We start from the raw sequence: 72,089 nt of genomic DNA, 5'->3' as shown, positions 1-72,089 counted from the left end.
GTAGCCAGTCAACTCTCCGCGCTGGAGGAATTCTGAAAGCAAGTCAAGTCTTATTTCCCTGGAACTTTCCCACCTTCTCCATTATCTCCTCTCTTCAATAATGTCCTTGATGTCTTCCATTTCGCCTCACAGTCAGTGCCTCTGGCTCTGTACACCAGGATATCAAGGCTTCTCTGTGTTTCCATTTTCTTGTTTCCATCTTCATTTCCATCCAGTCTTTAGACCCTCTGTATGTGACTCAACCTTCAATCAGACCAACTTTGCTCTGCTTCTTTGATGCTGTGAGTCCAGAGAAAATCAAGTGGCTACAGACAAATGTTCTGTTGCCTGTCATTTTAGTTAACCAGCAAAGAATTTAGGTTTGTGACAAGTTGATTCCTTGGGACAAATGACATCATACCATGTTCCAGAACACTCACTCTGATGGACTCCATGACCCTGGTTCCAAGGAAGCTTGTCCACAATTTAGTCATGGATCTGGGAGATTCCATCAAGGAAAGACTGAAGGCACTATTAGTGATAACTGAAAAGGGGCAACTCTTTTTCCTAGGCTAGCTCTCAGTCTTGAAGCAACTTAGCAGCAGCAGCTCTCAGTTATCTCTACACCCACACCAAATGAAAGTATCAGATACTATAACTCTGATGCCTATTGTTTGGTGGGAAAAAATCTGCTCTAAGAGTTTCTTTGCCCAGTTAATATTTGCATCATAAAAAAAAGAAGAAGAAGAAATGGAAAGAAGAGGAAAGGAGTGTTTTTCTTTTTTTCCACACAACTGTTGTTGACAATCCTCTGCTATCATAATCCAAGCCATGAATCTCCTCCCATACCATGGGGAGATTTTGCAGGGGTTTTTACCTTGATCACCTGCACAGATGTTTTCTATTTGAGTTCAAGTTGACAGAGAAGTCATCATATCCTTTTTCTGACAATTCTCCACTGGAGTTGCCTAGTGAAAAACACAAGAAGCACTTTGGAGGCTGAGAGAGTTCCTGTCTCTGAAATTTACTGGCTCTCTATTCTGCAGAGTGAAATGAGCCTGGAGCTAATCAGAGCTGGTGGTGGATAGATCTGTTAGAAACCAAAATGAAGGCAAAGAGGAAAGACATTGATTAGTGTTGATGGAAAGTTCAAGATAGCTCTGGACTGGCAAGGCTGGGTTCAGGTGCTCCAACCCTATGGAGCACCTGCCAGAAAGATGCCTCGAACCCTATCTCCCCACTGCATGGCAAGAAGGCTGCCAGCAGCTCCATGGCCATTTCTATTATCTCATAAGACCTACTGGAAAGAGAGTCTCTTCCCAAAAGTTTCAAAGAAATCTTAAGTTTCAAAGAAGATCTTAATGTAATACTATCTTAATGGTATTTCATTGCCATTACCTGAGAGGATAACATGGCTTGACCACGTGCCCACCCAGGAGCTGACACTGAGGTTATAGACTAAAAACCACGTAAACTGTGGATCATAGAAAAATGCTCCCAAATGAAATCAAGTTGTTGTTACCAGAAAAAGAGTGAGGAGGTACTGGACATCCAAAGACAATAATCTACTGCGGGGAGATGAATGAAGGTAGACAATCAGCCCACAAACAAGCGTTTGCTGACTTCCAGTTGACCCTAGAACTTGTCAAGCGCTCCATACCCAGTGTTTTGGATGATGCGCAGAACTGGGTGGTAAGTGGAGGAAGGAAACAGTATTATAGGGGAATGGGCATTCCTTGCTGAGGAGCACAATCTGACACCCAGCCCCGAAGCCTACCACCTTTCCCAGAAAGTCAAGTGAAATGGCTATTCATCTTCCAGCCACCCTTGCCCATCCTGAGGCTGCAGAGTAGGGTTTTTTACTGCTAGTTTCTTATCCCTTATAAGTTGTCCTTAATGATTATCTAAGTCTAACATTCCTTTAACATAAATCCCCTCTTTATTGATGGTGGGTCAATCAACAAGACCACAGGCACGTTTGGCTATTCCATAACTAGCAGAATTTTAAATTCAAAGCTACAGAATGAACACCTGAAACCAGTCATGTCAAAAGAAAGTCAGCAGCACCAGAGCGAAGATCACCAGCACCAGTCAAAAATCAACAGGTAATCCAGATTACTCACTGTATAAAATTGAGGGAGGCAGAAATGAACACTGCAATTTGCCCCAGATGTTACATCTCCTTAAAGATGAAAGATTTTAGGTCTCACACTCAGTGGGGGATGGCCCCCCTCATGTCAACCACTGTATTGAATAAAAAGAACCAAAAGATATGGTTCCAATGGTATATTTGTTAAATGGTTATTAAGAGAGCTAAAACCCAAGTTGATAGAAAACAGAGTTGACAATTACAGTGGAAATTCTAGGAATCTTAGGCAGTCAGTGAAGGAAGATTATTTTAGGGATTCTCAAAGTGATCTGGGAAGGTCTGTCACACAATATGGGGTGAATGTCAGTGTTATTAGTTATACCTGATAGGATTCTTCTGCTACAAACTATTGAAATTCACTCTGATTTGCTTAACCAAAAAGGGGATTTATCAAAAATCAGCTCACAGAATTGAGCTAAAAAAGAAAAAAGAATGCAAAAGGTGTAAGAATAAAGGCTGCTACAGGGATCAAGGTGGCAGCAGCAAACTGATATCCCTACAGGGCACAGCTTGGGTAGATCGTCTCTAGCTCCTTTTCCATCCAAGTGCTATTCTGCTCAAGTTTAATGTCTCAAGAGAAAAACTGATTGGCCCTGGTTGGGTCCATGCCATTGTCTGGCTGGGCGGTGGCGGCGGTGGCGGGTGGGGGCGGGGATGCAGGAGGGAGGGGGGGGCGCCGGTAGGTATAGGAAGGGGAGGTGGAAGTATTGGAGGAGAGGTGGAAGGTCCCTATAATTAGTTGAGAATTAGTTTTCCACAAAGACTGTACCCAGCGTGGAAAAGGTAATTCCCAAATGCCATCAGAGGACAATCAACTGAAGAAAAGGGCAATGGTGCTCAGCAGAGAGAGATAAAGAGAAAAGGAAGGAGGGAAGGAAGAGGGGTGGGGGGCTGAACCCTGAACTATATGTAGTCCTCTATTCCTATTCCATAACCTCTCTGTTTATTTTTCCACCTCTGTAACACAGAGATAATCATAGTTGTTGTCGGTTAGTCACTAACTCGTGTCTGACTCTCTGCGACCCCATGGGCTATAGCCTGCCAGGCTCCTCTGTCCATAGCATTTCTCAGCAAAAATACTGGAGTGGGTTGCCATTTCCTTCTCCAGGAGATCTTCCCAACCCAGGGATTGAACCAGAGTCTCCTGCTTGGCAGGCAAATTCTTTATCACTGAGCCTTTTGGGAAGCCCCCAGTAATCATAGTACCAATCTCCCAAAGTACTACAGAATTAACTGAGATAATATCTTGTATGTATTAAGAATTCTATCAATTTTAGCTTCTTTTTATTATTATCTCAATTCAATAACCACATGAAGTTCAAATCACAAGTGAGCAATGCCTCAGGGGAGGAAGGGGACTGTGGAGAGGCAAGTGGAAGTGGGGGGCATTCTGGAGAGTGTGGAAAATCAGGAGGATGGTGATTTGGCTGCAGTGAAGGGGTGGTCAGGGGGCCAGAATCCTTGCCCTTCAGAGTTCTCTGATGGATGCTGTTGACTACTGTTGCCTCCTCATGAACCCTCCAGGTGACCTTAGGGAACTCCAGAGCTATCCAGCTGCGCATGATGCAAACACTAATTTAATCACCTTTTGTCCAGAATGGCTACCAGAGGGTCACACTCAACAGCATGGGCTTGGGAGGCAAACCTCAGCTTGAATCTCAGTCACACCTCTAAACAGCTGTGCATCTTTGGGGAAATTAGCAAATCTCTTCAAACTGTAGTTTCCTCAATAATCAAAAGGAAAAATAAAATTACCTTTCCCATTGGGTTATTGCGAGAATTAAGTGAGATAACACAGATGTTGTATTAACCATATGATTAGTATTAATATATTATATTATCTGTTGTTACGAAGAAGGTAGGAACCCCCCAACCAACCCCTAGAATGGAGAATGGATGGAAGAATAACAAACAAATCTAACGCCCAAGACTAGGAACTCCACACTCTACTATGGTATGCTATGCTTAGAATTCCCTAAGCTTCTGTTTGCCCTGGGATATTCTTCTTCTTTAATTTGCTTTCAGGTAAGTTTAACATACATTGATTACCTTCTGTAAGGCACATGCAGGTCTGGGCACTGGAGATTCAAGGATGAGCACCACATACTCCTTGCTCTCACGTAACTCGTATTCTTTCAGTATGGCATACAAATGAAAAATTATGAAAGCAAGCTAAGTATTCAGATGGGCACCAAGGGAAATTCAGAATAGGGGCAAAAATTGGGCCCGACCAGGAGATTTGAGAAGTTCCACCATAGAAAATGACCCCTGGGCTGAGTTTCAAAGGAGGACCAAAAGCTGGCAGGTACCAACAGTGGGAAAGGATATTCCAGGCCAGAAAAGCAAAGGCCCAGGCACAGAGGAATGATGCTGAGGGTTTAGGGGACCACAAACAGTTAGCACTGTGTCCAGTGCAAAGCACCATTGCACACGGAGGCAGAAGAGGTGGTACACTTTCGTGTCCTTCTCGGAGATACTTTTAGTCCACAAAGCCCTGTGTGATCTGCTCCCACTCATCCCCCAGCTCTCGGCTCTCATCGCTTCCCCTCCGCTCCACACATAGTGACCTACTTTGTGATCTTTGAACACAACTCACATATCTGCACTCAAGGCCTCTGCCCTTGCAGTTAGCTCTTCCCACAAAATTTCCGTGGTTGGCCCCTTCAAAGGTCCCAGTTCAAATACCATCTCCTGAGAGAGAATTTCTGTAACTACCTAACCTACTCTTTCTGTTTCCCAACAGTCACTAATACCTAAATCAGTTAGAGTTATAGCTTCTGAATAAGCCTGTGCCGGATAAATGCCAAGCCAAGGAATATTGAGCTGAGGTTAAGAACTCAGACTCCAGGTGACCTAAGTGGGAAGGAAATTCAAAAAAGAGGGGATATACGTATATGTACAGTTGATTCACTCTGCTGTACAGCAGAAACTAACACAAAACTGTAAAGCAACTATACTCCAATAAAAATTAATTTAAAAAGTAAAGAACTCCAATTCCATGATCAAATTGCTTAGATTTAAATCCCTCTCCACCATTAGCTGTGTGACCTAGACAGGTCACTTAGCCTCTCTATACCTTGGTTTCCCTTCTAGAAATGGAGATAACTATTGCATCTACCTTGCAAAAGTGTTAGGAGGACCACCTAAAGTGCTTAGCACAGTCCCTGAAATGTAGCAAATGCTCACTACATTTTAGGTATTTACCCTGTGTGGAAAGTCGTTTAAGAAACTATTATCAAGAAGAAATAGAAAACCATCTGCTTTTCTGAGATAACTGCTAAATTCTTTGTTTTTAAGGACCTAACTTACTTAAAATAATCAAACAATCATCCAAGATAAACAGTGGATCAATGGGAAGAAACATATAATGCAAAGTGTCCCCAGAATGGAAACCCTCAGGAATGCCAAGTTATATATAAGGAACATAAGTTGACAGGATGCTGTCAAACAATGAAGGTGCAGTAGTTTTTCATGAGGTCTGAATCTGGGTTTTCAGCAAACATTTTAACACACTGGCGAATGCTTAGTCCAGGTGAAGGTCCCAGATGACTGACACCATATCCCGGATACACTCAGTGAACAGGTGCACATTTCATCACCACGTCCCATTAACATGCCTTCTCTCAGCTACAGGAGCACAAGCTTCCCAGGTCTGTTACACTTGACTTCTGCCTAAGTCTGCTTGGAATGATGACAATCAAGGTTCCACACTGCCTCGCAATCCCTTCCGCATAGCTGGGCTAAAGGAAACCTCCAGTAGAGTAGAGATGCTATCAGAGTCAAGCCAGCCCTCGATTTGCTCTGTTCTTAGTTGTCAATTACTCACAACCCAGAGTCAATTTTGACCAGGGGTAAGAACAGATATTTCAGGTAAGAAAGCTGAAATGAATATACTCTCCAAGGAAGCAAGCTGTCATTCTAGGAATTATGTTCCTATGCTGGTACGTAAGCAACACGGGCTTCCCCAAGGGCTCAGCAGTAAAGAATCTGCCTGCAATGCAGGAGATGAGACAGGAGCCTCGGCTTTGATCCCTGGGTTGAGAAGATCCCCTGGAAAAGGAAATGGCAACCTGATCCAGTATTCTTGCCCAGAAAATTCCATGGACAGAGAAGCCGGGTTGAGGGTGCAGCGCGGTGCGGATTACAGTCCATGGTTTCGCAGAGTCGGACACAACTGAGCAAAAACATACACACGGCACAAGCAACACAGACTGTCTACTAGCCGGTTTGTTCTACACACCAGCATACACCTGCACATTAACAGCAGTGAGTTTCTGATGGGCATTTTTCAGCAAGTAAGCGTATTACTGAAAAAATAGAGACTTGGGTTGAGGTGAAATGGGGGAGGCATTCACATCAGCCTGCTGTGTTTTCATCACTAGCATCAGCTGCACTGTTCCATCCTCAGGGGAACTACTCTCTTCCCCATCATCATGTCATTTTTATTATGCCAACAAATGATAAGGCAAAAACCCATCATCACAAACCAGCCCGTGAAAAGCCAACTAACAATATGAAGTTGAAAATGAAGAAGAAAGTCTTGCATTTCCTTTTACCTGTAGGGGAAAAAAAAAATGATGAAGCCCAAGGTAAGCCCCCATCACCATTCAGCAGTCCATCTTACTTTAAAATATACAGCACACAGACTGAACAGGAAGATTTCTGCTATGTACGGCAATTGTTCCATTTTCTGTATTTCATAACCTGCAATTTTGAAGCCATGCTTGGTACACACGCTTGTAAAATAGTCATATCAGATAAAAGCAGAGGGATGCTAAACTATTGGAAAATAAATCAAATTCTCAGCAAGCAGTTATATCCATCATGTTGCAGCAAGCACACGTATAGTTTAAGCGCTGCGCGCACAGTCTATCCATTGTAATGATTTGGGGTCAGGATCCTGCCACATGCATTTAGCATTCTCTAAGAAGTAAGCCCAAGAGTGTAGCGGGGAAGAGTGCTGAGCTGGAATCTAGTCCTGGAAGCTGCCCTCAATACATTTCTTTGAGTACAGCCATTGTATCTGAGTACAAGGCAGAGAAGAATTAACACATGCATAGAACCTGACCGTTTACAAGGTGCTTACAAGAGCTTTATCTCACTTGATCCTTAAAGGAACCTCAGGAGACCAACAGAGAAACGCATTCCAGTGTTACAGTAGCAAAAAGACATTTGGAAACATCTGTAAAATGTTAGAAAAAGTCTGAAAACCCATCCACATCCACTCTCTTTCAAAATCGGAGTGCAGATGTGGGAGAGATGTGCTTCAGCAACATCTTGCCCTCAATTCAACATATTTGCATTTTACTGCAATATATAGTCCCTCTTTTTGAACGTTTTTTTTCTTTTAATACAAATAAGCAAGTTTGTTAAATTAATTAAGGCTAGTTTATTAGGCAACTGCACAAGACTCTGTGATGCCTTATTTAAGCACCAAATATGAAAATTATTCAGAAAAAGAAACCAAAGCTTGGACATACTTATTAAACCAAAGAATAGTATCCTATTATGAGGTCTTAAAAAATATTTCATAATATTCTAACATAAAAAGTAATGAAAATGAAAATCCTTGAGTGTTACCTAAGGGGGGGGGGGAAAGCATAAAGCTTCAAATTCCAAATCTGAATATCACACTAAAGTCACATTTGTTCACAATGCTATACGATTTAACAGACTTAACCTCCTCAAAACCAAGCTGCCCTAGACATGAACATCCAATAACCAGCCTCCAGTTCTCCCAAGACTCTACTCCCTGCCAAGATTTGCTCTTCTTGACTCTTTTCCTCCCCCTTAACTTGGACTCCAAATTTGGTATCTAAATCATTTTCTCTCTCCTACCTTCAACTTCATAGTACACTTGTCCTTACCTTTGACCATATTATAGAAACTAAACCCTGGAGCCATGCTATAATCCACATTTTTCACCTCTGGAAAAGATCACATAAATCCATAAACTGGCCAGTGTATTGCATTAGACCTTTCATGCCACTATAACAAAACAGCACAGGCTAAGTGGCATACACAACAGCCATTTATTTCTCACAGATATGGAAGCTGGGGAGTCCAAGGTCAAGGTGCTGGACAATTCAGTTTCAGGTAAGGGCCCTCTTCCCAGTTTTCAGATAGTTCCTTTCTCACTTTGTCGTCACATAGAGGACACAAAGCTCTGGAGTCTGTTCATCTTCTTATAAAGGCCCTAATCCCATCATGAAGACCCCATCCTCATCACTTCATCTAAACCTAACTACCTCCAAAAGACTCCATCTCTAAATACCATCATATTGGAGGTTGGGGCTTCAACATACCAACTTGGGAGGAGGGGGATATAAAATTGAGTCCCTAGCAGCCCCATTCCTAATACTTGATATGTATCCTTAGCAGTGCTCAACAGCAATTATTTTGCTCATTCTTGCCATACTCCCTCTCTTAAATTTATATATAAATCCAAAACATTGCCCTGGTACTAGCTGAGATTTTATATATACACATATATGAATAATGTTACCATATATTTGTGTAAAAGAATAGAAAAACAAAAGTTGATGTATTAAAGAGTCCACAAAACAGACCCTTTTAATGATCCTGAAAACCCTTTCAAATGTTCCCCCAAAGTTTTAAAAAGTATCTAATAATGAAAATTCTTCTTTTTAACATCTAGCAATTAGCATAAAATTGGTTTCTTTTTCAGTCTTCACATATTTAGTCTTATTTGCTAAAATTTCAGCATTGTTTTTATCTTTACTTTTATATATATACAATATTTCAGGCACATTATGGATGAAAAGAGTTGTGTGGAAAACTAATAATTTCACAATATTTCTTTTGGAAAAGTGCTTTATGAGTTCCAAATATATATGTTTTAATAAATAAACTTATAGGGAAGAAATAAACTGTAAGTTGGGGACTATCCTGGAAAAACATCCTGCTTACCAACATAATATTTAAGATTTGAGTCAATATAATTAAATTCAAAAGTTTTTACAAAGGGAGAGAGACATACAAGAGTCAGATGACAGCAAGTACCCATGTATAATTATTGATTCCACATAAAAGTGGAAAACATAATTATAAAGCCAGGGTTTCTAAATTTGGGGCTGCAGAATATGAACTGCAGAAAAAATCTGAGCCTCCCTAGTAGCTTAGAAGGTAAAGAATCTACCTGCAATGCAGGAGACCCGAGTTAGATCCCTGCATTAGGAAGATCTCCTGGAGGAAGGCATGGAACCCCACTCCAGCATTTTGCCCAGAAAAGTCCATGGACAGAGAAGCCTGGCAGGGAGTATACAGTCCGTGAACTGGCAGAGTTAGACAGGACTGAGCAACTGACACTTTCACTTTTTCAGAAAAGTTGACCATTATTCAAAACAACTTTTTAAAATACATATTCTAGGAACTATTTCAGTAGCATTTAGAATCAACAAGGACAACCAACCAAAAGGAAAGGTAAAAGAAAGCAACCCCTAAAGAGTAGATATGGTCTGCTCAGAAAACTTCAGTTCTCAATTTGAAATGATAAGGTAGTTCCAAGGATTCTCAGACTCTTGTAGTTCTAGAGCAGACCTCTCCCCACCCAGAGCTTGCCAGGATATGTCAGGGACCCACCTGTCACACTAGAAATAAAGGGTATATCAGGTCCTGCTGAAGAGGATGTTGAAATAAATCTATTACTGTTTCCCACACTCTGTTCCTTCCAACCTCACTTTCAAGTTCTTAAAAACTACTAGCACATCCAAAGGCATCTTTGTGTCCAGCACTGATCAACAAATGACACGTGATCACTACTAACCATACTTCCTATTTCTGCAAATTTCAACTCCAACATCTAGAGAGAAGCAAAACCAAGGAATGGGCACTAGAAACTGAATCTTCCCAGGATTCAGAATATTTATCACCCATTTTGAAATCATCTTTCCCAAAAACCTCATGCTTAAATCAAACAAGGTCACTAAAGAGCAAGGAAAACAAATCAAAAGAAAAATCTACAATACAGGACAAGCAGGAGATGCCCAAACCCTTTCATCACTTATCACTGCCCTTAAAAAAAAAAAAAAAAAGACGTTAGGGGATGGTCAAGGTAATCACACTAAGAGATTAACTTATATAGCAACTTTAGCCCAGCGAGTTCCAGGATCATATATGTCACAGGATTTTAGAGTTTGGAGATTATTCATTTTATCTCCAGGGGAGGTGAGGGGGTGGGGGCAGGAGAGGATTCCTTTGTTTTGTTTTACAAAAACTGCGGGGCATTTTTAATGTTATAGGTTTCCCTTGTGGCTCAGCTGGTAAAGAATCGCCTGCAATGTGAGAGACTTGAGTTCTATTCCTGGGATAGGAAGATCCCCTGGAGAAGGGAACCGCTACCCACTCCAGAATTCTGGCCTGGAGAATTCCATCAACTGTATAGACCACAGGGTCGCAAAGCTTCGGACACGACTGAGCGATACTTTCACTTTTCACTGTAATGTTATATTGGGCAAAGTAGAGCATTAACTCCCACCCTCCTAGCCCCAGTACTCCATAATCAACTGTCGAGTGTTCTCAGACCGCTACTTCAAGCGGCACACGGAGTGGTGGGGCAGAAAGGAAGAGGCGGGAGTCCAACAGGTGCGTCTCGGAAGGCCCAGGGTCTGGTGCCCGCTGATGAAGCCTGCAGCCCAAAGCCCAGGCCCCTGGGCCTGTCCCTCCCCAAGCCCCCAGCCCTCAACCCCCAACCTCGCCCTCTCCGCCGACCCCGCAGGCCTCCCTCCACCCACCCACTCTAGGAGCCTCCCGCCAGCCTCACTCTAGGAGCCTAGGACTGCCTGAGCACAATGGAACGCTGTCTTCTAGAGCCAGACCAGAATGAGCCTTCCAGACCCGTTTTCACGCCTGCGAGTCTGGAAGCGCAATCCAGCGGTGACTCCTGCAGGGAGTCAGCCAGAGGGTGCGCGTCTGCACCCTCCTGCACCAACCCTCTTGCACCACCCGTTTTGTGGTTTTTTGTTTTGTTTTAATTCAAATGTAAAGTATTATTATGCCTACACACTTAAAAGTATGCCATATAAATTATGTTAAAAGTTTAAGTAAGTATCTGTTCAGTTCAGTCGCTCAGTCATCTCCGACTCTTGCGATCCCATGAACCGCAGCACGCCAGGCCTCCCTGTCCATCACCAACTTCTGGAGTTTACCCAAACTCATGTCCGTCGAGTCGGTGACGCCATCCAACCATCTCATCCTCTGTTGTCCCCATCTCCTCCCACCTTCAGTCTTTCCCAGCATCAGGGTCTTTTCACATGAGTCAGCTCTTGGCATCAGGTGGCCAAAGTACTGGAGTTTCAGCTTCAACATCAGTCCTTCCAATGAACATTCAGGAATGGTCTCCTCCAGGATGAACAGGTTGGATCTCCCTGAAGTCCAAGGGACTCTCAAGAGTCTTCTCCAACACCACAGTTAAAAAGCATCAATTCTTTGGTGATTAGCTTTCTTTACAGTACAACTCTCACATTCATACATGACCATATCTGTACTGGAAGGGGAAATCTGTTCTCAAAGAAATGAATGCCTTATCCTTAGGAGGGACTGAATAAATACATTTCAAATGAATGAACCAAGTGTTATTTAGAGAGCATTAATTAGCACCAAGGAACCCTGGGGGCTCAGCAGTGAAGAATTTGCCTGCAATGCCGGAGACCTGGGTTCTATCGCTGGGTCAGGGTGATCCTCTAGAGAAGGAAATGGCAACCCACTCCAGTATTCTTGCAAGCGAAATCCCATGAATAGAGGAGCCTGGTGGGCTCCATGGAGTCGCAAGTGTCAGACATGATTTAGTGACTTAACCACTACCACTTAGTGCCATACCGAATGCTGTGTCCATGCACACTATCTATCAAGTTGATGTTCTTCTTATTTCATGAATGAGGGAAGAGTTACTTGACCAAGGACACAAAGCTGATAAATGGTAACACTAGAATTCAGGAAAACATTGAATGGTTGGGAAATCAACATAGGACTGGTGTCTAGGAAGCCAGGTTCTAGCGCTGGCCATGCCTCTAATGTTCTGGATCTTGACTAGGATTATTAATTCTTTTGGGCCTCTGTTTCCTTGTATAAGGAGTTTCACTGGCAGCTCAGATAGCAAAGAATCTGCCTACATTGGTTCGGATCCCTGGGTTGGGAAGCTCCCCTGGAGAAAGGCATGGCAACCCACTCTAGTATTCTTGCCTGGAGACTTCCACGGACAGCTGAGCCTGGTGGCTACAGTCCATAGGGTAGCAGAGTCGGACACAACTGAAGTGACTAACACTTTCACTCCCTTATATAAGGTTTCCTTCTCTAAAATCCTACAATTCTATAATGCATGCCATCCTACACCTGCATTTCAGTTAGAGATTCTTTCAGACAAGTGGCTGGATGAAATTCTCCCAGATGTGATGTAAAACCACACAGTTCTATCGTGCAAACACTCTCATATTAGTCATGCTTTGAGTGCACTACCTCGATTTTCTAATCCGTGCAAGTGCTTAATTTGTTGTATGTAATTTGTTCCTTTTCAAGTTAATATCCCTGTATTATAAAAATCAATAAACACACATTGAAAATAATTACAAAGATATAAACCTCTTACTTTGCAAAAATACGTGGTAATGCAGGCATTTTTCTACCCAGCAACATTTACTATGTGTTAAAATGATGCTCTATGCAATCTTAGGCAGAAGAAAATGTTTCCTAGGGAAATTTCAAACATCTACACGAAAAAAAAAGAATACACATAATCAACATAACGATCTCAAGAATGGAATCAACAGAAATAAAATTGCCTCCTTTGGTTCTTCTGGGAGAATAGCTAGTTAAAGATAAAAATCAATGCTAGCAGAGGGGTGGCTTCATTAGCCAGGATCAACTTACTGCTGTTCAGTGGGTACATTTGTTTATGGCTTTGCTACTGAAGCACTACAGGATCAATGAAGTTGCCCTAGGTTTCTTAGCCTCTACAACTACTAGTACCAACCCCATGTGGGCTGGTAAGGCAGTCAACATGGAAACACAGGCTCTCACGACAGGAGTTTGTTTCCTGGGCTCTGACCACTGCTTCTGAAGAAAGTTTAAAACCAAAGTCCAGTGGATTCAGGTATTAGTATTCAGCCTTTTCCAAAGTGTGCTTTATGAGATACTCATTCAGGTCAATTAAATTTTGGAAATATTGCATTTTGATCCCCTCGTTGAAGAGTCACAAGGCATATTAGCATATTAAAATCTCCAAGAAACCTTTCATAAAAATACATGCTTAAATTGGTTTAAGTCATAATATCCAGATTTGTTTGCCCAGAGTTCACCCCCACCCTGGACTGACACATCACAAAACATTCCAGGGAACACATTCTCTTTAGCTACTTTGAGAGCTACTGACTCTCTGACATGAAGGTTAAATGACAGAGAGGGAAAGAAGGACTCCATCCATGGATCACCTACTGTGGCCAAACTATGCTCTCTGGGCTTTGCATACAATTTCATTTAATCTTCACAACAATCACAACAATCCTGTGAAATAATGTCTGGTTATCCCCATCTAACAGATAAGGGAACTGAAAAATATATGTAAAATTGACTAAGAAAGATGCTCACAAATAAATGAAAAATTTGTTGCTGTTCACTCACTAAGTCATGTCTGACTCTTTGCAGCTCCATGGACTACCGCATGCCAGGCTTCTTTGTCCTCCATTGTCTCCCAGATTCTGCTCAAATTTGTGTCCATTGAATCAGTGATGCTATCTAGCCACCTTGGCCTCTGTCACCCCTTCTCCTTTTGCCTTCAATCTTTCCCAGCATCAGAATCTACCAATGAGTCAACTCTTCACATCAGTTGGGCAAAGAATTGGAGCTTCAGCATCAGTCTTTCCAGTGAATATTCAGGATTGATTTCCTTTAGGATTGACTGGTTTGATCTTCCTGCAGCCCAAAGGACTCTCAAAGGCCTTCTCTAGCACTACAATTTGAAAACATCAGTTCGTCCATGCTTGGCCTTCTTTATGGTCCAGCTGTCACATACATGACTCTCCATTACATGACTACTGGAAAAACCACAGGACTATACAGACCTCTGTCGTCAAAGTGATGTCTCTTTGGGCACAAGCCATTTCACCACAACAGAGCTGTGACCCATGAAGGGGAAATGAGAAATACCAGATTATAAATATATATGTACATATATATGTATTCTAAATATATGTATACATTTATGTTAACTAGATACCTATAGGTTTTTCTAATTTTAAAAAAAATTGGTTGTTACTATTTAAAACTCAGGAGACTTCAAATTTAAGAAAATATCAGAAGCTTTAACAATGAGAGGCCACTTCCTTTGGGTAATGTCCTACTAATGCTAAGTAGTAGCTTTCCCTTTCGATAAGGCCTGCAATCTCCAGTTCCCCAAACCCCATCTGGCTCACTTGACTCACTTATGTAAGATGCCTTGTCTATAGAAACATTCAGGTATGTGATGTCTGGTCTAAAAAGATAGATACTGAAATGCTCTTTAGTACTGTGATTGGCCCTAGGTTACTATCAGTCAGAACAGTTCCTGCCCTCTCAGGCCTCATACTCTAGCAAGAGAGACAGACAATTAAATAAGAAATTTTGTAACTGCTTAAAAAGTAGTAAGTTGGAAATATTAAAATGAGAAAATTAAGGGATACCTTGGGCATTTGGGACAGGAGCACATACAAGAAGTGACTTTTAAGCAAGGAAATGAAAGATTAATAGGAGATGTCCAGGAAAACAAAAAGGGTAAAGTGTATTATAGGCAGTCCCCATCACGAATGGCTTTTCCCAATGACTCAGGGATAAAGGATCTGCCTGCAGTGCAGGAAACGCAGGGGATACAGGTTCAATCTATGGGTCAGGAAGATCCCCTGGAGGAGGAAATGGCAACCCACTCCAGTATTCTCACCTGGAAAATCCCATGGACAGAGGAGCCTGACAGGCTACAGTCCAAAGTATCACAAAGAGTCAGACAGGACTGAGCATGCACACACAACCCATCAGTAAATATTTATTGGGCAACCTCTATAAGCTTATAATCATAATGGGAGACAAGACAGCAGGCCATCAGTAAGAGCATATACAGTGTTGACTGGCATCAGGTTAACCACGTGAACTGGGTTCTGAGGCAAGGGAGCTCTCTGCCATAACAAAGTCACTCGGACCGGCAAGAAGAAGGCTGAATAACAATATACTATGATAATGAGAGCACACTGTTCCCAGATGCACTACAAATTCTGCCCCATCACACCAGGATCCCTGTGTCCAAGCCTCATACACGTAGGAAACTGGTGTTAGAAGAATGTGCCAGGTGAGCCTGTGAGGGGGAAGTCACAAAGCCATGGGGACAGGTAGGGCAGGGAGCTTTGATACACCAGCCAGTGATGTATCTACCCCATGGCAGCTCCTGAAAAGTCAGATCCTCTCATCTTTCAGTCATGCCACATGCCAGGTCTTATCTTCCCAATCACAAAAATTAAAATAAATATAAATATATATAGAGAGAGAAAGAACCTGTATAAGTATAAATTAATTTTAGATTAATATTCAATCCAATTATTTTTAATCTCATGAATTAGAAAATAGGTAATTAGGTTGGAATTAGTATCCATTTAATAGAAGAGTAAAGCTTCCCTGGTGGCTCGGATGGTAAAGCATCTGCCTGCAATGTGGGAAATGCAGGTTCAATCCCTGAGTTGGGACAATCTCCAGGAGAAAGAAATGGCAACCCACTCCAGTATTCTTGCCTGGAAAATCCCATGGACAGAGAAGCCTGGTAGGCTACAGTCCATGGGGTCCCAAAGAGTCGGACACAACTGAGCGACTTGACTTACAGAAGAGGTAACTGAGACTCGGTGATTGCACATCTTACTGAATATTACATACAGGTAGTAAGTGGAGGATCCAGAAATAAAAGTAGGCATTCCAATCCCAAAGTTTACACCCTAGGTTATGGTTTTGCAAAGTGTAGCCCAGTGGGCTACAGTCTAAATGGTCACAAATAGTTGGACACAAATGAGTGACTGAACTGAACTGATTACCTATTTTGTAATTATTGAGATTAAAAATAACTTGATTGAATATTAATCTAAAATTAACTTATACAGGTTCTATATATATATGTGTTTATTTTAATTTTTGTGATTAAGAAGATAAGACCTGGTGTCTGGTTAATCATGTGAACTGGGTTGAATCATAACATCCAATCAGTGGCTTATGATGAGTACTTTTAAGTGAAATAAGATAAAATGGAATAAAAGGTCATCCTTCACTTATAGTAACACTAAATACACTATTTCATGAAATTTTTCTGATTTATGTGTTTATTGGGTTCAAAGTAAAATTGTTTCTTACTTTATATCAAGATTAAATAGTTTTAAAGTCATTGTTCTGAGATCTTATAAAGGTATATAAAAAAGCAAGTCACATTTAGTTTTACATCTAGTTACTAACCCTTTTTTAAATAATAAAATTACCCAAAATCACTTCTGTCCTGAAAATTCAGTGTTTTCATGATCGCTACATAGAGGAGAGAACCAGAGATAAAGATTTAGGAATTATATCAGTTAGAATAGTAGGCTACAATGTAGTAACAAACACCTAGCCTAAAATCACCAAGGTCTATTTCTCAAAACCGTTCAAGTTCTCAAAACCATACCCACTCAGGTCCCTTGTTCTTCCTGCAAAAGTGCTTTCACAATCACTGTGGCACTGCGGAGCGAAGGTGGAGCACATTGTCTCTCAATGTAGAACATGCTGTCTCTTAAGCTGCCAAGACGAAGTTATACATATCACTTCTCATGCTTCATTAGCAAAGCAAACCACATGGTCACATCTAACTTCAAAAAGGCAGCAAGGACAATCCTGCCATGGGTCTGGGAAGCAGAATCTGAAGCATTGGTTGAATAGCACTTATGATGGCCATAGGAATCATGGTTACAGATGATAGTTGAAGCCAAGAAGATGAAAGAGGTCTTATCCTACTCTCAATGGGAAGAAAATTAAAAAAAAAAAAAAATGCCAAGACTCATTTTAATAATGTGGTCCCTATATTCACATTTCCAAACAACCTCCTAGTGGCTTAAATTCAAAATGTCCCAAATCAAACTCATTATGCTCCCTACAACATCAGTTCCCTTTATTATGTCCTTCATTTTGATTAATATCATCACCATTCACTTAGTCAACCAAGTGAGTCACCTTGGAGTTATCTTCAACTCCTCCCTGGCATTCATTGGCATAGCCAATCAACCACAGCCCACCTCCAATAAACATCTCACAAATCCATCCATATGCCACTATTCCCATTCTAACTGCCTTAGTGCTAATTCACAGCATCTCAACCAGGGCTAGCTATCCTACATAAGGATATATTTCTTTCATATAATTGTCAAATTTGAAAATCTGTCTCTTTAACACTGACTGTTCTTGTGCCATGCAAAGTTTCTGGGTTTTTTCTGTTATTGGAACTTTGCAAGCACTTTTTCTTGAAAATGCCCCCTATGATGGACAAACTCAGTTACAGGTATGAGTAAAGAAGAAGAAAACATTTAGAGACTCCTTAAGAGAAAGAAAACAGGAAAAGAAGAGCCAGAAGAGTAAGGCATATTTGTATGGCTACTGTATCTTTTAAAGTTCTTTCTGCCTCTAACTTGAAGGGTTTATAGTTTTATATTAAAAGAGAGAGGCTGATCCCTCATAGAGAATCTCTGGTATTCCAGGAGTTGAGACTGTAAGGCAAAAAAAATCTCCAAAGAAGAAAATGACAAAAAAGAACAGATAAGGAATATTTAAGTAGACATTTTTGAAAAGAAAAAGACCGTCCTCATTGTAAGCAAAACTTCTACATGATATTTTTAATAAGGTTCCAGCCCTCCACCCCTCAAAAGAAAACCCCCTCTTTTATTGAGATATATTTTGAAATAATAATAATATATTACTAACATTTATACCATTCTCATCATGGGTCAAAACTCTCATTCTTAATACCAACTTAGTGAGGTAGGTGTTACTGTGTTCACGGATGAAAAAAAAAAAAATAAGATTGGAGCAGTTAAGTAAATTGCTGGGGTCACATTTACTCCACTAAATGTTCTTATCCACTATAGTGTAATGACTAAGTTAACAATTTATTACCATATGTAAAAGCTACTAATAACTTTGGAACTTTGCTGGACTTCAAAAATACTAAAAACTCAAGAAGGTACAGAGTTTTTTTCCTCTTTTGTTAGCCATGGAGATGAGAATCAAGTAGAAGTTACAGAATTTGTGCGCTTTAGCTACTACCTCTCAAACAGCTTTAGATAATATCAGAGATAATGTACATCTATACCTTTCTCTTGCCTTTAAAAGGAATGCCTATACTGTTTGCCATTAAACCTAATTAAGCTTTTCTGCTGAGCTTGATATATCTTATGTTCAGGAAACATTCATCTATTCCAATTGAGTATATAGACATTAATAACTGCTTTTTTAGATGAGAATTTGAATTCTTTAACACTGTGGCAGCTTTGAAGCATGGGCATAAATTCTCCACTCCTTCCCTAGAGAAGTGAGGTCTCTGTCTCCTCTCTAGAATTGGGGCAGACAACAGAAATGATGCTTTGTGATTCCAGGGCTAGTTCATAATAGACCAGGGAGCTGTCACACTTGCTCTTGGATTGCACTTGTAAGAAGTCTGATGATGCTAAACCATGCTGTGAGGAAGCCCAGGCAGCATGGAAAATCACATGTAAGGGCTCTGGTTAACAGTCCAGGTGAACCAAGCTTCAGTCATTCCAGTCCATGCACCAGCCATGTGAATGAAGAATCTCCCAAATGGGTCTCATTCTCAGCCATTTAGATGAGGTCCTAAATTTGAAGCAGAGACAAGTCACTTCTGCTATGCTCTGTCAAATTTCCCACAAATCTGAGAACTTGATAAAATGGTTATTTAATACCACTGTTTAATACAGTTAGTTATGAAACAATAGATAACTGGAATAAGTGTAAATACCTTTCTTTGTCTTATTTTATACTTTTTTGGCCTGAATTTGGCTTTGTTTGTTACTTAGATCTCAACCCTGAATTTTTGTTTGCATTTGCCTCTTTAGCTCATCCTGCTATTTTCAACTTTTCTGCATTATTTTGTTGCAAATCTCTTTTAAATACAAGCATGCTCAGTCGCTTCAGTCATGCCTGACTCTTTGCAATCCTATGCACTCTAGCTCGCCAGGTTCCTCTGTCCAAGGGGTTCTCCAGGCAAGAATAGTGGAGTGGGTTGCCATGCCCTCCTCAAAAACAGCTGAGAGTTAGGTTTTTCTTTTCACTCCAATCTAAAAATCTCACTCACTTGATAGTTGAGCCAAATTCATTTATAATTTTAATGTGACAGATAGCTTTGATTTCAGTTCACTTGTATTATTTTGTATTTTCTCTTTTTAAGACAAACTAGACAGCATATTAGAAAGCAGACATTAATTTGCCCACAAAGATCTGTCTAGTCAAAGCTACGGTTCTCCAGTAGTCATGTATGGGTGTGAGAGTTGGACTATAAAGAAAGCTGAGCATCAAATAATTGATGCTTTTGAAATGTGGTGCTGGAGAAGACTTTTGAGAGACCCTCTCACTGCGAGGAGATCCAACCAGTCCATCCTAAAGGAATCAGTCCTGAATATTCATTGGAAGGACTTTTGCTGAAGCTGAAACTCCAGTACTTTGGCCACCTGATGCGAGGAACTGACTCATTTGAAAAGACCCAGATGCTGGGAAAGATTGAAGGTGGGAGGAGAAAGGGATGACAGAGGATGAGATGGTTAGAATGCACCACTGATTCGATGGACATGAGTTTGAGTAAGCTCCAGGAGTTGGTGATAGACAGGGAGGCCTGGCGTGCTGCAGTCCATGTGGTTGCAAAGAGTCAGACATGACTGAGCAGCTGAACTGAACTGAACTTTTTAAGTTTAATGAAGCTTTTCACTATGTGGTCAACTTGAGAGGGAGAGAAATAAAGATGATATGTGTATATGTATGCATAGTTATTCTGCTCTTTAGAAAAGTTTAAGTTTTTATTCTACAGGTTCAGTCAGTTCAATTCCGTTCATTTCAGTCACTCAGTCATGTCTGACTCTTTGCAACTGCATGACTGCAGCACGCCAGGCTTCCCTGTCCATTACCAACTCCCAGAGCCTACTCAAACTCGTGTCCATCAAGTCGGTGATGCATTCTGACCATCTCATCCTCTGTCATCCCTTTCTCCTCCCACCTTCAATCTTTCCCAGCATCAGGATCTTTCAAATGAGTCAGGTCTTCACATCAGGTGGCCTAAGTATTGGAGTTTCAGCTTCAGGATCAGTCCTTCCAATGAATATTCAGGACTGTTTTCTTTTAGGATGGACTGGTTTGATCTCCTTGCCATCCAAGGGACTCTCAAGAGTCTTCTCCAACACCACAGTTCAAAAGCATCAATTCTTCGGTGCTCAGCTTTCTTTATAGTCCAAATCTCACACCCATACATGACTACTGGAAAAACCATAGCTTTGACTAGATGGACATTTGTTGGCAAAGTAATCTCTCTGCTTTTTAACATGCTGTCTTGATTGGTCATAGTTTTTCTTTCAAGGAGCAAGCATCTTTTAATTTTATGGCTGCAGTCACCATCTGCAGTGATTTTGGAGCCCAAGAAGATAAAATCTGTCACTGTTTCCACTATTTCCCCATCCACTAGACATGAAGTGATAGGACTGGATGCCATGATCTTAGTTTCCTGAATGTTGAGTTTTAAGCCAACTTTTTCCTCTTTCACTTTCAAGAGGCTCTCTAGTTCTTCTTCACTTTCTTTCATAAGGGTGGTGTCATCTGAAAATCTGAGGTTATTGATATTTCTCCCAGCAACCTTGATTCCAGCTTGTGCTTCATCCAGCCCAGCATTTCACATGATATTCTCTGCAGGTTACATCTGTATTCTATAGGTTACATCTATAATTACAACTTTATTTAAAATGCTCTCTGTCTTCTGTTTTTAAACAGTATCTATTAGTTTTTTCCTCTTTCTCTCTCTCCCCTTTCTCCTCCTCTTCTCTCTTTCTCCTCCATTCATCCAATGGTATATTATTATCTAATTCTTATATTTGTACTGATAAATAAGCATTTCATTTCATTGCTTCATTGGCAGCTTTATATTAAATTGTTTGCCAGTCAGTATTAATGAGGATTCAGCAGACCTATTCTCCCTCCTACTCTTTTTGCCTCCCTTCCTCCTTCACTAGAGGTAGTTGTATCACTCCTGCACTGTCATGCACATAAATATCACATTCTGTTCTCTCATTTTATTTTCCACAATTGTGGCTCCATTTTTCAATAAATTTAAACTCACTACCAGAAAAGAATGAAGTAGGACCCTGACATTATACACATATAAAAATTAACGGGAAATGAATTTCTGTGCTGTGGTTAGTCATGTCGGACTCTTTGCAACCCCATGGACTCTAGCCCACCTGGCTCCTCTGTCCATGGGGATTCTCCAGGCAAAAATACTGGAGGGGGTTACCATGCCCTCCTCCTGGGAATCCTCCCAACCCAGTGATCAAACCCAGGTCTTCCACATTGCAGGTGGATTCTTAACCATCTGAGCCACCAGGAAAGCCCAAGAATATTGGAGTGGGTAGCCTATCCCTTCTTTAGGGGATCTTCCTAACCCAGGAATTGAACCGGGGTCTCCTGCATTGCAGGCAGATTCTTTACCAGCTGAGTTACAGGGAAGGTAAATGTAAAAGCTAACATTATAAAACTCTTCAAAGAAAACATAGATGAAAAGCCTCACAACATTGGATTTGGCAATAAATTATTGTATTAAAAAAAGCATAAGAAACAAAGAAAAAATAAATGAATTGGATTGTATCACAATTTAAAACTATGCATCAAGGACAATAATAATGTAAAAATCAATAATGTACAATCAATAATGTAAAAAGACAATTAACAAAATAAAAGAAAATATTTTCACATCACATATATGACAAGAATTGATATCCAGACATACGAGGAACTCCTACAATCATGGATCTCCAACCCCCAGGCCGCAGACAGGTGCCAGTCCATGTCCTGTTAGGAACTGTGCCACACAGCAGAAGATGAGTGACAGGGACGTGAGGGAAGCTTCATCTGCCACTCCCCACCACTCTCACTATTGCTTGAGCCATCCCTCTCCCAACCCCCTGCCATGGAAAAATTGTCTTCCATTAAACTAATCCCTGGTGCCAAAAAGGTTGGGGACCGCCACCTATAGCAACAACAAAAACCCAATTTTAAAATGAGCAAAGGATCTGGATAGACATTCTTCAAAAAGACAAATAAATGGTCAGTATTCAAGATACACATGAAAAGATGCTCAACATTACTAATCACTAAGGAAATGCAAATCAAAACCACAAGAAGATACCACCTCACACACATTAGGATGGTTGCTATTAAAAAAAAAAACAAAAACAAAAAAAGAAAACGACAAGTGTTGGTGAAGATAAAAAGAATCTGGAACTTCTATGCACTGTTGGTGGGAAGGCAAAATGCTGAAACCACTGTGAAAAACAGTACAGCAGGTCCTCACAACGAGAACTACCATATGATCCAATAATTCCTCTTCTGGGTATATTCCCAAAGAGTTGAAAGCCACTTGGCTTCGACATATTTGTATACCCACATTCATAGCAGCTTTATTCACAGTCGGGAAAAGGAAGATGTAATCCAAGTCCTCATCGGAGGATGAATGGATACGCAAAATGTGGCATAGACATACAATGAAAGACAGACATGCCTTGGAGACATGGTAGGTTTGGTTTCAGACCCCCGTAGTGAAGTGAATACCACAATAAGTGAGACAGAAGAAATTTTTGGTTCCCCAGTGTATACAAACTTAAGTTCAAACCATACTATAATCTATTAAGTATGCAACACCATAATATAGAGAATAATATACATGCTTTCATTTAAAAATACTTCATTGTTAAAAAATGTCAAAGTGATTACGATAGTAATATCAAATATTACCGATCACAGAGACTTCCCTGGTGGTCCAGTGGCTAAGACTCTACACTCCCAGTGCAGGGGACCCACATTCGATACTTGGTCAGGGAGCTAGATCCCATGTGCCGCAACTAAGCATTTGCGTGCTGCAACTAAAGATCCTATGTGCCACAACGAACCTCCAGCACAGCCAAATAAGTAAATAAATAAAATTTTAAAGGAAAATAAATCACTGACTACAGATCACCATAACAGATACAATAATAATGAAAAAGTCACGTGGGAACATAACGCAAGTGGATGCTTGCTTGCTTGCTTGGAAAAAATGGTTTCCATAGATTCAATCAGTGCATGGTCGCCACAAATCTTCAACCTGTAAAAAAATGCAGTTATCTGTGAAGCACAATACAACAAGATATGCCTTTATTATTCAGCCTTACAAAAGGAAAGAAATTCTGACACCTACCACGACATGAATGAACCTTTACAAAGGCGAAGTCTGTAGTCCAGGCCTGTACTAGCTAGACAACCTGAGTTTTTCCAGTCGGGGCCCCTGTTGCTGCACTGGGTTTGCCCCTGGACCTGAAAGCCCTGGGCAAGGAGTATGTGAAGGGTGAATTTAGGAGACATAAGACCTTTGGAACTGACAAGGCCCAGTGTTTCTTGCAGAAATGAGAGACATATGCAGCAGTGCTATGGCAACAAGCTAAAGGAAACAGACAAAATTCAACTGAAAAAGCATGTTTTGGAACCATCCTCCCAGAAGAAAATCTTAATGACTTTCATGCTGAACAAATTGGACAATAGCAGGAACTGATGCAAGAAGCCACTAAACCCAATAGCCAATTTGATATCACTGACTCTATGAAACCAAAAATTTAGTCTATTACAATAAAGCTTAACAAAGCATTTAAAGCTCAAAAAAATTACTATGCTCAGTGAAATAAGCCAGTCACAACAAGACAAATACTATATGATTCCACTTAAACAGGGTACCTGTTCCAATTTATACTGACAGAAAGTAGTTGCCAGGGGATGAGGGGAAAAAGAAAATGGGGAGTTGTTTAATGGGTATGGAGTTTTAGTTTTACAAGATGAAGAGTTCGAGATTGGTTGCACAACAATATGAACACACTTACCACCACTTTAAGAAATGGTTAAGATCATACCTGTTATGTTATGTGTATTTTACAATCAAAAATAAAATTTTTGAAAAGAGAGCGGAAAATGTATATTAAAAGGAACTCAAAGACCTATCAGTAGCAATGTATAGTCCATATTTGGAGCTCAATTTGAACAAATCAGCTATTTAGAAAATTTATGAGACAATCACAAAATATGAACACAGCATTTGATGGCATTAAAGAACTACTGTCATTTATTTTTAGGTGTGATAATGGTACTAGGCATTGTATTTTTTAAATATTCCTTAAATCTCTTCTGTTTTAGAGATACTACAAAAAATTTAATGGATGAAATGACATAATGGATTATTTCCAAGTTGGAGGACAGGGAGAAAATGATTGGGGGTATAGATTAGCCATGATCACTGTTGAAAATGGTTAGTGGTTACACGGGAGTTCATTATGCCATTCTCTCTATTTTTGTATACTTTGAAATTTTTCCTAACAAAAAAATTCAGTTTCAGAAAGAAAAAAAGATCATTGCTAGTTCTTTTTCCCCTGACAAGTAAGCCATCACTTCATGGGCAGAATTTGTCCCATGAGTAGTTTACTCACTAAAGGCTCATGGCAATGCTCATCCCTGAGATTTTCCACATGTAGTTGGAGTGAGTAAAACATCCTCAGCTCACACTTTCTCTCCCTGAGAATCTGAGCAGCACCATTCCTCCAACTCCTGATGCTGCATGTGGCTGTGAATATGAATGAATATGAAGTCAGCCTGATGTTTTTCCCTCTCTAAGTTACTTCAGACTTTCACTGTGCAAAATATTCTTCCTTCATTTTTAGAGTCCAATCTCAATCTCTTGTTATGATGGTCTGGGTCAATATTCCTTGGTACACACTGTTTTCTCAGTTTTTGTAGACTCACATTTCCTTACCAGAAGGTTTCCTTGAATTGTATCTTTAAATGTTTGGGTTTTCCTGCATCGTTTATGTTTTTCTCCTATTACTCAATGAATGTATCCAGGACGACCTTTTCTTGTCTTTAATGTCCATTACTTCTATCACTGTTTTTATGCTGCCTCTTTTCTTCATATTTCTTCCCATTGTGTCTTCATTCCATATTTATTTATTTATTGCATTTCAGTTCATCTTTTATATTTTCCGCTTACCCGCCCCCCCCCTCCACACCTCTCCTCTGTATTCTTTAATTTTTTCTTTATGGTCTTCGTTCATCAAGCTAATTGCTTCGCTGAGTGTATTTTTATTTTAATTCATGACAAATTGTCAGGACCAGAATGTCATCTGATTGGGAGTATTTTCCATCTGCAGGACAGTTTTGCTACTCTTTTCTACATTTCTTCCTATAGGATCTATCAATGTCTTCTTTTTTCAACTTGTCATCATTGAATGAGTTGCGCTTTCCCAAACCAGCCGTTTACATGAAGTTCTCTGACTGGAGAGAGGCCAGGGTGGCCATCCAGACTATATTCTCCTCTGCTGCCCTAGAGTTGGGGCTTCCCAAGTGGCTCTAGTGATAGAAAACTCATCTGCTAATGCAGGAGACATAAGACACACGGGTTCGATCCCTGGGTCAAAAGATCCTCTGGAGGAGGGCACAGCAACCCACTCCAGTATTCTTGCCTGGAGAATTCCATGGACAGAGGAGCCTGTCGGCCCATAGACTCGCAGACTCAGACACGACTGAAGCGACTTAGCACACACACCCCAGAATTAGATTGTTCCCTGCAAATACAGCTCACCTTCGGATTCTTGGTGCTGCTGGTTACTGTATTCCTTGGAGACAAACCAGGAAAGGCACACTCTTGCACTAGTCCTGCTAACCTGAGTTCCTGGACAGCTATGTTCATTTTAGCACTTCAGTGAACCCTTCCCCTTCAGGATGGTATTTTCGCGGGGACCTCCCGTGATCCGCCATCCCTAACTCTCTCCCACTCTCTGTGTTACTTTTCGTTTCCTCCTCGGCAGCTGCTACACAATTTCAGCTTCTCTTAGCAGTTCTTACAGGTGCTGCAGACTCTGTGGTTTATATCTGTCTCCTGGTTTTTCTGAAAATGACAGATTCTTCCTTTTCTTTTTCTTTTCCTTTTGTATGATCCCTAGGACATGAGGAGGGGAAATGCTGTCATGCATAGCGTCATGCATACCAGAAGTCTGACAACATTATTAAGGAGACACTCTTGAGAAGCTTTATGCCTCCCATTTTATCGTGGCTGACTTTGGTTTTGTTACTCTGATTTTAATGAATTTACCCTCTATAAAAACAGTTCACTTTCTTCTCACTCAGTGTGTGTTTAGTCCATCGGAGGCTTTCTGAGCAAGAGTAAACCATCTCATCTGGGAAAGCATAAAAATAATGTAAAGGGAATGATAAGCCCAGATGCAATAGAATTCTTCCACTCAGTCAATCCTGAAATGGAAGCAGGATTATTGCAAACCAACTTATGATGCCTTACCAGCTGCTGAATTGGATCCTGCTTTAACTCTGCAAGATGACAGAATGAACTTATTTTCTTTCATGTAATGAAAGCAGGATCTTTCATGGTCAGTAAGAGTACGGAAGCATCTGGATTCATTGACTGCAACAGACCTTAATAGTGTGTAACTCGCTGGGGGAAAATTGTGTGTCTCATATTGTCATTTTGCATCTGTTACCCTGATTAGGATCATTGTAATACATTCAGATTCATTAATGGTGGCTACTTTGGATCCCTAAATAATTAATGGAATCATAGGTGTCTCCCTCAGCAACAACCTGATGGCACTGTGTATTAGGCAGGGCCATGAGCTCTGAATAAACAGCTCTGACACAGCTCCATCTGTTTTGCCAGGCACCTCCTCTTACACCAGCTTTCTTAGCCTCGCCTAGAAAAACAGGCTGAACTAAGAGTAGAAACCAAAGCAGACTCCCTGAATCACAATGATTTTTTATATATATATTTATTTTTTATTTATTTTTTTTTTAATTTTAAAATCTTTAATTCTTACATGCGTTCCCAAACATGAACCCCCCTCCCACCTCCCTCCGCACAACATCTCTCTGGGTCATCCCCATGCACCAGCCCCAAGCATGCTGCACCCTGCGTCAGACATAGACTGGCGATTCAATTCTTACATGGTAGTATACATGTTAGAATGCCATTCTCCCAAATCATCCCACCCTCTCCCTCTCCCTCTCCCTCTGAGTCCAAAAAGTCCGTTATACACATCTGTGTCTTTTTTCCTGTCTTGCATACAGGGTCGTCATTGCCATCTTCCTAAATTCCATATATATGTGTTAGTATACTGTATTGGTGTTTTTCTTTCTGGCTTACTTCACTCTGTATAATTGGCTCCAGTTTCATCCATCTCATCAGAACTGATTCAAATGAATTCTTTTTAACGGCTGAGTAATACTCCATTGTGTATATGTACCACAGCTTTCTTATCCATTCATCTGCTGATGGACATCTAGGTTGTTTCCATGTCCTGGCTATTATAAACAGTGCTGTGATGAACATTGGGGTACATGTGTCTCTTTCAATTCTGGTTTCCTCGGTGTGTATGCCCAGCAGTGGGATTGCTGGGTCATAAGGTAGTTCTATTTGCATCACAATGATTTTAAATGAAAGATTTGTTTTCGTTGTTCAGTTGCTCAATCGTGTCCAACTCTTTGCAACCCCATGGACTGCAGCATGCCAGGCTCCCCTGTCTTTCACTGTTTCCTGGAGTTTGCTCAAATTCCTATCAATTAAGTCAATGATGCCACCCAACCATCTTATCCTCTGTCACCCCCTTCTCCTTCTGCCTTCAATCTTTCGCAGCATTGAGATCTTTTTACGAGTTGGCTCTTTGCATCAGGTGGCCAAATGCAAGATGCCAGTCTCCAACTCATCTAGTGAATCAAAATCCCTGTATGGGGCACCTGGGAATCACCATTTTGGTAGGTATGCCAGTGTTTCTTACGTGCCCTAAAGACTGAGAAGCTCTGAATGGAGTCCTCTTGCCCAGAAAAAGTCAGCAAGATTGGAAAAATGTTATGCTGTGAATCTCAGTCCCCTGGACTTCTATAACTGTGTGTGTGGATTTCAGTGGTGCTAGTGGTAAAAAAAAATTCACCTGCCAGTGCTGAAAATGTGGGTTTGATCCCTGGGTAGGGAAGACCGCCTGGAGAAGGATATAGCAACCCACTCCAGTATTCTTGCCTGGAAAATTTCATGGACAGAGGAGCCTGGTAGGCTACAGTCCAGGGGGTCCCAAAAAGTCGGATACGATTGAGCACACACACAGTTTCCTTACCCCACATGTTTAATATGGTTTCATGGCTTGAAGGAAAGAATTTCTCCTACTTTTAAATTACAAAAGGAATCTCTTCCTCCCTCACCTGAGTTTGTTGACTGCTCTGCCTGATTCAACATGTACTCTGAGGATGACCAGTCGACTACATTTGAAGCAAAAATGCTAATATTTTGCGATTTTTCCGAGAGCAAATCTAAACGAATAAAAAAGAAAAGCCAATTTATTAGGCTGCATAAAAACACACACACAATTAACTGTGAAAGTGCTTGTTTCCCAATATCCCGAGGACAATGAGTCTTGGCAGATTTTTCAATTTATCTGCATTTCATCAAAGTAGAAGACTATACAAATAAATGACAGTGGCATATCCTGAGGGCATTGCAGAGGTCATGAAAAGATCTATAACCCACACTAATTGCAAACATTAATAAAGAAAATACCCTAGTCAGGAACTGCGGAGTCAATGTGTATTTGCAAATGTATCAAGACTAGACGAAAAGAGGAGGGAGGGAGGGAAAAATGAATACAGAAAATGAAGATGCAGGAGGGGACCAAGAAAAGACCAAGGAACTCTGACACAATTTACATCCCAGAAACTATTCTGCTGGGGTGGAGGGAAGCCCCTCTCAGTAGCCCTGCCCATAGTCGTGTGTGAGCATGTATTTAGTCATTCCGTCATGTCTGACTCTTTGTGATCCCGCAGACTGTAGCCCACCAGGTTCCTCTGTCCATGGGATTTTTCAGGATAGAATACTGGAGTGGGTTCCTATTTCCTTTTCCAGGGGATTTTCTTGACCCAAGGACTAAACCCATGTCTCTTGCATTGGCAGGTGGATTCTTTACCACTGAACAATCAGGGAAGCCCTTCTATAGTTATCACCAGAAAATCAAACAATTAGTGGTATATTAAAGTTATCAAAGGAAGCCAGAGGAGTCCTGCAAACTCCAGATGCCTAAATTACGGTTCAAAATGTCACAGGCACATGGGGCTAATACATGGCAGGCGAGAGGCATCACTTGCAAAAGGAAATGGGTATTGAGAGAAGAGAAAAATTCAGCAGCGTGTTACTAAAGTGGCACAGGAAGTAGCCACAATCTATCAGGCTTTTTTATCAAGCATTTATTGATTTAAATTTAATCCTCACTGCAACCTTTCCAGATGACACTTATTTTGCTGATCAGGAAACTAAATATGTAACAAGGACACTCATCTAGTGGGCCAGGTAGAATATAAACCATAGGCATCTAACTCCCAAGTCCTTACTTTAAACCGCAATCCTACTATGGAAGATACTGTATCCATTTAGGCTCAAAAGCTGCCATTCTGGTAAAATACACGGGAGGAAGACTCTGTATCTATGAGTCTAAACTAGATTTGGCTAGATGGAGACACTGAGCCATCTAGGGAAATTAATAAGGCTTTGCACATGGACAGCACAGCTGACTTGCTGGATGAAGGCTGAGACTTCTGGTAGAGAGTTCCCAGTTCCATCAGACATACACGTAGACAACACATTTTCACTCAATGAATTCAGGTTCAGTCCCTGGGTCAGTAAGATCCCCTGGAGAAGGAAATGGCAACCCACTCCAGTATTCTTGCCTGGGAAATCCCATGGACAGAGGAGCCTGGCGGGCTACAGTCCATGGGATGGCAAAAGAGTCAGACATGACTGAGTGACTAAACAACAATGAATTCTTTAATTTCAACTTTGTCAGTCTGTATTCCCAATGTTAAACACAGTATTACCTAGCACATGGTTAGTGCCTAGTAAATGCCTGATGAATGAGTAAATAAATATATGAAACCAGTGAATGGATGAATCAGTGTTCAAAGAAACAAGCATCCCCATATTCACCTGTAAAAAAATCATTGCACATAGACAAGTATACCAATCCCACCATCATCAACTCCTTTTGCCAGACATTGGTCCCCAAGCTTCTGCATAAGGAAAGGGGGTATAGTCATTATCATAGCTGCTTATATAACAGACTGTGCCAAGAAAAGCAAACATAAATGAAGATCAGGCCATGAGCATTCATTCCCAGGCTGATGGCTCACATAGCCCCAGGGGCTTTGTCCACGCACGTTAGTTTTTAGCATTTCTTTGCACTGCCCTTTTACTACAAGAATCAATCTGAACTTTTAATCATTTGCTCTTTGACCTACAGCATATGGATTTACAGCATACTTTTCACAGCTATGGGATCTTTGTCTTGGATTTTTCCATTGTTTACAAATCAATCTTAACTAATTGAAGCTAATTTGAGATCTACAAAACCTTCCAGTCTCTATCCAGGGCCTACAAAAAGTATTAAAATGCCCATACAATTTTCCAGCTGAGTCAAAGTTCATTTCATGGGCAAGCGTAGGACGGGCCCATCTTTAATAAGCGGATTCTTTAGTTGTACAGCTTTCAGTTGATAGATGGGAAAAAGCAAAGGAAAAAGTTAGACCTTCTAGGTTTCAAACAAGTTTTCACCATTATTAGATATGTGACTTTGAACAAATCACTAAGCCACACTACATCTGTTCATCCCACTGAAAAATGAAGTGTTGAATTCTCTTCCAAATCTATAAACACACACGTTATTCATTACAATCCATCTTAGTCCATAAGTTTTCCTTGTTTATCATCAAGATTGTGAGTTACTTGAGGATGTGCCATGAACTTCCTTCTTTCATCTCTTCCATTGCTTCCAGACACTGCTAAATACGGAAAGCTAATCAGCAGTCAACTGGATTGAAGTAAATCAAGGCTCCCACATTTGCCTTCCAAAAAATTATGAAAACTTTTCCAAATTTATGTAAACAAACATTTCAATAATCAAAACAATATGCTGCACTTGGGGGTTTTTTCCTTTTGTTTTATTTCTCACTTTTGTGTCTCTGTGTACATACTTAAAATAATCCATGGTTTTTTTTGCTCTTGGTTAAAAATTGTAATGGTTTTGTACATGATTTCCCCAAGTGAAATTTCCATTGAAAATGGGAAATATTCAACTTCTGTTTTCACAAAGTGGTTTAAAATGCATGACAATTAACAAATGAGTCACAGGCAGCCTCTTCCTGTAACTAATCCACTGCAAGCCAGATTCATCAATTACAGCAAAGATACAATATCCATCCAACCAAACACCCAGATTTCCTAGACTTCGTGTATTTTTTGTTTGTTTGCCTTCCTCTTTTCTTTCTATGTATTTTATTCATTGTCTGCAGCAAATTACGACAAAGGTGTCTCCCTCCTCTACTGCCACTTTCCGATCCATGCTTAACTGCAGGGTAACAGCGAGAGAAGCCATAACTAACAGCACCAGCCTTCTAAATCTGCAAGCTTGGGAAGAATCTCGTATCAGGGTGTTATGTGCTAGATTTAATGCGGATGTTGTAGTCTGAAGCGAAAATTATTTGTACAGCTGGAATATAACATTTGCATAAGTTACAATTAAAAGGGAAAATATAATTACAAATTTTCAACTTAATTTGAATGGTTTTTAAAATGCTCATTTGGCATAGGCAACAGCTTGCAGGCAAACAGAACACTCTCTCAGAGTTGCATCCCTTTGTCTGGGTATCAGTAGTGAACTCATTTTGAAGGGTTTGCTTTAACCCCTGAATCCCAGCAGTAACCAGCATTGAGAAGCTAAGGAACAAGGCACTATTTGTTTTCAGAATAGGATTACAACATACACAGCAATTCATAAATATTTGCATCTTTTAATTGTTTCTAAAAATGAAGTGGCAAGTGGCATCCAACAGTAACGTTATTTCTCCCGTGTAGTGAATGAGCAGTGGAATTTTAACTAGTTTCATTCCCTTTCAGCTCTCAGATCTGAGATCTTTGGTCACATCTCCTGTACAATGTTTTCCTCATATCACAGTCTCTTTAATGGCTCCAGTTTCTGATTTTTTTTCCCTCCTTAATTACATGTCTTTTTCTTGTAGCTATCTCATACTGAAAGGCATGTCATTCTTCTCAGACCCAGGCTCGTCTAGGCATCCATGGACCGAGTCCATTTGCTCATTTGTTTTCAGAATTTCTTCCAAGAAGCAAAGGAATTATTTTATTATCCTCAAACATGAAAATCAAAATTTTCATAAAATACTTATATAACACATTTACTTGAAGCCCTGCTTTCCCAAAGTCATAACTGTGATTATTATGTAACACTCATTGTGTGGCATCAGTGAACTTTGAAAAAGAGACAAAAAAGAGAAAATTATTCCATTCAATCTTTCTCAGAAAAAAAATGGATTGAAAAAGACATATAAATGGGAAAAATGCTATTATTATAAATTGTAAAATTAACTATGCCTTTCTATTTTCCTGATCCATCTTTTCACAGCTATCTCCAAATAATGAGATACCAGAACATACTCTTGGAAATACATGATTTATAAAAACTGATCCTTTGTTCTATTTGCCCTGAAATCTGAAAAAGAAATTCTATGGGAAAACAAAGAATATAAAGTAATAATATAACCTTATTTCATCTTTTTCTTGAGAAACCGCAAAGGTGCTCATTTGATTGAGAGTATTATTAAATAGTATGATGCTTTTTTAATCACAGAAACCTTGTTTATTTATGGAATAACAAATACAGGACAATGAGAAGCACCATACCACCTTCAGGAAAATGCACTGCTGCTTCAAAAGACTTGCTAAAACTAACAAGGAAACTATCTAAATGATGACCCTCTGCACAGTCAGCTTTTATGCAACAAAATTACAATAACTTCATCACTCAAAAGTGGGATATAAATTAAACATATATATGATAAATAAATATATACCATAATTATATCGAAAAACTTCCAATATTTTAATAAGCTTTATCCTGGGGCCTATAAGGTCCTGTCAACCTCCTGGCCTACCAGCGTTCTCATCTCTTTTCTCTTTGATGCATTATGGATAATTGTTTCAGACCCTAAGTTTAGATTCAAAGTCATAAGCCTGAAGTGGACCATTTCCTAGAGTAAATGGTATATCCCAAACAGTGGAACATTTTTAACACTGGTGAGATCATTTTAGTTGCTAAATATCCAACCATTTTCATTGCTATTTATTTTTGCTAAATATAACTACATCAAACTTGTGATTTCACCAATTTTATTACTTAGAATGACATTGAGGAAAAATATCACAGATGGTATTCAGGCATAGTAGTCATGAAAGAAATTCTTTACTGTCTGAGCCACCAGGGGGCTCGAAAGAGGTACTGAAATGACTGAAGTTTAGGAAACAGTATCCTAAAATATCACTTCTCCATCAGGGACTAAGTTCTTAATTTTTTTAGGAAAAAAGAAATCTTTTTCAAAAATAAATTTGGAAGGAAATTAAAACCCCAAGGAAGAGCAAATTATTTTTAAATTTTACTCTTCTCTTTGGTTCATGGAAGACAGTTCTCAAAAAGAGTGAAAGAACTTCAGCGCAGTGACTTTCCTTGAATGTAGAGTCAGTTCGGAACAAGCTTTCTCAGGGAGATATGGGAATTTTTCCAGAAGGAACCTCACAGCAGGCCAAGACCAGAAGGGATGAAAAAGAGCCTCTGCCAAGTCATGGGTATGGTCCAGGTTGCTTCTTGTGCCTCAGAAAGTCATGTCAGGGCAGGAAGGGAGGGATGCTAACCATCATGTGAGGGTTGCCTGGAAAGAGACCCTGGGTGGAGCTCCCAGAGGTGGAAGCAAACAGGAGAATTGGAGCTTGCCAGCCCCTCTTCCCTCCCAGCTCTGCATCTCCTGCTCTTCCCTCACTCCGTCTCTTCCCTGCCCTTCTTAATCTCTTCTTCTCCCTTCACCAACTGAATTGTTAAAAAAAAATGAAAGTGTTATTTGCTCAGTCATGTCGAACTTTTGCGAACTAACTGAAACAACATAAAAATATGCTTTTTCATTATTGAATGTCTTTATATACAGCTTTCTCTTTTCTCTTGAGTTTCAAATGTGCATGATTTCAAAGTTTTATATTTCTAGTTTTCCATCAGGGTTACAATCAGGCTTAAAAATGGCCCTAAGTTAGTTTTCACTTGTATGTTGTTCTAAGACAAAGAGTTTGTATAATTCAGTGCCCACACCCACCACCAAGATTGAAAACAGAGTGATAATCAGAGCTGAAGAAAAAGGATCCATTTTCTTCTCTTGGTAGGAAGCCCTCTTGTCGTTGTCTATTAGCTAAGTTGTGTCTGACTCTTTTGTGACCCCATGGACTGTAGCCCACCAGGTTTCTCTGTCCATGGAATTTCCTAGGCAAGAATAGAGGAGCGGGCTGTCATTACAGTAATGCATGTAATACAGGAATAACTGATGGAGTGGAAGAATCACTGTGTTTTGTTGCTCTTTGTAGCATCCTGAAGAAGTTATGCCATTCTGAACAGTAAAATCAAAGTCTAGAGTAATTCACTATTAAGAGAAAATAGATCATTCTTTTAAAATGTTTATTTATACCCCTTTTTCATATAAACTATATCTCCTACAGCAAGTGTCAGAATGAATGGGTGGATAAACAGGGCTTTTCATTCCAAATTCCTCAGAACCCTGCAGCTGCATGGGTGCAGGGTGAGAATCCATTGCGGAGGAAAAGCGGGATCATGTGGAAAGCTCCCCATGCTCCACCCCCCTCCAGCCCATGGCAACTCCACTGCTACCTATTTTATATAGGGGGGTCATTGCAGATTTCATTTTTTAAAAAGGATTCCACGGTTTGTAAAATTTGGAAAGTCATAGGAATAAAAAGTTCATGTGCCTGGATTGACCCTGGGAAGATGGAAAAAGATGCACAGATGGTGAATGTTTCCTTGGTCTAATAGCTCCATTTTAATTCTTTAAAAGACTATATCTTGCTCTTCTGTGACTTTAGAAATTAGTCCCTACTCTCTCTATCTCCGACTCCTTGGGGGGAGGAGGGTCACATAGATCGAATTGATGGGGCTACTCTTCCTTTACAGTTTTATTTAAATTTGTCAAATATTAATAACTAAGATCTCTGTTCTAATGAGAGCCAGACAAGTCTAAATATTTCTTACTGGCAAAATTCAAAAGCTGTTGGGGTAAAAACAACTCATTAATTTCAATGGGTATTTGAGTCCCAAAGGGTACACATACATCATCATCGGAGCATTGTGATGTCACAGAGGAACTTCATTAGTGTGCCTGTTAGAAGGGAGTCATGAGAGTTAAGTAAAACAAAATGTAAATAACTTCTTAATTAGGGTGAAAACTGGAGAGTCTCCAGAGTCATTAGAGATGACCATGCTTGGCTGACAGCTTTTTAGACTGAGGGTTAGGGCTGTCATAACCTTCTGTTACAGATGGAAGGTGGCTGGGAGATTCCATAGGTCCCCAGGAGACAGGATGACGTGGATGAAGCATTCAAGACAATCAGGAGTGACTTCATCCGCATGGTTGAGGTCCCCTAGAGCAGGAGTTCTACAACTTCTTGGGGCCACTCCAGGAGAACAGAATATTTAGGAATCATCTCTACTTATGCTGAAGCAGGGGTGGGAGCAGGCATAGACAGAGACAACTTTATCAAAAGGAGTGACAAAATGGGATAGTTGCATGTAAAACAAGGAGATTGGAACATCCCTTCACACTATATACAAAAATAAACTCAAAGCAGATTAAAGACCTAAATGTAAGATCTGAAACCATAAAACTAGAAGAGAACATAGAGCACCATTTACAGAAACAGTAGTGATTTTTTTTCCTAGATCTGTCTCCAAAGGCAAAATAAATAAAAGCTAAAATAAACTAATGGGACTTAAGTAAACTTTAAAGCTTTTGCACAGCGAAAGGAAGCACCAGCGAAACTAAAAATAACCCGCAGACTGAGAGAAAATATTTGTAAATGCTATGACTGACATGGAGTTAATGTCCAAAATACATAAACAGCTCGTACAACCCAATATCAACAACAACAAAAAAAGGGCAAAAAACCCTAAAACAACCCAATCTAAAAATGGGCAGAAGATCTGAATAGACATTTTTTCTGAACAAGACATACAGAAAGCCAACAACAGGCAAATGAAAAGATTCTCAATATCACTAATCACTCAGTTCAGTTCAGTTCAGTCACTCAGTCGTGTCCGACTCTTTGCGACCCCATGAATCGCAGCACGCCAGGCCTCCCTGTCCATCACCAACTCCCGGAGTTCACTCAGACTCACGTCCATTGAGTCAGTGATGCCATCCAGCCATCTCATCCTCGGTCGTCCCCTTCTCCTCCTGCCCCCAATCCCTCCCAGCATCAGAGTCTTTTCCAACGAGTCAACTCTTCGCATGAGGTGGCCAAAGTACCGGAGTTTCAGCTTTAGCATCATTCCTTCCAAAGAAATCCCAGGGCTGATCATTAAAGAGATATAAATCAAAAACAGCAATGAAATTAAAACCATCTCACACCTGTCGGGATGGCTGTCCAAAAAATCTACACATAACAAATGTTAGAGAGGAAGTAGAGAAAAGCTAATCCCCCAACAGTGTTGGTGGGAATGCGCTGTTGATGCAGCCACTACGGAAAAGAGTATGGAGGGTTCCCAAAATACTAAAAATACTGCAGTCCATGGGATCGCAAAGAGTCGGACATGCCTGACCATATGACATAATTCCACTCCTGGGGATATATTCCAAAATTCTCCACTAATTTGAAAAGGTACAAGCACCCCAGTGATTACAGCAGCACTATTTACAATAGCCAAGATATGAAAGCAATCCAGGTGTCCTTCAACAGACAAATGAATAAAGATGTGAGATGTGTGTGTGCGCAGAATAGAATACTACTAAGTCTTAAAAAGGAATGACATCCTGCCATTTGCAGCAATGTAGACGGACCTAGAGAATATTATGCTTATTGTGAACTAAGTCAGACAGAGAAAGACAAATACTGTAAGATATCACATACATGTGGAATCTAAAAAATTAATACAAATAAATGTGTGTACAAAACAGAAACAGACTCACAGATGTAGAAAACAAACTAGTGACAACTGAAAGGAGGAGAAGCAAGTTAGGCATATGGGATTAAGAAATACAAGCTACTGTGTATAAACTAGATAAGCAACGAAACATACTGTATAGTGCAGGGACGTATAGCATTATCTTGTAATAACATTTAATGACGTACAATCTGTAAACATCCTGAATCACTATGCTATATACCTGAAACCAATATTGTAAGTCAACTATACTTCAACTTTAAAAAAAGGATGATGAAAATGAAACTTATTTTAACATAGGGCATTTTAACTATTTATTTCACATTAGAACCATGAAGACAGAGTCCTGTCCCTATCAATATTATAAGAAGTTAGTCCACAAAATACCCAGAGGCTAAGCAGACATCAAGTAGACTTTGAACCACAGGTTGAAAATCTCCACTTGACAGCTCTTTTCTGTTTAGATTAACATGTTAGAGCTGTTGCTAGTTCCCTCCACCCTTCCACCCCCCCGCCCACCCTTGCCTACAAAATTCCTTAATGTGTGCCAAGGCCCTCCAGGATCCAACCCATTATTTCCCAGCCTTTCCTTTCATTGCAACTTAACCTTTATCCTGCATTATAGGCCAGTCTGTACTGGCCCTTTGGTTTAGGTATATTCTTTTATCCCAAACCTCTGAATGGCAAATCATATTCATCTTTCAGAATCCAGTTCAAATTTCACCTCCTTACCTAAAGAATTCATGACTCTTCATTTGTGTTACAGACACTGTCCGAGCATCTACTTTAACATCTTATTTAGAAAAGAGTGTGGGGAAAGCAGCTTCTTTCTCCCTGAGACTGAGGTCAGCCATACCTGCACAGACCTAGAAAACCAATAGTGTGCATACCGGAATCCCTGCACACAGAGCGCTGAAGGAGTAGCTGACTGGGTAACTAGTCCCACAGTGGCAGGGGAGGGGAGATTTAGAGTACCATGTGGTCTTGGCCTCTTGTATCTGTCCCCAGTCTAACTCCATGAACACATGGTCAGATCTTTACAGACTGTTGGTTTAAGAGCATTAATTCTGAAGCTCAGTGCCTAGATTCAAATATCAGTCCTGTCACTTGTGAGTTGCCTTGAGCAAGCAGTTAACCTCTCCAGGCTCAGTGGAGATGATAATAACTGTTCCTGCTTCATGAGCATGAGGCTTATACATATTAGCACATATAAAGCTTTCCAGCAGGACCCATCACACAAGCGTCATATAACATACCCATCATATAACAAGTATCAGCTGCTATACTTAGGAAGAGAGATGGCAATTAAGTAAAAAGTTAAAATGCTGCAAGGCCTTGGCGCACATACAGCACTAATCCAGAATCCCTGAGCTGAGAGGAAACAGAGGACCACCATAGAACAGAAGCAGTGTGGCCCTCTGAAGTAATAGCATCTAGTGGGACTCGCAGTCATCATAGCCCCAGCAGAAGGCTTAGGTGCTCCACAGAGGCAGCAGCCCTCAGAGAGAGCCATCCGCCACGGAGACAGCAGCAGAACCCAGCACGAGCAATGGCTGTCACTGTGCGGTCTCCATGGTTACCCACAGGTGGTGGTACAAGATATCCAAAGTGTCCAGAGGGTGCAGAGCAATGCAGTGAAGTGACAGAGAGGCCTGGATGAGGTGAGGACACCCAGTGTGCATGGTAACAGTGTCAGCAAAGGCAGTGATGACAACATTTGTTGTTGCTGTTTAGTTGCTCCATCATACTGACTCTTTGCAACCCCATGGACTGTAGCCTGGCAAGCTCCTCTTGCCTGGAATTCTCCAGGCAAGAATACTGGAGTGGGTAGCCTTTCCCTTCTCCAGGGCATCTTCCCTAACCCAGGGATCAAACCCGAGTCTCCTACATTACAGGCAGATTCTTTACCATCTGAGCCACCAGGGCAGCCTGATAACAACAAACGAGGGGGCAATACTCAGTGGACACCACAGTGTGAGACATTAGCCCAACACACATGCCCATGGAACACATTCCCTGAGGTCAACCAGGAATACATGAGGGGGTTGATTTGCCAGGGTACGGAGGCCCTCTAAGAGTCCAATGTGATGAATCCCTCAAACTGTCATTGGTGGGACCACTTTTTTTCAGAAGGAAAATATTGAGACATCATGAAAAGCACATGCCTTGGTTTCAGATAGGCCTGTGCTCTATTCAAATGAAGATATTTGAGTGTGTGTGCTAAGTCACTTTAGTCATGTCCAACTCTATGCAACCCTATGTGCCCACCAGGCTCCTCTGTCCATGGGATTCTTCAGGCAAGAATACTGGAGTGGGTTGCCATGTCCTCCTCCAGGGGATCTTCCTGACCCAGGGATTGAACACATGTCTGTTACATCTCCTGCACTGGCAGACAGGTTCTTTACCACTGGTGCCACCTGGGAAACCCAAAGGTATTTACAGAGCATCTATTCTGTGCCCCCGCCTCTGCTACAGCTCATGGAAATATGACAGTGAGCAAGGCAAAAAACTCCCCCCACACACAGCTCACCTTATAGCGGGGACACAGATAACAAAGCAAGAAATCAAGTTAATGAAGTCTTTTCTGTCTGAGAGCTGTGAAGGCAGTAAAGCTGGTGATCTGGTGTTCAGGTGGGATAGAGGGACCTCCTTAAATACAGCAGTCAAAGTCTCTCATTCACAGTGAGGACGGATGGCCAGAATGGCAGCTCAGGGGTTCTGGAGACAGAGAGTGGGACCCTAAGTTTTGGAGACTTGACATACTGGAGGAACTAAAGGACAAAGTCCACAACAGAGGTCAGCAGACTGGTCAGTGGGCCAAATCCAGCCTGTTCCCTGTGTACATAAGTGAAGTTTCATCAGAACATTTGTTCATCTATTACCCGTAGCTGAGTTTGTGCTGTCACAGCAGCACTGAGTAGCTGCAACACGAACCGTGTGGCTTGAGAAACCTTTAATATTTACTCTCTGGTCCTTTACAGAAAAAAGTGTGCTGATCACTGGTCTAAAGCCTAGCCAATGAGCTTGAGTGAGAGCAGTGGGAACAGAAATTTAGGGGGTACTGAGGGACAGCAAACCGCAGGATACCATAAACCATGGCAAAGAACTTGGGTTGCATTCTATGCTTAATGAAAAACTGGTGGAAGGGTCCAAGCAAGGGAGACACGTGAGCTGATAGATATTCTCCACCCTGGGAGCTGCGTGGAGGCGGACATGGCAGCAGGGAAGCAAGCTGGACAGACGCCATAGAGCCCAGGGAGGGAGCGAGTTATCACGGCTAAGGATGGCAGCCGTGCAGATGGGGCCATGTAGGCAACATGTATTATCTCAGGTATAACAAATTTGAGGATCCCAACTCAGCTGTATAACCTTAGGCAAGTTACTCAAACTCTTTCAGCCTCACTTCCTTGTGAGTAAAACCCTCAGAGCACTATTGTGTGGATTAAATTACAAAATGCACCCGAGGTATCTGTCAAAAAATGTGTTCAATCAATGTTGGCTGTTATTGTTGCTGTTGTTGGTGTTGTTGACAGGGGAGGCCCATGGAAAACTAGGTCACAGCATGTACCTCATTGTGTGAGCAGCGCCCTTCTCTCTCTGACCAGACAGACTGGTGCTTTCCCCAGAGACAGGGAAGTAGTTATTCATCTTTATATTCCCAAAACTGTGTCTGGCACATGGTGGATGTTTAATAAATGTATATTGATTTAACTATTAAGGTTTGAGGTTTTTTTGAAGAAAGGAAAGGTATTTTTCATTCTGCCATTTTTTACCAGAAATGTTTCATTTCTAGGATTGATGCGGTACGTTTTTATGACACGGATCATTCTGAAGATACAGAGACAGTTGAATCTAAGGAGAGCTAGTACTTCACATCCTGTCCATTGCAAAGGGAAACTCAGATACTGTGCCCCAGGAAGCCTCTAACCTGATGAGATCTGTCAACGATTACAATTATATATTAAATCTAGACTAAAAAGTCACTTTGCACAAGAAATTCAATCATGTCAGATGCTTCTGCTTATAAAAAAGCTCTAAACTGTTTGAAAGTATCACACTGTTTTCAGACATTTATTTCAAACTAGTTGGACATTCTGATCCCTGATCCAGCCTTATTTTTTATTGTTACCTTTTTTCTTTTATTGAGTCATTATTCTGCCTATAATTGAGATTTCATATTTTTTTGCATCTTTCTTTATTCTTTGACACTACCACTTATGAAGAAAGTCTGGAAAATTTCCTTTCATAAAGGAGTTAAATTTTCTCATCATAAAATGATCGATACTGTCTAAACAATTACTTCAAGTGAAATTAAATATGACATCCATAAATAGGTTCACATTTTGTGACATTTTAATTTTTTAAGAGGGGTTAAATATCGTGATGGTTTTACAATACAAAATTATAAAACCCTAAATGGGCCATCTCAAACAAAATGTTACATTACCTGTTGTATTCACAGTAGCTACATGTGTCTTTACTATGTACCTGTTGATATATCTAAAAAGTAGCTAGAATTTCTTTAAAATTAAAATAAGCTAGATGAGAAAATATCTCAGCTGTAGTCACCAAATCATAGCAGTACTATGCAAAGTTATCAATTTAGCAGACAAACTCTAAACATATGGAAAACTGAAAATAACAAAAATATTTAAAATAATAGGACATGAAAGAAGAAAATCCCTTATAATCGTTTTTTTTTTTTTTTTTAAAAAGTAAGAAAGAAAGAAAGAAATCCCTGAAACATCAGAGAGCAGCCATGAGGAGGGAGTTGGTTTTTTTTTTTTAACACGAAGTCTGGCATCTCACAAATAACGTATGTTCCATATTATGTGGCAGTTGCTATGGTAACAACCTTTATTTTCTGAAACAGTACACAGATGTGTACAACATACTAACTTGCCGGTTATAAATTACAGCTTTTCCCATAGTTCAATAACTTGAGAATTCTACGCTTTCAAAATCTCAGAAGTTCTGTTGTTATTAAATTTCTCTTACGAGATAATTTTCTGTGTACTTTCAAAATGAGAGTGTTCCCAAATAGGCCAAGAGAATGGAGGGGTGAGAAAATGGGGCATATCAGAGAACAGCAAGAGACTGAGAACTGTTTTCCAGAGTCTGGATGAAACCCACTGAAAGGAGGAGAAAATTATTTTAATTAATTAGGCGTCATGTACAATAGCGATGAGAAATCCGTTGCTAACAAAATGATGTCACAAATAAAGTTATGAATTGATTTCTTATTACAAGGTGCCATATTGCAGTTTTTTAATAAATGAAGATTATTTCTTAGAAATGTTACAAGCATTAATATAGTTTTATAAGTTGCAATGGTGTGGGGAGTGAATTAGCCTGACTTAAAATGAAGTTTTCTGAATCTCAAAAAGGCCTGAGTCTGGGAGAAAATTTATATTACTATATTTAATCAGGAATTATCATCCTTTTGTCAGGTTACAAAACAAAAGACAGATTTTGACTGATTGGAATTTTCATGTATAGAAACAAATCATAGAAAACTTGAGTTCTGTAAATAGCTTTTTTCCTACTCCAAAAATTTATGTTTTCTATATGCTGGATCTGACTGTTTTTCTTTAGACAGTTCTCTCTGCAGATTCTCAAACCTTATCCAGAAGAGTCATCTCTGCAGCATTTATCAGGTTAAAATTTAGTAACTGAGAAACGCATTTGAAAACAAAGTTTTTAGTTTAGCCTTTACAGCTAAAATCCATCTACCTAAAATAATAAAAGTATTTCTAATCATCAAAAAAGGTATAAGCATCCTCATATAAAAAGTAACAAAGCACCCCTAATTTAGAAACTCCAGAAATTACTCTGTTAACGGATTTTCCTACCAAACGTAAAACGCTTGGAAATGCTATTTCAAGTCACAATACTTTTATATTCAAATTCAAAATTGTCTTATAGCAGCAAAGACTATATGAGAAACAACTGAGCACCGTGCAGGTAATAACAAATCATTTTGAAGAGCTTGCACCACAAAGTTGTTGTTAAAATTTTTTCTAATGCTTTCCACTCACGCTCCTGCCTGTATCTTCCCAAGATAAATTATACACAGGACCATGACTAATCCATTCAAATTCTTACGTTATCAGGGAGAGTTAAATTATCACCTAACGGGGCCTCTGAGGCTAGAACTTGGAACCTGTAGAAAAAGAGTACTGCACTGCTAGATGCATTTTAAAAGTATTACTTAAATTACATTTAAGTCATCAGATAATTACGAACTTTCTTCTCTCTTATATTTATCTGGCATATTTATTGAATTGCACACTATGCTTTTACAATAAAGTGCTTTTTACGTTGCCGCCTTTGTTCATCCAAAATAAAACTGACAGTTATCCTTTTATAAGCTATTCCGAGAACATTTTCTCTTCTTTGAAGCTGATTGATGCACTACTTTAAATGTTCCTGCAAATATCTTTTCAATTCAAGTTTTTGCATAATGTAATAAGAAGATAAAAGAATTCCATACTTCGACAAGAGACATTACAATGCAAGTAGAGACATTATCAAGGGCATTAACATGCTCCTAATAGCAATAAAACCTTTTAACTGTCTGATGTAGAACATGCTCCCACCAAACCACCACATATTATGGTAATTGGCTCCAATTTCTGACTCTTACATTGCAAAGTTACAAAGAGTTAGGTAGAACTGAAAAACAAATCTAGAGTACTCATCTTGTTAGCATTCCCATTATCAAATGTTTGCATTCCACCTCGAGCAAGAACTGGTCTGGGCGGTTGCACCATTCTTCACTGTGGTATCATATTTTTGCATCCTGTCTCATTTTTATTCCTCCTGACTCTTTTTTCCCAAATAACCCTTTTCTAACTCCAAAACATCACAGTAACACAGATAGCGTTTTCCTGAGAATTTCAGTAGAACAAATGTGTTCTCCGTGCTTGCCTGTGTCACGTCTCATTCACTTTATGTTCTCTCGTCACAGGAAGATACAATGGGGAGAAATATTCCATGAGGACGCTTTGATTTTTCTTTACAACACACTACTAAATTACACGAGTAGCCTTTCCAACCTGGCCGAGAGGAAATATAATTTCAAACTAAACTTGAGCCCAGATGCTGTTATTAAATAGCAAAGGAAAAAGAGTTCTTGGCATTCTTTCTCTTAGATGGGGAGCAGGGCAATGGGGAATTGACACAAGTCAGTCCTTGGTGATTAACCTGCAGTTTATGCTTGTGTTTCCAGGTGACGTGCCCATCATGCAGGAAGCTTCTCGGAGGCTGTGGCGAGCAGCCTGTCTGCTTTGAGAAGTGCAGATCTATCAGGTTCCAGAATCGGGCTCTGAAAAAGCTGTCATTTCATGTCTCTAAAACAGCCTCTGATTTAATGTACAAGATGTCAAGAAGTAAAGGACAATAAAATAAAAGTCAAAAAGGAGAACTATTTCAATTAAGAAGCATTTCTAAACCAATTCTTGGAAATCACATAAAATAAAAGCTGTCAGAATCAATCTGTGTTTAAAGGTTGATTTCGGTGGTGCTTACATGCAACTTGCAAGGCAGGAAAAAAATACAAATTATTAACAGAGAGATCTCATCTTAAAAATTCCATTCTCATGAGATAGATATTTGGGTATTAAACGTTTCTAATAGATCTGGGGAAAGCATGTGTATGATGGGTGGTGAGATTTGGAGACAGAAGGCAAGAAACAAATCCTCATATGTTAAAAAAAAAAAAAAGTCACAAAGGTAAGCTCCAGTCCTATAAGAACAAGGAGTTTCACCCATTTCCAAGAATTTAATATTTTGACTGCCAATAATTAAAAGTCTCATATAAGACTCTAAGAATTTCCTTTATTGCCATGATTTTTCCAATGGTGTTCGAATGTCCTTTCCAGAGAAAGACAAATATTTCTTCAAGGACTGACCTATCACCCCAGTAATCAAATATCTTAAAGGTGAATTGAGAAAAAAAATCTTCATGAAATTTGAGGCAACCTTTAATCTAAGAGTATAATAATATTAAACAAAGATATAAGCATTACCAAAAATAAATAAAATTCTGCCCCACATGACTTCTTGTTATGGAAGAAGCAAATTTTACTCCTATTTATCTAAAAAATATGCTGTTTAAGAAACATGCATTTAACTTCAACTTACTACTGTCCTTAGGATTTTTATGATGCGATGCTTTTTATTCTACATTTTCTATTAAGAGGGATATTGGACAAGAAATGAATAGATGAATTCACTTGCTATCCCCATCTGATTTGTATATTTCAGGGATATACCCCTTCAATGATCTATTTCTGGTTCCTTTGTATAAAAAAGAAATTAAGTTTCTCTGAAGAGAATACTGTAAAGAAGAAAATTCACTCCCTCGTCATCAAATTGAGAAGTTCTCTAAAAGTAAGTCTTCCAGAAGCAATAAGAGAAACAGACTAAGTACTGCCTCCAATCAAAAGAAGAAAAATTACAAAATCAACTCACTCATGATTTCCTTAATATACTTAAAAGAGATAAAATCCCACTGATGCCTCTAAAAATAAAAATGGAAGAAAGGGCAACTTTATTGATTCCTTACAAACCAACGAACATGTAGCTTATTGATAATACTAAACACCATCTAAGCCTTTAGTGATTTTCATCTGAAAGTCTGCCTCTGAATGAAGGTTTAAATCATCGTATTAATATATTAGGGGGGAAATTATCACGGGAGACACTGGAAATTAATTAAAAAGCCTGCACTCAGTTTGTTTGTGAGAGAAGATAAATATCACACATGGGAAAAGATGCCTGACAACCGCCATAGTTTTCAGATCCAAAATTAGACCCTGACAGCTATGTCTTTGTACGACTCTCCTTGGGGTATGATATGCAGAGATTTAGAATATAAAGATTTCTGAGAGAAGTATTTATTACTGACACTTCCGAAACATTCCATGTGTGGCATCACAAAGCATGCTCCACCTCAGACAGAAATGTCAGGTTTTCTTCCAAGATTTTTTTTTTTCCTATTCCTCTTCCCCCATTTCCATCCTTCCCTCACCATCCAACACCATCCCCCTTCTCCTCCAAAACATGGATTTTTTTTAAGAAGTTCAACAGCAGCCCCTGGTGGAGTTCAGCAGTCGTTTCAGCCTGAGCACAGTTAGAGAAACTCCATCCATCCTGTCAATAAAAAGAAAAGTATATCCATGTGTATACTGCCACATCTGCACGCTGTTACCACAGGTCAGAGATCAAAAAGACCCCGAATGTACAAATGCTGTGTTTTGTGATGGTAATTTCAGCCAATTTCAGTAGCTGGAATTTTGAAAAAAATATATATGTCACAAACAATAAACATCTGTCTCCAATGTGACATTCATTTTATGCATGAAGACCAATAATTAACTGCTTGTGAATAATGCTTACTGCGGAGTGCAAGAAACGAAGAGGCTCCACACATGCAAGCCAGTGATCACCATTTTGTTTGGCTCCTGTTGTGACAGATTAACAAAACAAGCTACACACTTAGCAAAATAAGCTACACAAAGTGACAATTCTATTCAAAGGAAGGAGTTCTCTGGGTCAGAGCTTAGGAAGCACCCAAGATTGGCCCCGTCAAAACACAAGCTGGATTTACAAATGAGCCCAAGAAATGCTCTTCAGAGAGACCACGGTATTCCTTTCCCTGCTTATTTGGCAGCCCAGATCATCATTTAGGGTCCAAGGGGAGCTCAGTGGCTCCTCGCATAGGCAGGATAAGTCCGTGCTTCATGAAGGTGCCTGGTAGAGAGGCTCAAATCCAGCTACCTTTCCGTAGAGCTATCTGCCTAGAGCAAAGTCACCTTTTTCTCAGCATAAAGGCATGGCTCAGTTGCTAAAGCCCTGTACCTTTGGGGCTGCATCAGAGCAAAGAGATTGCCTTTTCCTAATTCATAAAAAGGCGCCATGTCAGTTTCAGGTGGCCCTCATGGCCACCTCATGGCAAGCCAAGGGAAAGCTACATCCTGAAGAAGTTTGTTTGCCTGGCTGAGATTCTCAAGCACGCCAAGGCTGGGGGACCTGGTGAGCATTCACCCCCTGAGGCTCATGTTAGGACAAATGAACAACTGAAAATTACCCTCAAAGACCCAAAGGTTTACTTGCATAAATTTATTCAACATCTTTCACCTGTATATTTAGATTTTCTCTTCCTAAACAATGCAGTTTATTAACAGGAAAAACAAATAGTATCTTTAAAGCTTAAAATAGCTCTATGATAAATATGAGAATAGAATAAATATTAATTTATATGAAAAATTGATTTTTAAATATTGAAAATATTGTACTTCACATTAGCTCTTGACTTGTCCATGAGCTTCACTTGGAGCTCTTGACTGATCTCAAGTGAAACTGATTCAGGGAGCTAAAGTGTTGAGACTAGAGATTACCCCATGATAAGTCACTTCAGCTCAGTACAGTTCAGTCACTCAGTCATGTCCGACTCTTTGTAGCCCCGTGGACTGCAGCACACCAGGCTTCCCTGTCCATCACCGACTCCCAGAGCTTGCTCAAATTCATGTGCATCGAGTCGGTGATGCCATCCAACCATCTCATCCTCTGTCATCTCCTTCTCCTCCTGCCTTCAATCTTTCCCATCATCAGGGTCTTTTCCAATGAGTCAGTTCTTTGCATCAGGTGGGCAAAGTATTGGAGCTTCAGCATCAATCCTCCCAACAAATGTTCAGGGTTGATTTCCTTTAGGATTAACTGGTTTGATCTCCTTTCAGTCCAAGGGACTCTCAAGAGTCTTCTCCACCACCTCAGTTCGAAGGTGCTCAGTTTTCTTTACGGTCCAGCTCTCACATCTATATATGACTACTGGAAAAACCATAGCTTTGACTATACAGACCTTTGTCGGCAAAGTGATGTCTCTGCTTTCTAGGTTTGTCATAGCAATTCTTCCAAGGAACAAGCATCTTTTAATTTTGTGGCTGCAGTCAATGTCTGCAATGATTTTGGCACCCAAGAGAATGAAATCTGTGACTGTTTCCACTTTTTCCCCATCAAGTTGCAATGAAATGATGGGACCAGATGCCATGATCTTAGTTTTTGGAATGTTGAGTTTTAAGCCAGCTTTTTCACTCTCCTCCTTCACCTTCATCAGGAGGCTCTTTTGTTCCTCTTAGTTTTCTGCCATTAGTGCGGTATCATCTACGCAACATGCAGAGTCCTAAAAGACGCAGTGGGGCACTTGGCTGGTTTCCTATAGGAAGGGCCTCTGCATGAAGTCTTACAGAAATATTAAAAATCAACTATAGAAAAGAGGGTGAGAGGCCAATTATGGAGGAGAATCACTCTGATCCAAGGGGTGAAAGTGTAAAACTCCATAGTATATCCAAAGCACTTGGGCAGCTTGGTATTGCCAGAGCATAAAGTACAAGATGGTGAATGACAGTGTAGAGGTTGCGGAGGAGGGTAAAGGCAGCCATGGAGAGACTGTCTGTCCTTCTAAGGAGGGTGGAACAGTCCTATAGGCCACAGGGAACAATGAAAGGACTTATTTAAGGAGTGATGTAGCTGGGAGAAGAATGAAACTGGTCAGGGATTTGTTGTAATTACTCTTGAGAAAGAGGATCAGTTCAGTTCAGTCACTCAGTCGCTCAGCCTTCTTTATGATCCAACTCTCACATCCATACATTACTTTGAAAAAAACCATAGCTTTCCCTGAATCCTGCAGGTGGAAATGAGGTTGGAGAGGAAAGTGTCAGAAACAGTTAGAGGCCCCAACAAAGGGCAGTGAATGACGTACTGGCTCTGAGCAGTGAGAAGGCAGCCTGCATCACTCCCAGGGTTCAGGTGTAGGAGGCACGGACTGAGGTCACCAAGTGAACTAGAGACTCTGGAGCCAGGATAGGTTGAAGAGAGATGATGACAGGCTGAAGAAGTACTTCTCAAAATCTGTCCTCCAATATCCTCCACTGGCCTCTACACTCTCCTTGTAACACTGATTATTAATACTGCCTGCAAATGTCCCAGCTGGACAGGACCTCACAGGTTATTAGGTCCACTTGCTTTCAAACTGTGTGCAGTGGGGGTCCTGGAGGCAGCACAGCAGGTGGGGCTCCAGGCTTCCTTCCCTGATCCAACCCAAGAAGTTCCACTTCTACCTACGTGTATATTAGAATTCTCCAGAAGAGGCAGTTTGAAAAAGAAAGCCGCACATTACAAACCATGGACAACCTCTTCCTTTTTACAGAGAGGAAAATGAGGCCTTCAGAGGTGAAATAACTTGTGTACAGACACATGTTGGTAGCAGAGGCTGAGCTAAGGTAGGATACATAGTTCAAGTCCAAATGTCCTCCATGCTGTGGTTTACTACGTGAGTAGTTGTCTACTTTTGCAGTGCTGTACAGAGTTGGCATCACAAAACTTATCCCCCACATGCCTTTAGCAGTGTCCTCAGTTTTATTCTATCAGTAAATATTTACTGGGCACCTTCTGCATGCCAAGACTTCTCTTACTGAGATCACCTGTGCATTTTTGTTTGGATCCCCCGTTGTGGCTTTGAATTCTTTGGTAGAGTTCTAAGTGTCCCCAAATGGTATTCAACTGTGACTGGATGGGTCATGACCTGGTATACTAGGGGTTATTTTAGTCCCAAATAAACAGTATTATTATCAGAGGAATGTGTTTCCTAATTTACTGGAGGATATAGCTAATTTGGGCTTCCCTGGTGGCTCAGACGGTAAAGAATCTGCCTGCAATGCAGGAGATCTGGGTTCAGTCCCTGGGTCAGGATGATCCCCTGAAGAAGGGAAAGGCTACCCACTCCAGTATTCTTGCCTGGAGAATTCTATGGACAGAGGGACCTGGCGGGCTACAGTCCATGGAGTCACAAAGAGTCACTATTAGCAATGTAATAGCTAATTTACATTTTTAATCTAAGTTTTTAAAATCCACTTTTTAAAATCCATGAAGTTCCTAAAGTGCAGTAAGGTACTAGTCATACTTTTTAATTATTACTTTTCAGATGTTACACTGATTTTTCCATACACATTCCAGTGCTCACTGGAAATAATGACCCCAAACTCACAGATACATGAAATAATCACAGAAGAGTTTGCTTTTTAAAAAATGAGAATTCAAGCCAATAAATCTAATAAGCCTTCCTCTCCATCATACTAACTCAAGACCAAAGAGGTGAGACCCCATGGACTATACCTTCTGTCCATGCAAGTTACATGGAAGAGAACACTCCAGGCAAGAATATTGGAGTGGGTAGCCATTTACTTTTCCAGGGGATCTTCCTGACCCAGGGATTGAACTGGGGTCTCCCACATTGCGGGCAGATTCTTTACCATCTGAGCCACTGGGGAAGACCCAATTCCTAATACAAGGAAAAGCAAATCTTTGTTCAACCAGAGGAATAAATAAATGGAGGCAAATATTTGCTGAGGGGTTATGGCAGCCTATTGACATTTTTCTCAAAAGGTCTCATCCCATCTTAAAAATCCTGTCCCAGGACTCCTAGAAGAGAGTAGTGAGCAGCCCCTCTGTCAAGTGTGTGAGTGCAGGGAGAAACAGGAGCCAGCAGGGGAACACCCTCCCACTCATGGGCTACCAAAGATAAGATTCACACAGGCCTTTCCAGAAACATCCTATAAGATCTCAGAGGCAGAAAGGAAACCACTGCTCTGCTTCTCCTGCTGAGGAATCCATTCTTCACTTTATTAAACTTCTTAAAATAAGGAAGCAGGGAATCAGTCTTTCTTCAGTTGCCTCTTTATACTTCATCGCTCCACGCTAATTGATCTTTCATTTTCTTTCTCTTCTCCTCCCATTTGCAGATAACCTTAAAGGCAGAAACTGAGGACTTCCCTGGTGGTCCAGTGGTTAAGAATCTGCCTTCCAATGCAAGAGACGTGGGTTTAATCCCTGATGGAGGAAATAAGATCTCACATGCCGAGGGTTAGCTAAGTCCACACATTCTAGATCCCATGTGCTGCAATGAAAACTCACCTGCCGCAGTTCTCCAGGCAGGAATATGGAGTGGCTTGCCGTGCTCTCCTCCAGGGGATCTTCCCGACCCAGAGGCAGAGCCCACATCTCTCCCCTCTCCTGTGTTGGCAGGCAGATTCTTTACCACTAGCGCCACTGGGAGGCCCTGAGCTCTAACACAACCAAACAAATAAAAAATTTCAAAAAATCAGAAACTCTGTATACACCAACATGCACAAAATCACCAACGTACACAAAATCCAGTTAGTGGAGGTGGATTGCAAGCAACAGAGAAAGAGAAAATCCAAGAATATAGCTCCAAAAGATTTCAAGCCTCAGTTGTTACAACCGCATTGCTTTCATGGTGAAAAATCCAAGTCAAGTTACTTGTGCAAGAGTATCCCATGCCACTGTTCCCCAATAGTGGTATCATTGGGTACAGAACAAACAAAAATGCTTCAAGGATCAAACAAAAGCCTAATTGACTCCCCAGGCTCCCATTTATAGCAGTCTCCTTTCTGCTATAAAGCATGTTGGTGGGTGGACACACTGAATCCAGACAGAGCAAACATTTACCTGTTGACCTCCCACTTCTCATCTGCACAAGTACATCCAGAGTTAACATTCTCCTGAGATAGTCGTGTTTATGGTATTTTGATCTGGTGTCCTGAAAAATCTCCTTTCACAGCAACTGACTCAACAGAAGTTAATGGGAGCTCACTACACAACAGACCTAGATGGACGGTACCAAGAACATTCTTTTGCTCCCTTGCTTATCTGCTTACCACCTTGTCACTATGCAGTCATGATGCAGGAACCATATTTCTTCCCCAAATCCAATAAATTTATCTATTGTCTTTTTCATACAAAGAGGTTTTAAATGGCTTAAATATCTCTTTAAGCCTGTCCTCTCTTGTAAATGAACAATATTGTTTCAGTACCTCCATGTTCCTCTGTATTTGAGTGTTCTAGCTTCTTTCTTCCTTTGAATTCCTCTGACTGTCCTCTGGACTGGCCCTGTCTGAATGCAATGACATTTAGTTCCAAATTAATGAAATTCCACATAGTACATGAAGGCTCACTGGGAACATTTAACAAAATGAAGTGCCTTGATGAGCTCTTCAGATTCCTCGGAGTCCAGTGACCGAATGTGTCTGGAATGGAGAATTGAGTGTGGCTTACAAATACAAGGTAGAGGAGCACAGGATTTTCTGGCATATCCTTGAAAGCATCTGATGAAATGCTATTAAAAGATCCAAAACCATTCAGGTGGTTATGAAAATTAGCACAGGCCCACATACCTAGGACTGAAAGAAATTAAGCTGGGCCTAAAACATACCTGACCTTATGAAAAACAAATTGTTGAATAAAACTTGGAAAATGTGACCAAGCTTTAAAAGGGAATATTTCCCATGGTTAAGATATGGCTCATCTGAGAATTCAATAAATATTAGCTGTTATTACCATTTCTCTTCTTAGCATTTCAATTTATTGTTTATTACTGTGATTAAAAATATTATACAATGCCTCCAATAAGTCTGTGAAAATTTACTTTAATTACCATGTTAGATATAATTGCACTTTAAATAATAATGCATTGTATTTTTTAAAAAAATTTTTTATCTTATTCTCGCCTCCCCTACGTCCCAGGCCTTTCATTAAATTTAGTTAGGAAAGAGCCAAAAACCAAAGCAAATATCTTGTTAGCCAGTGGCATTCTATTGCCACTTGGAAAGTCCTACTGCTATGAGAAATCAGGTGCAAGTAAATCAGCCTAGAGATTGTTTGAAATAATCCACCTTTATTCAAAATGATCAGAATGCTTTGGAATACCTGAAAAGTATTTCTCCAAGCAATATATATATATAAGTAGATTTAGCCACACACCCATTGAACGTTAATTTTGTACAAGATATCATGCACATTGCTCTGAGAGAAGTCAGGAAGTACCATGTGGGTCCCTGCCCTCATGGAGCTTGCTGTCATGAAGAGAAGTTCATTTATTCACAAGGTTTTGATTCCACACTTCTTCCAGATAATTCTGAATAAAGATGAGGAAAGCTATTTTTTTTAAACTGTAAGAAACCTTTGGTTGAATCACCATGTCTTATACGATAGCTTAAGAATATATTTTCTTTTGTGCATTTTGATATTTGAGAATAATGAATTCAAAAATTATTAGGAAAAGTAGGTCTGTAATTGATCACCTAGGGAAACTATGCAAAATCCCTTCAAAATTCCCACCAGGAGTAGAAGAGAAGTGGATTCAGATATAGCTCTCTGAAACCTTCCCAAGCTTTCTCCACTGGAATTCTAATTAGTTAAGACCCCTTTAAGCAATTTTAAAGCTGCTTAATTTAAATACAGGAAGTGTTTCCTTGGGCTCTATAATACTTTGGCAGAGATGATCCTATTTCCTGAGATTAAATAGAAGAAAATTCTTTCCTCAGGAGATTGACCTGCACACAATAAGATCATTCATTAGAATGTTCATATAAATTCAAACTATACCACAGGAAGAGTTAATGTCTTCTTCATGAAAAGTAAAGCCTAGAGATGCCAAGTGGAGCCATGACTGGTTTTACTCTTGAGTTTTGGTCTTTGTGGGTTGCAAGACCTCCAGGAAGAATTACTGAGGTGATATCTCAAGTTGACAATGAAACCAAATACAGGATAATAAAAAAATTTTGTCCTTTTTCCCAAATAAAAAATATCTTTCCGTATTATTTGCTTCTTCAAAGTTTTGCTTCTATTCAAAAAAAAAAAATAAAGCTGTACCTTCTGTAGCTTAATTTACTTCACTTTGTCCCACTTAAGACTTAGCAAAAGGAAAATCTCAGAAACTTCGTACCAAAACCTGCTACTCAAAAGTCCACCTGGTAAAGCGAGTGGGGAAGGCCATGCTTCTAAAACTGTTTTTATCGTCCAAGAAAACAAAGAGGAGCAGTTTTGAATCTCTTGCCATCTTTCTGTAAATTTACATCACCTCACTAAATTTGATAGCTAAATAGTGTACTGACAGTGTTGTTGAGACTTTTGTGTCAGATTTCAAAATGTTATTGTGGAGGCTTACTTTGATGGCAAGATTTGAGAAGCCTATTTCCCTGCTAAACAAATGTATTATAGAGTGATGGATAACAGAGATTCAAAGGATTACAATGAGAGATCAAGGAGTTCACCTGTAATATCTGTTGCATTGACAGCCGACTTTATTGAAGTTTCACAATATTAATGGCCTCTCTGTGGACTGGCTTAGCCAGCTAGGTGATTATCAATTTATCACCAGTCAAAACACAGATTCCTTCATGTACAGTGTCTGTGGCATAATCATGTACCTTTAATCCGATCAAACTGGAATGAGCCTACTAGAGTGATTCTTGTAAGACGAAAGACAAAACATCAGTTAGGAACTTCTCTAATGAAATTATCCCTAAATTCATTGTTTGATAGGACATTTTTCCAAAATCCTAGGTCAAGAATTCACCACTCCAAAAGGAAATAAAGTCCAAGCTTGAGAGGCAGAATAGGGAGAATATTCAGTTCAGTTCGGTTCGGTTCAGTTCAGTCACTCAGTCGTGTCCGACTCTTTGCGACTCCATGAATCACAGCATGCCAGGCCTCCCTGTCCATCACCAACTCCCAGAGTTCACTCAAACTCATGTCTATCGAGTCAGTGATGCCTTCCAACCATCTCATCCTCTGTCATCCCCTTCTCCTCCTGCCCCCAATCCCTCCCAGCATCAGAGTCTTTTCCAATGAGTCAACTCTTCGCATGAGGTGGCCAAAGTATTGGAGCTTCAGCTTTAGCATCATTCCTTCCAATGAACACCCAGGATTGATCTACTTTAGAATGGACTGGTTAGATCTCCTTGCAGACTCTCAGAAATCTTCTCCAACACCGCAGCTCAAAGCATCAATTCTTCAGCACTTAACTTTCTTCACAGTCCAACTCTCACACCCATACATGACCACTGGAAAAACCATAGCCTTGACTAGACGGACCTTTGTTGGCAAAGTAATGTCTCTGCTTTTTAATATTCTGTCTAGGTTGGTCATAAATTTCCATCAAAGGAGTAAGCGTCTTTTAATTTCATGGCTGCGGTCACCATCTACAGTGATTTTGGAGCCCCCCAAAATAAAGTCTGACACTGTTTCCATTGTTTCCCCATCTATTTCCCATGAAGTGATGAGACCAGATGCCATGATCTTCCTTTTCTGAATGTTGAGCTTTAAGCCTACTTTTTCACTCTCCTCTTTCACTTTCAAGAGGCTTTTTAGTTCTTCTTCACTTTCTGCCATAAAGGTGGTATCATCTGCATATCTGAGGTTATTGATATTTCTCCCGGCAACCTTGATTCTAGCTTGTGCTTCTTCCAGCCCAGCGTTTCTCATGATGTACACTACACAGAAGTTAAATAAGCAGGGTGACAATATACAGCCTTGATGTACTCCTTTTCCTATTTGGAACCAGTCTGTTGTTCCATGTCCAGTTCTAACTGTTGCTTCCTGACCTGCATAGAGGTTTCTCAAGAGGCAGGTCAGGTGGTCTGTATTCCCATCTCTTTCAGAATTTTCCACAGTTGATTGTGATCCACACAGTCAAAGGCTTTGGCATAGTCAATAAAGCAGAAACAGATATTTTCTGGAACTCTCTTGCTTTTTCCATGATCCAGTGGATGTTGGCAATTTGATCTCTGGTTTTTCTGCCTTTTCTAAAACCAGCTTGAACATCTGGAAGTTCACAGTTCATGTATTGCTTAAGCCTGGCTCGGAGAATTTTGAGCATTACTTTACTATCATGTGAGATGAGTGCAACTGTGTGGTAGTTTGAAAATTCTTTGGCATTGCATTTCTTTGGGATTGAAATGAAAACTGACCCTTTCCAGTCCTGTGGCCACTGCTGAGTTTTCCCAATTTGCTGACATATTGAGTGCAGCACTTTCACAGCATCATCTTTTAGGATTTGAAATAGCTCAACTGGAATTCCATCACCTCCACTAGCTTTGTTCGTAGTGATGCTTTCTAAGGCCCACTTGACTTCACATTCCAGGATGTCTGGCTCTAGATGAGTGATCACACCATCGTGATTATCTGGGTCATGAAGATCTTTTCTTGTACAGTTCTTCTGTGTATTCTTGCCACCTCTTTTTAATATCTTCTGCTTCTGTTAGGTCCATACCATTTCTGTCCTTTATCAAGCTCATCTTTGCATGAAATGTTCCCTTGGTATCTCTAATTTTCTTGAAGAGATCTCTAGTCTTTCCCATTTTGTTGTTTTCCTCTATTTCTTTGCATTGATCGCTGAGAAAGGCTTTCTTATCTCTCCTTGCTATTCTTTGGAACTCTGCATTCAGATGCTTATATCTTTCCCTCTCTCCTTTGCTTTTCACTTCTCTTCTTTTCACAGCTATTTGTAAGGCCTCCCCAGACAGCCATTTTGCTTTTTTGCATTTCTTTTCCTTGGGGATGGTCTTGATTCCTGTCTCCTGTACAATGTCACGAAGCTCTGTCCATAATTCATCAGGCACTCTATCTCTCAGATCTAGGCCCTTAAATCTTTTTCTCACTTCCACTGTGTAGTCATAAGGGACTTGATTTAGGCCATACCTGAATGCTCTAGCGGTTTTCCCCACTTTCTTCCATTTAAGGTAATCATTTCCTCTTCTTGAGCTTTGCTTCCTCTAACCAATCTCAAGTTCACTTCAGAGACAGGCAGTAAGAAAATGACCAATTCTTAGAATACTTGCACCTTGAAACTCCACCTAACATTATGAGAATTAACTGAATTACATGTAGGAAATTATCTGGGATAACCTTGGACAAACACTGAAGTGCTCACATTACCTCTTTGACTTTGTTTTCAATATACCAAGACCTTTTAATCCCTCCCCATTTCTTGATCCTATCCACTAACAAGGTCTAATCTTTCTCCATGTATTGAGTTCTATCAGTAGCCACCCAAATCAATATTTGTTAACTGCAGAAACAGAGGGAGATGATTTTGGCCTTAGGCAAAAATTAATAGCTACAAAGCAAACATTTAATGGCCACTATCTATGTGTTGGTCCCTAATTTAAATACTTTTCAAGTATCAATTCATTTAATTTTCATAACTGTCCTGTGAGGAAAGTACTGCTATTTTTCCTGTGCTATCAACAAGAAAATTAATGAATTGAAATACTAGGTAACTTGCCCAGGATTATCTGCCTACAAGTTGAACCCAGGCAGATGAATCTAGAACCTTAAAAATTCTGAAATCCAGACTCTTTATCATCATACAGGAATTGGATTGAATTTTTCTGTTCCTATTCTAGCTGCCTACCATTATATAAAATGTAACTTCTCTAGAGAAGAATAGCATCATCCACAGCCCCTACAATTTTTCATACAAAATGTCTGGCATTCAATAAAAACTTACTAGATATACCAAGGAATCAGATCACAGAAAGAAAGAAAATAGAAATAAGGTAATAGGTGACACAAATATTAGAGTCATAATATAGGGTATTAATATGTTTTTCAAAAAAGATGAAAAGATACTCTTACCAGAGAAATAAAATCCATAAAAAGAGAATTATGCATAAATTCCAGAACTGAAAAATACAGTGATCAAAATTAAGAACTCAACAGATGAGTTTAATAGCAGATTAAATAGAAATGAGTAAGATTATTATTGTAAGATAGGTCCACAGAGAATATTCAGACCAAAGGACCAAAGGGAAAAAAGGAATTAGAGAAAAGAATGAAAGAGACACATGGGAGCTGGCAAATTTCTAAGTGAAACTGGAAACTCAGAAGTACAGAAATAGATTAGAGAGGAAATGGAGGCAAAAGCATTGTTTGAACAGATAATGTCTGAGAACTTTTCAAAATAGATGAATAATATCAAACCCCAAGTGGGATAAAGACATTACTAGTCACATCATAGTAAAACTGCCGAATGACAAAGAATAAGCCATAAGAAGAGCCAGATAAAAAAGCATAGTATCTTCAAAGGAACTGCAACAATGATAACTAAGTTCTCAACAGAAACCATAGAAGCAAGAAGGAAATAAAAGGACATCTTAAAGTGCAGAAAGAAATTATCAACAATTTAGAAGTCTAAACACAATGAAAATATCCTTCAAACATAAAGGCATCAGAAAAAAATTGTTGTTTGCAGACCCATATTAAAAGAAATGCTGAAAGGGATTCTTTAGACAAGAGGAAAATGATCCTAGATGGAAAGACAGAAATGCAAGAAAAAGTGAAGGCCAACAGGAGTTAAATACGAGAATGACAATAATAACATGTGGTGAAGTTTATAGTTTAGTCACTCAGCCATGTCTGACTCTTTGCAGCCCCATGGACTGCAGCACGCCAGGTTTCCCTGTTCATCACCAACTCCCAGAGCTTGCTTAAACTCACGTCCATCGAGTCAGTGATGCCATCGAACCATCTCATCCTCTGCCATACCCTTCTCCTCTTGCCTTCAATCTTTCCCAGCATCAGGGACTTTTCCAATAGTCAGTTCTTCTCATCAGATGGTCAAAATCTCAGAGTTTCAGCTTCGGTATCAGTCCTTCCAATGAATAGTCAGGACTGATTTCCTTCAGGATTGACAGGTTTGATCTGCTTGTAGTCCAAGGGACTCTCAGGAGTCTTCTCCAACACCACAGTTCAAAAGCATCAATTTTTCAATGTTCAGCTTTCTTTATAGTTCAACTCTCACATCTACACATGACTGCTAGAAAAAACATAGCTTTGACTAGATGGACCTTTGTTGGCAAAGTAATGTCTCTGCTCTTTAATATGCTGTCTAGGTTGGTCATAACTTTCCTTCCAAGGAGAAAACAACTTTCAATTTCTTGCCTGCATTCACCATCTGCAGTGATTATGAACCCCATGAAAATAAAGTCTCTCACTGTTTCCATTGATTCCCATCTATTTCCATGAAGTTATGGGACCAGATGCCATGATCTTAGTTTTCTGAATGCTGAGTTTTAAGCCAACATTTTCACTCTTCCCTTTCACTTTCATCAGGAGGCTCTTGAGTTCCTCTTTGCTTTCTGCCATAAGGGTGGTGTATCTGAGGTTATTGATATTTCTCCCAGAAATCTTCATTCCAGCTTCTGCTCCATCCAGCCCAGCATTTCACATAAGGTACTCTGCATAGCAGTTAAATAAGCATGGTGACAATTCTCCTTTCTCATTTGGAACCAGTCTATTGTTCCATGTCCAGTTCTAACTGTTGCTTCCTGACCTGCATACAGATTTCTCAGGAGGCAGGTCAGGTGGTCTGGTAGTCCCTTCTCCTGAAGAATTTTCCACAGTTTTTTGTGATCCACACAGTCAAAGGCTTTAGCATTGTCAATAAAGCAGAAGCAGAATTTTCCAGAACTTTCTTGCTTCTTTGATGATCCAAAGATGTCAGCAATTTGATCTCTGGTTCCACTGCCTTTTCTAAATCTAGCTTGAATATCTGGAAGTTCATGGTTCAGGTACTGCTGAAACCTCACTTGGAGAATTTTAAGCATTACTTTGCTAGCATATGAGATGAGTGCAATTGTGTGGTAGTTTGAAAATTCTTTGGCATTTCCTTTCTTTGGGATTGGAATGAAAATTGACCCTTTCCAGTCCTGTGGCCACTGCTGAGTTTTCCCAATTTGCTGGCATATTGAGTCCAGCACTTTCACAGCATCATCTTTTACGATTTGAAATAGCTCAACTGGAAATCCATCACCTCCACTAGCTTTGTTCATAGTGATGCTTCTTAAGGCCCATTTGACTTCACATTCTAGGATGTCTGACTCTAGATGAGTGATCATGCCATCATGTTTATCTGGGTCGTGAAGATCTATTTTGTACAGTTCTTCTGTGTATTCTTGCCACCTCTTCTTAATATCTTCTGCTTCTGTTAGGTCCATACCATTTTTGTCCTTTATTGAGCCCATCTTTGCATGAGATGTTCCCTTGGTATCTCTGATTTTCTTGAAGAGATCTCTAGTCTTTCCCATTCTATTGTTTTCATCTATTTCTTTGCATTGATCACTGAGGAAGGCTTTCTTATTTCACCTTGCTATTCTTCAGAACTCTGCATTCAAATGGGTATAACTTTCCTTTTCTCCTTTGCCTTTCACTTCTCTTCTTTTCTCAGCTATTTGTAAGGCCTCCTCAGACAACCACTTTGCCCTTTTGCATTTCTTTTTCTTATGGATGATCTTGATCTCTGCCTCCTGTACAATGTCACGAGCGTCCGTCCATAGTTCTTCAGGTACTCTATCAGAGCTAATCCCTTGAATTTATTTGTCACTTCCACCATATAATCATAAGGGATTTTATTTAGGTCATACCTGAATGTTCTAGTGGTTTTCCTTGCTTTGTTCAGTTTAAGTCTGAAGTTTAAATACATGTATAATTAAAATATATGACAGCAATAATTCAAACAGCAGAAAAGGAAAAATAGATATAATATACTCTTAAATCCTAGGAAGTGGTAGAACTATTAATTTATATTAGACTGTATTAGGTAAAGGATTGGAGAAAGACATGGAAACCCACTACAGTGTTCTTACCTGGAGAACCCCATGAACAGAGGAGCCTAGTGGGCTACAGTCCATAGGGTCGCAAAGAGTCAGTTCAGTTCTGACATGACTGAAGTGACTTAGCACATATACATGCAGGTAAAGGATGTTGTTGTATCCAGTAAATATGATTCCAAATATATTAGTAATTACATTAAATATACATGGACTAAATTCTTCAAATAAAAGACAGAGAGTATCTAACTAGATTCAAAAGATAAAATTTTAATTTTACATAGCCTAAATAAGGACATTTAAATGTAAAAAATCATTTAAATAAAATGATACAGAAACAATGACACTAAAACAGTAGAGACGTATCATGTATACCATTATTAAACAGAAAAAAAGGGACAGTTTTAGATACTTAAAAATTAATATACTAGATATGGAAATGAAAAACTTATAAGACTAAACAATGATTCAGGAATGCTTATAATAATGAGAAACTACTTTTAAAAACAAGGGTGATTAACAAAAAAATTCCAGATGGAAGTATGAGAGTGGACCAAGGAGCAATATAAATCAGGAGATTAGAAGATTCTGTATCTTTAAGGTAGTGCTTATTTTTCTCTTATTCTTTAAACTGTACACATAGGTGATACATGATCTCTCTTTGTATGTATGTTTTATTTTACAATGAAATCACTTTTTAAATAGTAAAAAAATTTAATCTACCAGAAAGATGTGGCAATTTTAAATTCATCTTCTCTCATTAAGCAAAGCAAAAATTGACCCAACTAAAAGTAGAAAGAGTCCAACATTATAGTAGGAGAGTTTAATCAATTTTTCTCAGTTACTCATTGAATAATCAGACTAAATGATATATTAACAAACTTTCCTTAATTAACATATGTAAAATTCAGCTTCTAATGTATTAAAGGGACATAAGACATTTACAAAGATTGTCTATATGCTGGATCATAAAACAAGTCCCCAAGTCTCCCAAAATTCAAAATATTGAAACCATTAACATATTCTCTGACCCCAGTAGAATTAAGTTAGAAATCAATGACAAAATAACAAGGACATCCACCAAATATTTGGAAATCAGTTAAAGAAGAAATCAAAATGGAAATTAGAAAATAGTTTGAACTAAATAATAATGAAGATATGACCTTTCAAAAGCTGTAAATACAGGTTCAGCTGTGCTTAGTGGGAACATCAATGTCGCTTGTTATGTTGAGAATTAGGGAAAATTACTGAGAAGTAGCGTGGTAGGAGCCTCTTGGGGGCTGGTAATGTTCTAGGTCTCACTGGAGAAGGTGACTGCACTGTCACTTTGTGAAAAATTCACCAAGCTGTATACTTATGATTTGGGCATTTTTCTATATGCCTGATATATTTGAAGAAAATTTTACTTTAAAAAGAAAACAGTAATTATTCCTGGTTCCTCTTTTCCTCACATCTCATATCTAGATCAATGTTTCCTATTGGCTTTAATTCAAAATTTATACGAAATTTGGCCATTTCTTACTACCTCCCAGCTGCTAATCTTGTGTAAACCCAACAGCATCTTTCTCAATTTATTTCAGAGTTCCATATTAGTCTTCCTGTTTCTGCCCTGGCTCCCTGTAGTCTACTGTCAATATAGTCACCACAGTGAGCTAGTCTAGTTGAATTGGATAGTGTTACTGCCCACAAAATCGTCCAACTGGTTTCTCATTTCATCTACAATAAAAGTCAAATAATTGTCATAACCTTTGTCTCCGAGGGATCTGGACTGCCATCTCCTTACTTCCTTCTTCTCCTACTTTCGCTTCTGATTCACTCTACTCCAGTCTTGCTGCCTCTTTATGCATCACAGAACACACCAAGGACATTCCTGCCCCATGACATTTACACTGCCTCGATGTTTCTTCCCTCAGATTCACACAGCTTATTCCCTCACTTTCTTCAGGTCTCCGCAAAAAATCACCTTGGTCCCGATCATTATCGTTGCAATGGCCTCCACTAACTGACAACTTCCTATTTCTCTTCTGTTCAAGTCACCAAATATGTACCCAGTGTCAATATGAGCAATTATTGGCCTGGTGCTCAGGACAAAAAATAAACAAAATAGGCAAGGATTATTCCCTTCGTGAGATTTGCATCCTAGCAGAAGGAGACAAAAACAGCTGGATGAGGAGTGTAAGAGAAAGAGGAAGGATGAGTTCCAGGGTTTTGATCCAAACAACCAAAAGAATGGAGTTGTATCTGCTAAGATAAGAAAGACTGAACATACAGCAAATTCAAAGAGGAAAAAAAATTAGTTCGGTGTTAGGCATGCTATGTCCTCTTTTCTGCTGAATTTTCCTCATTAGTTCTTGTCAACATAATATACATTTTGTTTACTATATATATTTTCTCTATTCTACACACTAGAATGTAACCTCTTAGAGGGTAAAGACTTTATTTTGTTCACTGCTATATTACAGGTATTTAGAATAAATTTAGCTGTTCCATAAGCAGTTGTGGAATGCCTTCTAGATGACTGGAATTGTGCTAGGCTAGACCTATATGTTTTCTACCTGTAAGGAACTTAGAGCATAGTGGGAGATATAGATAAATAAATAGTCTGCATACAATAACTAGAAATCTGGGACACCATGTGAATACGTAGGAGGGGTACCACACATAGTCTCTGAAGGGGAATTCAAGGAGCTTCCTAGAAGAAGTAATATTATAATATTGTTATCAGAGTCGAGTTATCCACTTGAAAAAGAGAAGAGCATTTCAGCAAGATGGAATAGCATGAGTCAAGCTTAGAAGCCAGACAGACCACGGAACACCCAGGAAGTTGCAAAGTCACCTGGTATCTTAGCTGTACCCTGGAGATCTTATTTGTGTAAAAAGAGAATTGAAATAGTTATGCTCCCAAAAAACACCCTTGACTGGTAGAGCAATTGCTCTACCAGAGAATCTGGCCAAGGCCAGCAGACGCTGGCACCTGCAGCCAGCAGACGCTGGCACCTGCAGCCAGCAGCTAGAGCAGCCATTGTCTTCCCCACCAGACAGCTGTGGTGGCAGCAACAGCAGAGGGCTATGAGATTCACTACCCACCAGGAGCACTTGGCGGACTTGACCATCAGGACCGCGGCAACATGGAGGATGGCTCTTCTACAGTTCATCCGTGAGGGTAGTGTCTGTGTTCCTAGTTTGCCTGCAGCCAGAAATAGTCAGACTGAACAAAGACCAATTTCATAAAAACAGGTAAACGCTCCTGAGGAGTTTGAGGCGAGAAGAAATTGCATAGAAAAGTTCAGGATTTCTGTTAGCAGAGGGGGAGGTTAATGCCCTTTGTAACCTTGTTTGAACCCACAGACAGTGAGAGTCTGGTGACATCCAAGTTTTACAAGAGTATTCATTCTCAATAGGTGTGATCTTACCACCAGGGAGTTGAAATTGGTTCTTGGGGTGAAAATATCTTAGATATCACAATGATTTGCTGCCCTCCAAAAGTTGCAATACATAAACAGATGGACAGTCTATCAGTGATACTAAAAGCACCAAAGGATAGGGAGTGGAAACAGGGAAGAGTGGGGAAAACCTTAAAAGGCTACTTTAAAAGTTGGAAATTTTATTTTCATGATAAACACTGAATTAAAACAAAGCTCTACTTGAGAGATGGAGACTAGGAGGATTTAAAAGATGTGTTCTTCTGGAAAAAGTAAAAATAAAGGGCAAGAATAGAAAGGAGCAGAAAGGAAAGCATTCTGGGTGGCAGAAAGTGCCTATGCACAGGCCTCAAGAAAAAGGAAAAGGTAAGCAACCAAAATACAATAGAGTGGCTGAGTAAAATAAGGTCTGGGCAGGCTTTATTGGATTCATCAATTAGGAGGTCACTGATCATTTAACCTCTTTGTGCTTCAGTTTCAATACTTGTTAAATTAAATTGAAAAATAATCTCTAAAGGCAACTTGCAGCTCTAAAATCCCTCTCACCTGGTCTGAGTCTCTCTACACACAGAGACACAAACAAAACACATCCCTATATTTCTATACACTCCGATTGCACATGATAATCTCTTTCTTTAATCGAAATTTCCTATCTCACTGCAGCTACATTCACTTTTGGAGAATTTCATTTCTCTTTGTTTAATTATAACAATCCTTTTAAAAATCAGCTATGAGAGTCTGCGGTACCCCAATAAGCTGAACTATTGGACAATAAACTGGCTAATATCGGTTCCTATAAACTTCCCTAATGCCTTGTAAATACATTTTACAAATGCAATAAACTCTTTAGAACACAAGACTGACCCAGACTTGCCCGTGAGTGTCCAGGAGTATCTGGCGGAGCCGTGGGTCGGCGGTGGCCAGCTGCAGGGTTGGGGGCGCTGAGGTGCAGCAGTGCCTGCATGGGACCTTTGCCTCCACCAAAGTTCGGCTCAGGTGAAATAACAGGGAGGGAACACAGCCCCACCCATCAACAGAAAATTGGATTAAAGATTTACTGAGCATGGCCCTGCCCATCAGAACAAGATCCAGTTTCCCCCTCAGTCAGTCTCTTCCATTAGGAAGCTTCCAGAAGCCTCTTGTCATTCTTAATCAGAGGGCAGACAGACTGAAAACCAAAGAAAACTAACCACAGAAAACTAACCAATCTGACCACAGAGACCACAGCCTTGTGTAACTCAGTGAAACTATAAGCGATGCCATGTAGGGCCACCCAAGATGGACGGGTCATGGTGGAGAGTTCTGACAAAACATGGTCCGCTGGAAAAGGGAATGGCAAATCATTTCAGTATTCTTGCCTTGAGACCCCATGAACAGTATGAAAAGCAAAAATATAAGACACTGAAAGATGAACTCCCCAGGTCAACAGGTGGCCAATGTGCTTCTGGAGATGAGTGGAGAAATAACTCTAGAAAGAATGAAGAGCCAGAGCCAAAACAAAAACAACACCCAGCTGTGGATGTGACTGGTGATGGAAGTACAGTCCAATGCTTAAAGAGCAATATTGCATACGAATCTGGAATGTTAGGTCCATGAATCAAGGCAAATTGGAAGTGGTCAAACAGGAGATGGCAAGAGTAAATACCAACATTTTAGGAATCAGTGAACTATGGACTGGAATGGGTGAATTTAATTCAGAACACCATTGTATCTACTGCTGTGGGGCAGAATCCCTTAGAAGAAATGGAGTAGCCATCGTAGTGAACAAAAGAGTCTGAAATGCAGAACTTGGATGCAGTCTCAAAAACGACAGAATGATCTCTGTTCATTTCCAAGGCAAACCATTCAATGTCACAGTTATCCAAATCTATGCCCCAACCAGTAAAGCTAAAGAAGCTGATGTTGAATGGTTCTATGAAGACCTACAAGACCTTTTAGAACTAACACCCAAAAAAGATGTCCTTTTCATTATAGGGGACTGGAATGCAAAAGTAGGAAGTCAAGAAACACCTGGAGTAACAGGCAAATTTGGCCTTGGAATAAAGAATAAAGCAGGGCAAAGACTAATAGAGTTTTGCCAAGAATATGCACTGGTCATAGCAAACACCCTCTTCCAACAACACAAGAGAACACTCTACACGTGGACATCACCAGATGGTCAACACCGAAATCAGATTGATTATATTCTTTGTAGCCAAAGATGGAGAAGCTCTATACAGTCAGCAAAAATAAGACCAGGTGCTGACTGTGGCTCAGATCATGAACTCCTTATTGCCAAATTCAGACCTAAATTGAAGAAAGTAGGGAAAACTGCTAGACCATTCAGGTATGACCTAAATCAAATCCCTTATGATTATATAGTGGAAGTGAGAAATAGATTTAAGGGCCTAGATCTGATAGATAGAGTGCCTGATGAACTATGGACTGAGGTTCATGACATTGTACAGGAGACAGGGATCAAGACCATCCCCATGGAAAAGAAATGTAAAAAAGCAAACTGGCTGTCTGGGGAGGCCTTACAAATAGCTGTGAAAAGAAGAGAAGCGCAAAGTAAAGGAGAAAAGGAAAGATATAAGCATCTGAATGCAGAGTTCCAAAGAATAGCAAGGAGAGATAAGAAAGCCTTCCTCAGCAATCAATGCAAAGAAATAGAGGAAAACAATAGAATGGGAAAGACTGGAGATTCTCTTCAAGAAAATTAGAGATACCAAGGGAACATTTCATGCAAAGATGAGCTCGATAAAGGACAGAAATGGTATGGACCTAACAGAAGCAGAAGATATTAAGAAGAGGTGGCAAGAATACACGGAAGAACTATACAAAAAAGATCTTCACGACCAAGATAATCACCATGGTGTGATCACTCACCTAGAGCCAGACATCCTGGAATGTGAAGTCAAGTGGGCCTTAGGAAGCATCACTATGAACAAAGCTAGTGGAGGTGATAGAATTCAAGTTGAGCTATTTCAAATCCTAAAAGATGATGCTGTGAAAGTGCTGCACTCAATATGCCAGCAAATTTGGAAAACTCAGCAGTGGCCACAGGACTGGAAAAGGTCAGTTTTCATTCCAATCCCAAAGAAAGGCAATGCCAAAAAATGTTCAAACTACCACACAATTGCACTCATCTCACAAGCTAGTAAACAATGCTCAAACTTCTCCAAGCCAGGCTTCAGCAATACATGAACTGTGAACTTCCAGATGTTCAAGCTGGTTTTAGAAAAGGCAGAGGAACTAGAGATCAAATTGCCAACATCCGCTGGATCATGGAAAAAGCAAGAGAGTTCCAAAAATACATCTATTTCTGCTTTCTTGACTATGCCAAAGCCTTTGACTGTGTGGATCACAATCAACTGTGGAAAATTCTGAAAGAGATGGGCATACCAGACCACCTGACCTGCCTCTTGAGAAACCTCTATGCAGGTCAGGAAGCAACAGTCAGAACTGGACATGGAACAACAGACTGGTTCCAAATAGAAAAAGGAGTACATCAAGGCTGTATATTGTCACCCTGCTTATTTAACTTCTATGCAGAGTACATCATGAGAAATGCTGGGCTGGAGGAAGCACAAGCTAGAATCAAGATTGCCGGGAGAAATATTAATAACCTCAGATATGCAGATGACACCACCCTCATGGCAGAAAGTGAAGAGGAACTGAAAAGCCTTTTGATGAAAGTGAAAGTGGAGAGCGAAAAGTTGGCTTAAAGCTCAACATTCAGAAAACTAAGATCACGGCATTTGGTCCCATCACTTAATGGCAAGTAGAAGGGGAAACAGTGGAAACAGTTTCAGACTTTGTTTTTTGGGGCTCCAAAATCACTGCAGATGGTGACTGCAGCCATGAAATTAAAAGATGTTTACTCCTTGGAAGGAAAGTTATGACCAACCTAGATAGCATATTCAAAAGCAGAGACATTACTTTGCCAACAAAGGTTCGTCTAGTCAAGGCTATGGTTTTTCCAGTGGTCATGTATGGATGTGAGAGTTGGACTGTGAAGAAGGTTGAGTGCCGAAGAATTGATGCTTTTGAACTGCGATGTTGGAGAAGACTCTTGAGAGTCCTTTGGACTGCAAGGAAATCCAACCAGTCCATTCTGAAGGAGATTAGCCCTGGGATTTCTTTGGAAGGAATGATGCTAAAGCTGAAACTCTAGTACTCTGACCACCTCATGCGAAGAGTTGACTCATTGGAAAAGACTGATGCTGGGAGAGATTGGGGGCAGGAGAAGAAGGGGACGACAGAGGATGAGATCGCTGGATGGCATCACTGACTCAATGGACGTGAGTCTGAGTGAACTCCAGGAGTTGGTGATGGACAGGGAGGCCTGGCGTGCTGCGATTCATGGGGTCACAAAGAGTCGAACACTACTGAGCGACTGAAGTGAACTGAACTGAACTGAACTGAACTGAACTGAGTAACTGAACTGAACTGAACTGAAACTCTTTAGAATGTGTATACCTGATTTTATTTTCAATAAAAAAAGATTTTTAACCCAGATTCATTCAAATTGGATGAAAAATTATCTCCTCTTGAATATCATTCATTCATTAAATACTAAGTGCCTATCATGTGTCAAACAGCACAATATGGGCTTGGGAAATTATCAGTAAGGCAAACAGTTCGTAGTTACCAGAGGCCTAGGGGAGCAAAGTGGAGGAGTAACTGAGAATTTGCATTAGCACAACTCAGTCACTGCTATCATCTGGCTGTATGAGTAACATGTTTGAACCTTAGACCTGTTCTGTTTTGGGGGTCTTTGTTGCAGCATTTGAACTCTTAGCTGTGTCATTTGGAATCTAGTTCCCTAACCAGAGATCAAACCCCAGCCTCCAGCATAGGGAGCACAGAATCTTAGCTATTGGACCACCAGGGAAGTCCCCTTAGACCTGTTCTGACAACAGAGACTGAGGAAGAGAAGAAGGATCAGCTCACAGGGGAAAAGATGGCAGGACAGACACAGTCACTCAAAAAGGGGGGTTCTCAGTCATTTGGGGGCCATAGACCCTTTCTCAGAATCATAACTAAAATAATATTATAAATGAAACCAATTACATTAAAATACAGTTATCATTTTAAAGTTTGAGGTATAGTATTATATGTACTACTTCACTAACACAGTAAATAACCAGATGGAGTGGCTGCCTAATAACGACTATAATTTTGAAGCAGTGAGAAGCATAAATGACATGCTGAGGTATTTGCAACTCTATAATGTGTTATGACAATACCCGTGATTTCTATTGATGACAAAATCACAGATACTATTAATAATACTGTGATTTGTTGCCTACATTCATAATCAAACAGAAGGTTACGTTTCAGTTAGAAGTTAATGAAAGTACAGAAATGTTTTACTCTCTAAGTTCACAAACTCCCCTGAATTCCATCCACCAACCCCTTGCAGACTGTAGCCCCACGTTCTAGAACATAAAACTAAATCAGGATTTCTCCTTTCAGTCACATGGCTCCATTATCACTCTTAGAGCTACACATCTGTCATTGGGATTTCCTAAAGAAGTAGTGCGTCCATTATTTGGAGAACACTGCCATCCCATGGCTCCTCCTGAAGAGTTTAGCATTAATAACATCCACAACAAAGCAGTCTTTTAGGGCATTAGACCAAGCCTGCAAATTAATGCACTGGCTCATCACAATTCATTAATCAAACTCAGACTGGATTTAACAACAGATTATTAAAGACTCAAAATTATACCCACAGAAAAAAAAAAAGGTAGCTCCCAGAGGGTCAAATGTAATGTGAATGGTTTTGCATAAAACCATAAACCTGCTATTAAATTAAAAACAGGAAAAATTATGTCCGCTGCTTATCTCCAGTCATTTTTTTTAAGGAACAGTTATGCTAATTTATTTCTTTGCTGTTCCTGGTTACACGGCAAAGGACTAAAAGGTTAAAATGCAGTGGTTCTTTTGATGTTTGGTTGAGCAACTTACACTAACAGGTACTGACTGAGGTAAAGAAATTAATGAAATTACTCCCATAATTCATTACTAATGGAACACTGTCAATGCTTTCAACTGACAATTCATACAAATCCACCGCAGACACCAAGACACCTCATGGTAACTGACTGGAGGGCTTGCCCTTCTGATAATGTTCCACAAAGCCTAACTCAGTTGCCTTGTCTGACAATTTCCTGATCTCACCTCTGAGCTTTTGCTCTTGATGAGCAGGTCTGTTCTTTCTGTGAACAAAAGCAGGGAAGGGAAAACAATGATATGAATTTTTCTCTCTCTTCTGGGAATTTAGGTAGACTCGCTGGGGATTCCCAAAGACATAAATATTTGAAACGCTCTAATTTGGCATATTACATTGCTGCAACCAACTGTGCAATGAATTTTTTTAAAAGGTTAATATTTTAGAGCAGCAACATAAAGAGCATAACAATAAGAAGAAGGATGGGGAAAACTAATTTAAAGAACTGTATGATTTTGTGACATCTCTGCGCATTCCCCATTAGGACTGAATCATTAGTTCTTTCTGATTTTGCAGAAACAGAAGCAAAAATTACTAGCACACATGCTGATTAAGGTAAGTAAATGACATTTCTGGAAAAATGAAATGTTTTATTCAGTGTAGGTACCTGCTTGATAATTTATAGTGTGTTTTGGTCTTAGTAGTATCTATTTTAAACTCTAAATTCCTAAAGGGGAGGGACTATGTCTCTGTTGTATATCTGAAGATAATTAATAATTTCTCTTTGAAGTCATACCAAGGTGGTATAGAATGATGGTATGGGTGAGACAAAATATATCAAATGATCATATAATATACATATAATACACTATTATATGCATATATAATAAAGTCCAAAACAGTCAACATATTCAAAATATAAGTACAGGGAGTGTCTAACACAACATGATTCATATTTGGATTTTGCTTATATTCTATACTGACTCCTAAGCAGCAAGTACACAGTCTAGTTTTGTCATGCCCCTCTCTCAGCCCCCAGAAATCTTTTCTGCCAGCTCAAGATCAATCTATCTTAACCCAACATTACAAACAGCCTCCATCCATCATTCGGTGATCACTTAAAATGAAAACTATTCACTCTACCCAGGTACAGTACCTGGCACAGAGTAAGTACTCCATAAATATTTACTGAGTTGAAAAAATGAAAATCGCTCTCCTCTTCCCAAATGAAAACATACTATGTCAGGATTGTTATTCCAAAAATCTGTTTAACCACCACTAATTCCTACAAAGTACTATCATAGAGATTAACTATGAATAAGTGCCTTATAAAAATATTTTTGCAGTGAGCCTCCAATGTCTCGCAGATGCTTATTGCTTGCTCATGTGGAAAATGGATACACCTGAAGAGAAAGCAATATTTATTTGAAAACTGAATTATAAAACCCATAGCATTGAATCCAGGGACATTGTGGGTCACCAAGATTAACAAAAATGAAACAGAGCTTAACTTCTGAGTGGGAGAGCTTTGGGCAGAAGAGTTCTATAGAGATATCATATTTCTTTAAGATGAAATGAGTGGACAAATTAGAATAATAGCTACAGTGGAGAAAGCCCTTGCTCCAGACCAGGCATCTGCTTTGTGGGTGACAAGAGATGGCAATACCATCATGTAGACATTAGCATCACCACTTTACCAAGCAGGAAATTCAAAGTGCTTCAGCAGCTTACCTGAGATCATGCTAGGGAGTTGCTTGGCTACTT

General features: G+C 39.9%; 1 long non-coding RNA gene across 2 annotated transcripts; it reads right to left on the bottom strand.

The window, feature by feature from the left end:
- Positions 1-42,210: 42,210 nt before the first annotated feature.
- Positions 42,211-65,393, bottom strand: LOC114113098 (uncharacterized). Of its 2 annotated transcripts, XR_009596983.1 has the most exons (4): positions 65,252-65,393; positions 64,053-64,152; positions 51,469-51,620; positions 42,211-46,650 (listed from the first exon to the last, which is right to left on the bottom strand). It is a non-coding gene; the product is annotated as an uncharacterized LOC114113098 (long non-coding RNA). The 2 variants fall into 2 exon arrangements; XR_009596984.1 differs by lacking the exons at positions 64,053-64,152; positions 65,252-65,393 and adding an exon at positions 52,389-58,660.
- Between the last annotated feature and the right edge of the window lie 6,696 nt (positions 65,394-72,089).

This window comes from Ovis aries, chromosome 1 (assembly GCF_016772045.2).
Source record: "Ovis aries strain OAR_USU_Benz2616 breed Rambouillet chromosome 1, ARS-UI_Ramb_v3.0, whole genome shotgun sequence".
NCBI classification, from domain to species: Eukaryota; Metazoa; Chordata; class Mammalia; order Artiodactyla; family Bovidae; genus Ovis; species Ovis aries.
Note: the sequence above shows the minus strand (reverse complement) of the source record. Positions and strands in the feature narration are given on the sequence as shown.